Consider the following 72,089-nt stretch of genomic DNA (forward strand, 5'->3'; position numbering starts at 1 on the left):
CGCCGCGTTAGGAGCTGTTGCAACCGCTGCTGGAATGGCATTAAAAAAGGCGACTGGAAAAGGATACAAAAAAAAAGGGACGCGGCCTAAAACTTACATGAACTCCGCCTTCATGGTACCCAAGACGGTTCTAGACATCATACAAGGTGTTTTGAAAACCAACGGTTTTACACCAATGTCAAATTTTGATTTACTCGATGCTGTTAAACAATTGCGAATAAAGAATTTCAGAGGCATTTTTATGACAGATCAGTTACCACAACAACCAAATCAATCCAGAAACTGGAATTATTAATCTCGATAACAGCAACGGTCCAGGAACTCACTAGGTTGATTACGCGATACATCCACGTGGAATTATCTATTTCGATTCGTATGGGTTAGCACCGCCAGTTGAATTTCTAAAATATATAAAAGACATCCCATCGAGAGTTTGGTACTCAACGCTACCAACACAAGCACTGACCGATCCTCCGATATGTGGTCGTGAAGTATTAAATGTTCTCACCGCGATATCAAAATCAATCAAACCACCTCACAAAGTCGTGCATGAGTATACCACCGGTCAATTTAAACAGTTTCCTATCAAATAATGGTTGATATTTACGGACGATCTATTCTCAACAGAAAACTGAAGCACACCGATATAGATTTATCAAAATATGCGACGAAGGATGAAATCGACAATCTTTTATCGTTATCCGGGATAGACCCAGATGAGGTTGTTATTTTTCAGGACCGACACGGAAAACTAAAAACCAGCTATATCAAATGGCATGAAATAATTCGTAGGGTTATTGGAGCTACTCCGGGTAACATCCCTGTGTTCACTGACAGCGGAAAAATCAGAGATTCACTGATATCAGTTGCGGCGTTAAGAGATGATACGCAAAAAGCTGCAGGGGAACGCGTAAAAAAGACCGGTGATACAATGACAGGTGAACTTAGCATGAACGGAAACAAGATAGTGGTTTTAAGAGATCCAACATCCCCAGAAGATGCCGCGACAAAAAATTATGTTGACACCGTTGACGGTAAATTATCCACGTTGCGGGGTGAGTATGACGTTCACGTAAACGCGTTTTCAAGACTTCGTAGAAACTTTCAAAAAACTAATGAAACCGCGAGCGAATTCTTTGGTGATCCACTCACCGTTGACATAAAACTTGCTGATATCAAAACTAACATTGACACGATTAAACAAATACATCAAGATAACGTAAGTGTGATTCCTGAGATCGTTAACAAAACCAGTTTGATTAAAATCCCATCTGGAGTTACTCCCGGGCATATTACCAATATAGTATACACAGTATCATCCGGGTACGCAACATGGTCTAAACAAACAACACCATCAAATATACAGCAACAGTCACTGGAGTGTACAGGCTGTCTGTGTTCAGTGCCGCTAAATTTGAGATATTTACAACGTATCCCTGACGACATTCCACTGACAAGTTTTCCGGGGTTGTGACTATCATATTAAACAAGGGAACCGAAGAAACATTTATACTGGAATCCGCCGACAAGAAATTAACCGCAACATCTTACTGGTGATGTTTGGAATTTGTAGCTGAAACACCTCAATTGGTTACTGCGTAAAATAATAAAATGGCGTCAGAGTCAACGACTACACTGGATGCGCAGCAATATAGATACGATCAAGTACGCGAATGGCAATCAGAGTTAAAAAAAAATACCATTGACAAAATGCACAACAAAAGTAAAAAATACAAGCGGCGTGTAATCATCCTAGACACAATAGTGTATTCGGTATCCGCGATAGTTGCATCTACGGGAGTATTATTATCAGCGCTAACACCAGTGACAACTGCAATCGCAATCACAGTTACAGTTTCAACATCAACGACAATTGCAAGCGTTGCTAATATTATCGCGAAAAAATATCCTCATGCGCGCTAACAAAATTGCACAAATATGAAAATTTAAACAATGCGGCCACGAGCGCCTACTCAATATTATCGTCATTGATATCATCAAGCCTAAACGACGAAACAATATTAGATTCCGAATTTACGCTAATGGCAAAGATATACGAAGATCACACCTGTCATTTGAAAAGACAGAAGATAAATAACAATGTCGGAATTACTTCATCAAGCTCTGCTCGATATAGTCGCAAATACAAATCCGGTGAAGACTTCAATGATAACAGTAATCTCGACTGAACAAGAATTCAGTATTAATTTTCCAACTGCGATTCCAGTAAACGATATCGCGTTAGCACAATTACGAGTATATCACAGTTGGCCCAATATCAGATCAAAATGTTTTGGTGGATTGCCAGCGAATAATTCGTTTGTGTTTGCAAATAAAAATAAGGAAGATGGTACACCAGACTGGAATGTCACTGGGTTACCAACCGGGTCTTATCAAATTGAAGAAATCGATGAGGAATTACAGCGTCGAATAAAAAATATCACAGGAAAAGAATCTAAGATAACAATAACTGTTCATGAGCCAACGCTGTCTTCTGCCATCGAAATAAACTCTCCTGACTACGCCGTGGATGTATGTAATAATTCTTTTAGAACAGTGTTAGGATGGCCTCAAAATCCACCACCGGCACCACCGATACCACCAAAACCTAAAAGGTCTGATTATATCACTGACAATAAGTCATACCAAGGAATTTTACCAATATACGAGGATAATTTAATTAGACTAAAAAATGCAACGTTGGGCAGTATATTTGTATTTCACAGCGCGGATGATGTTAGATGGATTTTTAATGAGGTGGAAGGTATCCTAAGAGGAACGGTTAAATACTTTAGTGTACGCCTAGATGAGATTGATGATTACTTCAAATTTGTTGATCAAGAGCATAAAAGACAACTACGGCGACTACGGCAACTTTTTCAAGAACATCTTTTTGATACATCGCTACGCAGCAAAATTATTAAACAAATTGAGATATTAAATCAGCTCGCATATGACATGGAATATTTTAACCAGCGATTAATTCAGGCGGTAATCGATCATGTTGATGGCGTAAACAAATATAAGCAGCAATTTTTAGACTTCTTTAGAATACCAGAGGCAAATCTACCGAATTTTAAACTTCCTTGGTATAACGTAACTGAACTAAAAAAAATCAGTCAACGATGTCATAGTCGAGTTCTTTCCTGATAATCTTGCACAATGGAGAAAAATGCTACCACCGCCAACTATCCTCAGACACAATAATAGTCAAATCGGAGACGGACGACATGTATCTCCGGGCATCGTAAACATAACTGAAGTGGTCGCGGTCAATCTTGTGTGTGATGTAATCGATGGCAGTTACAGCACAAACACGACAGTATCAAATCAAGTCCAGCAAGGATTTGTTCTTTATTCATTCACCCCGAAAAATATACCACCTGGATATCTAATCGTGCAAGAACCGATCTTTCCAGTCTATCTACGATGTCAAAATCCGTTGCTGACCAGAATAAATTTCAAACTGACAGACCAGTCTGGTCACCTTCTTGATTTTCGAGGTGAAACAATACATATTAATTTACCTGTGAAATCCTAGAAGTCTGTCACTTCCAAGGATTTTCAGTCTTAAAGACTTTCAATCCTAGAAGTCATAGAAATCGTAGATTTCCACTTCCAAATCGAAGATTTTCACACTGACTTTCTGAGCGGGTATTTTACTAGTAAAAAAATTATATTTTTTCACAAACAACGATTTAAATCCAAGAAGTTGCAGACTTCCCAATTAATATATAACGTACCACCGCGTAAAATGTTTCATACATAACAAGGAACTTCTTGATGAAGCTGTCAAAACGGGAAAAGTTACCCCGGAAAAAATAATTGTTGACGAATACGGCACTGACGATTTTATATTGACAGATACGCAACTGAAAAGACTAAAAGAAGATCATATTGGGATCGCGCATTGCAGTATACCTCAAATTTTAGACTATGTACGTATATTTAGATCTTAGATCTTAAATATGTACCACCACATAAATGTTTTCGTGTATGACAAACAAGAGCTCGAGCAAGCAGTAAAGGCCGCATTTACTCAGAAAGAAATTAACGTTAAATTCATTATTGACGAATACGGAGACGAAGATTTCTCACTAACACAGCAACAGTTAGATAGTCTCAGACGCGAGCATATTATTTCAATTGTATGTGACCGAGATCAAATTCTCAATTATGCGCACTCTTGCATTAAATCCGATCGACTAAGGGAACATTATCTAAATCGGACTGATACAAGTCACCTTGATTTCATCAAGGAAGTAAAAATAATATATCACTTTTTTTACTTTCAATTTCATCTCCAAGTACTTGATTTCATTTCCAAGTATTTACTTCCTGTACTTCGTCAAGGGACATACAATTTTTTAGTTGTCTTACACGAATATTTATCACCTTCCTTGTTTCATATTCTTGGGCTAATTCCAACCAAATTTTTTCAATTGCACCAGACAACGAAACAAATTCATTTATTTGTGCTTCTTCTACTGTAACCAGCGATTTATATAAATTCGTCTGGATACTCTTTATAAATCTGTACTGAGCAGGCAAATTATAATGCCCTGCACATTTAGCTTCATGTAGTGATTCAAAATCAGACATGATTTTTTCAGGATTTAGTTCATCAGATATATTAAATCCGTGCTCTTCTAATTTTTTAATAGCAACAATCACATCATTGATATTTTCGTAATTCATATATATATAAATATTATATATTTAAAAGAAAGAAAAAAATTTGTACACCAGCGACGACACATCTCCTTTGAGTCTCTAGCTTATCAAATGATAGGCTACCAAACTCAGGAGCGGAAACACAACCCCCATGTGAGCCCCTAACCTGTCAAACAACAGTCTAGAAGGCCCAGAGGGTGTGTTTGCGAAAGACGAAACATTCCCCATGTTGAACCTCTAGCTTACCAAATGATATGCTAGCGGGTTCATATAAGGACAGATATATACATAACACTATTTACATCTGTAAACTCCTAAGGTGCCACCGCATCTTAGCAAGTTTACAGAGACAGACAACAACACATAATATTTACACTATTACACATAGTATTTACATGTATTTACATCTGTACACTCCTAAGGTGCCACCGCATCTTAGCAAGTTTACAGAGACAGACAACAACACATAGTATTTACATGTATTTACATCTATAAACTCCTAAGGTGCCACCGCATCTTAGCAAGTTTACAAGCGAGTAAGGGACAACACAACACATAGTATTTACATTAGGACATCACAACACCTAGTATTTACAGTAGGATATCACAGACAGATACGGGGTTATATTCTACGCTCAACAAAGTTGCACACCCTCCCCAAAATCAATCCCGCGAGGTGTAAAATGTCACCGCGTCGAGACGATAACGCGGAAGTTGTGCAACTTTGTTGGGTTTCGAAACCCCGTACATATTACGGACGCTATATTATATAAACTGACTGATACTTGGAAATTCAAAAATAGCTCACTCGGTTTTTCATACTTCTTTTCGTAAATATAATCGCAGAAAAAATACAGATGAACCAGAAAACCAAATGAATTTAATAAAACAAGGATTTTATCTGTGAACAAAAATATTATTTATTGTACGCCCGCCTGTGTGATAGTCTTTGATAAAATCCTTGACTTTGTCACCTTGGCAAAGTCAAGGGGAAGTAATTGAAGATGTTTTACTTCCCTGTTGTGATCGTATAGGTAACACGGAGAACCGTTTACCCGTTTGTAGTGTATATCGTTACAGTTAACTGTATAACGTACCATTTGACTTCAGTTGTTACCAAATAATACTTGAATATAGTCCTACTTTTTTCAGGATAATATATTACCCGCAAAAGGTGATGACATCTTCTGAAAGTCAAGGGGAGGGAACTAATTGCAAGAGATATGCTTAACGGAGTTATCTCCCTTAAATAATGCTATTTACATTTAAAAAAGACTTCAGGATTTTAGTGAAGTACCTAACAACAATGAAAAACAATCTTTTGCCCATATTTTTGAGAGGATAGATTTGTATATATTTTCTGCGACTTTTCGTACTGAAGGCGCACAAATATCAAAATACTTGCCAGCTGAGTTCATCGATTGAAATATTATTTCTTCATTCGTATCTAAATTTATACATAAAATTGCTTTAGCTCTTTTATCACTACAGCCAGTATTACCAGACTTACAATTTTGACTTTGTGTGACAGCTCTCAGATTGGATAAAGAATTATCGGTTTTAATATTGTTGGTGTGATCGATCACAAGACCGTCATTGATCTCTCCGTTAAATACCTCAAACACGAAACGATGACAGCAATATATTTTCTTCCCAACAGTAAAACTAAGATAACCAAAATTATTAACAGCACCAACTGGTTTTTTCAACCTGCAATTTCTGACTATTCCATCACGATTCGCTTCGTAATTCTTAATGATGGAATGTGGGACAAATTCTTGTTCATTTAATATAATAATGTACTTGTCTAATTTATAATTTGTATGAAAACTTAGTTATATAATCGCGCTCACATTTTAGCGCATCATTGTTATTTTTTTTGTTATAATATCTTTTAAGTTCACGGTATCTCTTTCCCCTGCAACTTGCACATAACTGTGTTTTACCCCTGACCCCAACACCACATCGCAGACACGGTATTGGTCCTAAACTCCCCCTTCTAATGCTTTGGGAATGTTCCCCGCAGAATTCTTTCCTGCAGGATTTGTTACAAACAGTTACAGATCCAACTTTAAGCCACTTGCACTGATTCATTATATATATATATATATATATATATATATATATATATATATATATATATATATATATATATATATATATATATATATATATATATATATATATATATAGCTTGAAAGATTATCTGCAATCAAGCCCTGGAAAGCTTCTAGATTCGATCTTGACAGACTAACCCCTGACTCGCGGAGACAAGCCCTGACTGATCTGTTTAATATTATCAGGAATGCCAAAAATGAATTTCATAATGATGGAGCATCTCACGTATGGTCTACATTTAAAATTATGCGCAAAATTGACAACGTGAATGTCAACGAAGTCATTGATGTTGTAATGAATGATGCACGAGCGAAAACGATTATCGATTACTTTGATAATCAGAAATATTTTTTCAGAATAAAATTTATTGTGTAAGCAGATTCCGATACGTGGATTATCCGTGATAAAAATGACCCTGTCCTTGCTAATGGAAAAACCGTTCTGTTAAGTAAAGATTTAAACCAGGATTGTTGACTGGGATTGATAAACCATATTACACTCGAGCGTATCCTGTGACCGCGGTCATTTATGGAATCTATCCGATAAAACAAAAATCAACAAACTTGCCCCAATGAGATTCTTAAAGCTGAATTGTGTAGCCGAGCGAGTAATAGGAACATTTTAAAAATGCGATGCGTTGAAATGGTCTAACTGATCTAAAACGTTCCAAGATATCAGCGTGGGCTGAAAAAGTCAAGGATACAGGAGCATCAATAAACGATGTTGCCGAGCTAGAAAAAGCACTAAGATTTCCCATAACCGTAACAACGATAACAGAGGAAGTATTATACAAATCGAAATATAATCGGAACGGAGCTCCAATAAATATCATTGATCATAACGCTCACGCTTGGACTAACGCAGTTACGATATTTCCGCGGGATCGTGTTGTGAAATATTATTCGTCTAAGGGAAATATGTTTGATTTTATTAAACAGATAAGCAAAAACGACCCAGTGTCGGTGTGGTTGTTTAAAAGTTCCGAAGATGGCGAGTATGATCAATTTGTAAGATCTAACGGTGAATTATACCGGACGGAATCTCTGCAACAGGAAATGAAAAAACTCGCACAGAGATATTCAGAAAACACTGAGCAGTTATTAACTAATTGTTTTACAGTTCTGAGTGTTGCCGCTCACGCCGCCAGAGAAAGAAATTCATGGAAGCCAACCCGAAGTGAGTTTCTCGAAGATATACAATTGAGTTGTGTCGAGTATGGACATGGCGGTTTGTGGAATACCAAGTATGACCGCAGCGAGATGATATCAGTTGATATGGTTGCATGTTATCCGGGAAGCTTTCTTGGGATGGGCGAGTGTAGTGGATATTTTAAAAGACGTGGACATCCCACGAACTCGATGACGCGAGTTGCTATAAATGGTCCTTTACCCGATTTTGACTTGACAGGATTTGCTCGTATAACGTCGATTGCGCTAGCTGAAAAATTTCATCCCATTTGTTATGTTTGGTTTGGCAGACATTTCTCAGAGAAACGTTGGGCATCAATTGTGTTGTTGCGATACATGCTTGACAGTAAAATATTGACGTCGTTGACGGTCAGTGAAGCAATTATATCATATCGACCGCAGACTTCGGTTTGGTTACCAGCACCGGAGCGTATCAGTGTAGATGAGGTCATTGAAGAATATGCACGAGAGTGTCCGAACCTACCCATGGATGTCATTAACAATGACGCTCCTAATATTCTTAAGATTAAACTCAGCAACAGTGAAAAAACAACAAAAGATCTCGGTAGAAGAATAATCGGTAAGTTTACTGAAGTTGGTGCATATGATCATAAACGACATCACTCACGATTGATTATGGATGATGTTGAATTAGATTTTATAATTGCTGATGCCGCTGCGAGAAATATATTTTGTAATCGGGAGGACGCTTACTTGTCTAACGGAACACGGTTGGGTACTATTGTAAGTTACATTAATGGAGAATCACCTCAATACACACATTTAAGATCTTCGATGCTGGCTTATATTTCTATAAATTTGCTATCAATGATAAATAGATTTCCCGAGACTGCAGTTAGAGTTTCAACGGATTTATTTTATATCGATAAAAGATATTTAGAATCACTGGCTCGTTTTACAAGCAATGATGAATCATGGAGTTCGTTTAGAATAAAAAAGGAAATGTTACATTGTTATTGTGAATCCGCTGATGTTGCGGTTAAGGGTAATTATTGCAAATCAGAATTATCAGAAATGTCTTCTGCACCGTCTGTGAATGATCCAATCACCAGACACAAAACCGTTTATTTGAACGGACCGGGAAGTTCTGGTAAGACAACTCGAGCGATTGAATTATTTCGAAATTCAGATTTAATTGTACTAACACCTACATACAGACTCGCCAGGGAGATGGAACAACGAGGAGTCAATTCTTGTACTTATCACAGCTTTTTCAAATACAGTGGTGGTGTGTGGACTCCAGATCGAATGGGAGAGAAATATATTCCGAGGATTATTATTTGGGATGAAATAGGCACAGTGTCGTTAGATATATTAAAATATTTCTTGATTGGCTGCTAACAAAAAATACTGCAGTGATAATGTGTGGTGATCACGGTCAGCCACCTCCGTTTGTTGGACCATCTCCACATTTGTGGTTAAAAGATTTTGTTGATTATTATGAAGAAGTGTCTGATGATTATAGGTCTCTTGATGCAACGTTGAAGGAATTTAAAACATTAATCAGACTACAACCGAATAAAATTCAATGTGAAATTATGCGTAAAATAATTTCAGAGACTTCAATGAGCGACTTTTGGAAAACGTGGAGACCAAACGATTTGATAGTGGCAAGTAGAAAGATAGTCAGAGACACACTTCAGATGAAATTGTTTTCACTGCAATGGGAGAAATTTCCAATGTTGCCAATGCCGTTGTGTTATAGACCAGCTGATACACGACTACAAAATACTGACGTTGATATACCAGGACAGACCGAAAGACAGAATTTAGTATTAAATGATATTGTCACAGTTGATGTCAATGTTGTTGAAGATGCACTGCACGCTGATAAATCCCCGTGGACTCTAGGATACGCAATGACGATTCATTCATCTCAAGGACTGAATATTACTGATACAGTTGTTTGGCTCGTTGATGATCGAATCGAGTGGTCAAACATAGTTTACTTAGCTGTGTCCAGAATCAGAATATTTTCTCAATTGCGGAGAATTGTCTTGGATTTTGATCTTAATGTTGAATTTATCATGACACTGAAACAACAACAGAATAATCACTATGCGAGCTGTAATTGTATAATGTTGTGGTGTTACACTAATAAAAATCCAAAACAATTTACCGTAGACAGAAAAGATAATAGTCGCGGTCATACACGAGAAAATGTAATGCTGACATGACTTGAGTGTAATCGAAGTCGTGGTGCTGGCACCCTTGGTGCTAGTTAAGTGATCTGGGCGGTAATTGTGTGTCTTCGGGAATTACTTGTAGTTGTTCACGTGTGAGTCTGCGCTGAGGAGCAGTTGAATCCAGCCTGTAGATTGCTGGTCTACCAGTGGATCTAGTTATGTTAGATATCTTGTGTGTGGTGATGCTCCAGATAGGATCAGTCGCTCTTTTTTTACCACCTTCAAGTTCACCTGGTTCATATAAATATCTTACGGTGACATCACCCAGTATTGGTTGTACTGAAAAATCACGTCTATGTGGTATATTTTTTTGTGGTAATTGCATTAATAGGTTTCATGTTGGTTGTTCGAGTTATTTCATTATTTAATGCGGTTATCACGCTTGGTAATCTTGCAACCCATTCACGGGATCTCTTGTCCTGAATGAATTCCTTCGCGTACTGATATCCAAATAACCGCTCAGCAAGTGTTCGATTAAATCGCTCAACAATTGCCTCATCACGATGAATCTCAGTATGTCCTCGTCTGATGGTGACATTATGTTGCTTCATCAGCGATGGTACTGCACCCTGAAATTCTTTGCCAGGATCAACTTGTAATAGATTTGGCCATAGCAGACCACCTCGTTGATAAATTCGTTCAAAAGCAGAAGCAACTTCAGATGCTGTTTTAGTCGTTAACGGTTCTGCATCTTTGTATTTACTTGCAACATCAACTACAGTTAACCGCGTATTTATATGTTCGACGACGAACCGTATCATGTGGCAGAAATAACATATCAGCCTGATGAACTTCATTAGGAACACTAACATTAAAATGTGCAAAATTAATTTTTCTAGGACGCGGTAAATAAATTTGCCATATTGCCTGTTTGGATAACCAATCTGCTGCAGTATCACGTGTGACTTTTGCTGCACTGGCAAGTTTACTAATTGCTGCGCTACCCTTCCAGTATCCTCTTGGGGAATAATAAATCGACTCCATTATAATTAATTACCAGCACCTAATACAAGCTTAGATTTCATCGCAGATTTTATTAACCAACTAGCTAACCTCTCCTTGAAAGATTTATGAGTGATGGAATTTAGCGCGTGAATTAATTTCACATCCGCGAGATGCCTATCTTGTAGATTTTTACTTTTATAATCTACAACATGCGCATGACACGCTTTATCGATAGCATTTATCGGATACTCAGCTGGTTTTGGTTGATCTTGGTCATCAAGTCTGATATCAAGTTTGGTTCCAGGACCACAATAATTATATCCTGGTAGATGTTTTTCTCCTGGGTATTTAGCCCACGGAGCTCCTGGAAATTTTTCTAACCTGGCGACAATATCACCTCCTCGTTTTTTTTGGTTTTTTTTACTTGACTTTGGTTTTGGCGCTGACTTACCACCTGACGGAGTCAGGGAGATAAATTTGAACTCTTTTGTACCGCATCGCTCACACTTGCCCGTAACCGCAGATCTATTATTTTTTTGTTGTAATGGTTGTTAGATCACTTGTTGGCGTGCGCACCCTGCATTTCACACAATATAAATCCATATTTATTTTATATTATTCTAATGGAAATCACTGACTTTTCTGCAACAAGGAAACAAGAACCAGTTAAGCATCACGCAGCGCTACCAAATTCTGTTCGTATGATTATAATTTGACCATCTGGGAGTGGTAAGACACAGTTGTTACTTAATTTAATAATGAAGTGGATAAGTGAGACAAGTTGTATTTGGTAGCACCAAGTGTAGACGATCAACGATGCTACGAAGTGTTAAAAGATTTTAATGAAAGTGCAAAATCATTAAATGAAAACGGTGATGATGTTGTTGAATTTATAACTGACATTAATGAAGCGCCAAGTATTGATGATATTGATGGATTTATTAATAGTTTAGTTGTTTACGATAATGTCATGTTGGATAAACAATCAAATCCTGCCAGGATATTTTCCAGAGGCAAACACAAAAACACTGATGTAATTTATCTAACCCAGCGATATACACAAATTCCTAAAGTGATCAGGGATAACTGTAATATTCTTGCTGTGTTTAACGGAGTTGATACACACACGTTACGAAATATTCATCAGACTTGGTGCAGTGGTGATATGGACATAAATAAGTTTAGAAATTTATTTAGTCATGCCCAATCAACCCCGCACGGATTTATAACAATAAATTTACATGATCCTCGAACACGGTATCGAGTCGGGTTAGATACGATTTTTGGATAATTTTTCGTACCTCGATAAAGGCCTTGATTTTCGAAAAGGGACGCAGGAAGCAGCAGGGAGGGCAACGACAACAAAGGGCAGCAACGACGGCGACAATGCGTTTACATAAAACGTCATCGCGGTTTTATAAAGGGAGCAGCAGGGAGGGCGAATCCGACATTTTGTTCAATCGTCATTTGGCTTAATTAATACTTTCTGCACTCAGCGGATCCAGCGTCGTCAGCGCCTGGTAAAAAAAAAAACGACGCGGTCGTCGGGGGATCGTCCAATCGTCATTTGGTTTAATTAATACCTTCTGCGCGCCGATCCCAGCGTCGTCAGCGTCCGGTAAAAAAGCGCGACGACCGCGTCGATGTCATCGCCCTCCCTGCTGCTAAGTGGCTATTTACAATTTAACCGAATATTTGGTCAAGTCCGATACGATATCGTGTCCGAGGATCATGTAAATTTATCGTTACAAATCCATGTGGGGTCGACTGAGCATGACTAAAAAAGTTTCGAAAAACATTAAAGTCCATGTCACCGCCGCACCATGTCTGCCAAATATTTCGTAGCGTGTGTGTATCGACGCCGTTGAATACAACAAGAATATTACAGTTGTCTCTGATTACTTTTGGAATCTGAGTGTATCGTTGAGTGACATATATCACGTCAGTGTTTTTATGCCTGCCTCTGGAAAATATCCTAGCTGGGTTTTTTTGATTGTCTAACATAACATCATCGTACACGACTAGATTGTTAACGTCGCCATCAATATCATCAATACCTGGTGCTTCATTGATATCTGTAATAAACTCAATAACATTTTTTTCAGCGATCGCTGATGCATTCTCGTTGAAATCTTTCAACACCTCGTAGCATCGTTGATCATCTACGCTAGGGGCGATTAAATACAACTTATCCCACTTCATCCATCTCATTATTAAATTAAGTAACAATTGCGTCTTGCCGGATCCAGATGGTCCGATGATAATCATCCGGATCGAGTTTGGTAACGCTGCAACATGCTTAACTGGTTCTCTTGTTTTAGTCGCCGAAAAATCAATTATATTCATATCTCTATACATAAATTATGGATCTATATTGTGTGAAGTGTAGAGTGCGTACTGGCACAAATGATATGACAACCGTTACAACAAAAAATAATAGATTGGCACTTACTGGTAAGTGTGTACAATGCGGTATAAAGAAATTTAGATTTATTTCTATTAGACACGGAGATGTTTTAAAAAAAAGCGAGGAGGTGATATTGCAGCCAAGTTATCAAAACTCCCCGGAACCCCGTGGGCAAAGTATCCAGGAGAAAAACACCTTCCAGGATATAACTACTGTGGCCCCGGAACACGATTAGATATCAGACTCGATGATCAAAATCAGCCCAAACCCGGTGAGTATCCAATAAACGCTATCGATAAGGCGTGTCATGCTCATGATGTTGCTTACTAAAAAAGTAGCGATCTGCAACAGCGTCATATCGCGGACGTAAAATTAATTCACGCGTTAAATGCTATTCCTGATAAATCCTTCATAGAAAAATTGGCTTTATGGTTGGTAAAATCGGCTATGAAAGGTAAATTAATGATTGGAAGCGGAGCTTCTCGCGCTGGTAATTGAAAATGCTAGCGTTTATAATAACAACATGGAATCCATCTATTATTCTCCGAGAGGATACTGGAAGGGGAAGGCCGCAATTGGTAAGCTTGCAAGCGCTGCAAAAGTGAAAAAGGCCACTGCGGCTAATTGGTTATCCAAACAGGCTATATGGCAAATCTATCTACCACCGCCTAAACAAATCAACTTTTCGCGCTTTGATGTCAGCGTACCCAATGAAGTTCATCAGGCTGATATACTATTTTTGCCGCATGACAACGGTTACAAATACGCGTTAACCGTAGTTGATGTGGCGAGTCGATACAAACAAGCGGAGCCGTTAAAAACAAAGTCAGCAACTGAAGTAGCCGATGCGTTTGAGCGGATTTATCGAAGAGGCCCTCTGCGCTGGCCAAATCTATTACAAGTTGATCCTGGTAGTGAATTTCGCGGCGCTGTTTTATCAACGCTGAAACATCATAGCGTCGCGGTACGACGAGGTCATACTGCGCTACATCGTGATCAGGCAATTGTTGAACGATTCAATAGGACTCTTGCTGAACGGTTATTTGGGTATCAATACGCGAAGGAATTCATCCAAGAAAAACGATCTCGTGAATGGGTCAAAAGGTTGCCAGGCGTAATTGCAGCGTTAAATAACGAGATTACCCGAGCAATCAACATGAAGCCCAGCGACGCGATTAAAAAAAAGTATATACCCGGAAGATCAAAAATAGATAGCGTTTCCAAGCCGATTCTCGGCGATGTTACCGTGAGATATCTATATGAACCAGGAGAGCTTGAAGGCGGTAAAAAAAGAGCTACTGATCCTATCTGGAGTGTTACCACACATAACATATCAACGATAACACGATCAACTGATAGACCACCGATCTATAGACTGGATTCAACTGCCCCACAGCGGGGGTTTACACGCGAGCAACTTCAAGTGATACCTGACGATACTCAATTGCCCCCGCGTGGTCTTAACTAGCGCCGTTGCGTCTATTGCACTCAAGACAGGTCAACCTCACATTGTTTTTGACATGACCGAGACTGTTATCGATCCTGTCCACGGTAAATTGGCGAGCGTCTTTATCCGAATAACGCCAGCGCATTACACAATTACAACTCGCGCAGTGATTATTCTGTTGTTGTCGTAACGCAATTATTAATTCGGCATCAATATCAAAACGCCGCTGTTTTTTTTTTATCCTGTTGGCGGTAACCCGAGAGTTTTCTATCAATGACGCTTGCATCGATGATGTCGTTGTCGTTGGTGACTCCGTCACTGACTCCGTCAATAACAATTCTTCGAAGCTGATTTATCCTCCGTACTCGGGACACTGCAAGATAGACTAGATTTGACCATTCGATGCGATTATCAACCATCCAAACAATTGTGTCCGTGATAGTCAGTCCCTGCGAGGAATGTATTGTCGTTGCGTATCCTAGCGTCCACGGGGATTTATCAGCACGTAGCGCGTCCTCGACGACGCTGATATCAACGAGCACGATATCATTCAGCACGAGAATTTGTTTTTTTGTCCCTGACGCTGTCGGGGCCGGGATTTCAACTTCAATGTTCTGCCGCCGTGTGTCCGCGGGTCTATAACATAACGGCACTGGGCGCATTGGAAACTTTTCCTTATGCAACGTAAACAACTTCCGCTGAAGTGTGTCTCTGACTATCTTTCTACTCGCTACAATCAAATCATTTGGTCTCCATGTTTCCCAGAATTCATTTAACGGCGTTTCCGGAATCACCTCGCGGATTATTTCACACTGAATTCTATCCGGCTGTAATCTGATTAATTTTTTAACCTCGCGCAGTTGTTCATCAAGTGCTCGGTAATCAGTATCGGTTTCTTCATAATAGTCCACAAAACCCTTTAACCAATCATGTGGGCCCTCGCCGACAAATGGTGGTGGTTGACCATGATCTCCGCACATTATCACCGCTGTATTCGCGAGCAGCAACCAATCAAGAAATGTTTGTAAAACATCTAACGAAACAGTACATATCTCATCCCAGATGATAACCTCAGGAATAAATTTTTCCCCCATTCGATCAGGAGTCCACTCACCGCCGCTGTATCGAAAAAAGCTGTGATAAGTAACGGCGTCAACATTTCGTTGTTTTATCTCTCGCGCTAGTCTATGGGTCGGTGTAAGCACGATTATACTTGCCCGCGTTCGAAATAATTCAATTGCCCGAGTCGTCTTTCCTGACCCGCCACAGCCGCTTAAATAAACTGTTTTATGTCTACAAATTGGATCAGAACACGGTGTTGCATTAGACCATTCTGATAGATTATCACCGCGTAAGTAATTATTTTCAACGGTGACATCTGCTGACGGGGAATAATCGCGTCGTATTTCATTTTTAATTCTCCATGTACCCCAACTCTCGTCCGGACTAGTAAACTCGGCTATGTTTCCCTTATACTTTACGTCTATATAAAATGAATCAATCGCAACTCTAACTGCGGTGTCTGGAAATCTATTTATCATCGAGAATAAATTGATAGCGGCGTAACCCAGCATAGACGCCCTCAAATGTGGATATGCCGGGCTGTCCCCATCACTGTAAGTAACAACTGTACCCAACCTTGTTCCATTGGACAAGAAAGCTGTTTTGCAGTTTACGTATCTATTTTTCGCCACTGCGTCCTTGATTACGAAATCATATTCTGCGTCATCTATAATCAGCCGTGAGCAATATCGTTTGTAATCGCAGTTTTTTCCACCTTGTGTGAACTTACCAATTATTCTTCTACCGAGATCTTTTGCCTCGCGGTTTCGTTGGTTGAATATCTTTTTGGACCATTCGATGATATATTCCTCGTTGGCATCAATGTGTTTTCTGGACTCGTCAATTATGCTATCTAGACGCTCCGGTTCTGGTAACCAGACTTCAGTCTGCGCTCGATATGATATAATCGCGTCACTGACAATCAACGAAATTAGCATTTTACAATCAATCATATACCGTAGCAGCGCTATTGGCAGCCACTTCTTTTTAGTCATGTGTCTACCGATCCAAATCGTTTAAAGTACTCAGCGGCGGATACATACCCGAGAAAACTCGCTGGATAACAGGCAACCATATCAACGGAAATCATAGCGTCGCGGTTGTATTCAGTGTTCCATAGTCCACCGTGATAGTATTCCAAACAACTGGATTGTACATCCGGTAGAAATTCCTTGCGCGTTGGTCTCCACGCATTTTTCCTTGCTGCAACATGAGCCGCAACCGATGGAATCGTAAAACAATTTGTTAGCAGTTGTTCATCATGCTCTTCAAATTCCATGGCGGTTTTTTTCATCTTGTTGTGAAACGCTTCAGTGCGATATAATTCACCGTTTGGTCTTACAAACTGATCAAAATTATCCGCATCGTTTTCAGCGCTGTGAAGTAACCACACTGACACAGGGTCGTCTTTACACAAACAAGCAATAGCATCAAATAGTTTCCTCTCCGCGAGAAAACCATCCCCTCCCAGGAATTCTTCAGGTATATACTTTACTGTTCTATCCCGTGGAAACACTGTGATCGCGGGCGTCCACGCGTGTTCGTTATGATCAATAATTTTGATTGGGGCTCCATTTGATTTATACTTCGATTCGTATAATTCTTCACCGGTTATCGTTGTAACGGTTATTGGAAATCTCAACGACGTTTCTAATCTCGCTATGTCGCTGATGGTTGCTCCACGCTCGCGCACTGTCTCCTCCCACTGGTTGATTTTGCTACGTCGTAAATCAGTCAATTTGTTTCCTCGACGCGCATTTGTAAAATGCTCTATTACTCGTTCTGCTACACAATTTATCCCCGTTGACTGTTTCATCGGCGCTAGTTTTCCGATATCAGGTTTCTTATTGAAAGGGTATATTCCATAAACAACTGCTGTTTCAGGATACGCTCGTTCATAGTATGGTCTGTCAATTCCGGTTAACAGCCCCGGCTTGGAGTCGCGGCTAACAATGACTGTTTTCTTGTCGCTGAGAACTGGTTCAAATTTATCACGTATGATCCAATTACCTGATTCCACCCGGACAATGAATTTTACTCTGAAGAAATACTTTTTACCGTCAAGTTGTGATATTATCGTTGCTGCGCGGTTGTCGTTCATGGTAGCATCAACAACGCCATCAATTCGAAATGTTGACCAACTATGAGATGCACCATCACGCTTGAATTCATTGATACAATCACGGATTTTATTCAACAGGGTTCTATCGTTTTTTAACGCTTTTGGTGCGTCCTTGAGGACTCTGTCGAGATTAAACCTAATATTTTTCCAGGGCTTAATTGCTGCTAATCTCTCGAACTCCTCCATATAATTAAAACAAGTATTTAAATGAAAGAATATAGTATAATGAATCACTGCAAATGGTTGATGATTGGGTCGACAACCCCGTGCAATAAATCATGTAGAGGTGAATTCTGCGGGTATCATTTACAAAGCGTTCGTAATGGTTCTCTTGGCCCCCTCCCGTGCTTGGTTTGCCACGTTGGTGTAAGAGGAAAATCGCAGTTGTGTATCAATTGTGGCGGAAAGCGATACAGAGAGTTAAAGCGTTATTACGATAAACGAATAAAAAACGCCGTCATTGACCCCACCGCTGACTCCGTCAAGGACAAAATCATCAAAACTCCTCAAGACTACATTGAAAGGTTTATAATTAAACCAAATAATGAATTAGACAAGTAGTATTATTATACAAATGAACCAAGAATTTCAGCCGCATCCTGTGCTCGTTAATTACAAGGCATCTCGCGACGGTGTTGTTAGAAATTGTAGACTAAAAAAACCAGTTGGATGGAAAAATAATCAGGGGTATTTGATATTTAATGCTGGAGGGAAAAACCATCTCTGTCACAGAATTATCTATGAATGCTTCCACGGATTGATCAAGGATGGTCTCGTTATTGATCACATTAATTCTAATTATCGAGATAACAGACTGTGTAATTTGCAAGCTATCTCTCAAAGCGAAAATATTAAAAAAGGCCAAACTGGTAAGTGCTCAAAGCAAGCAAAGGGTGTCAAATCGTTTAATACATCAACGCACGAGGAAAAAATATTTCAGTCGATGAATGAGGCAGGAAAATATTTCGACATTTGTAGAGCCTCGGTACGATTTGTTGCAGAACGAGTATATCAAACAGCGATCTCAAAAAGGACCGGACACAGAATTCGATTTTCGTACACAAATATCAGCGAGTGACAAGGTCACCATGACGAATTGTCTGTAATACTTCATACTAAATAACACACCTCGGGATTGATGCGCGGGGGTCATTTTGTAAAATAATTTTTTTTTTATTTAAAAATAAGATGTTTTATAAGAATATGAATATCGAAGACATCAATAATATATTAGCCGAGATTTCAAAATTAAAAAATCAAGGAATTGAATTATCTGATGGTCTCAACAGCGAAAGAATATTATCCGATTATGAGATTATTAACGAACAATCGAAACGGGGGCGTTTTACCCTGGCCCGCGAGTACTTTTTTATAAAACGATTACAACATACGATTAATGAGAACCTGTACCACAATGACGTAAATGCATTCATTGGACTATTTACTGCCGTTGAAATAATACGAAAAAAACTTGGACGTGTTTATGAACGACGCCGGGAGATTTCTAGTAAGATCAAAAACATTAGAAGGATTATAGACGAAAACTCCGTGGAGCCCCCGATGGCACATTAAATGTATACATATCCCCCCCCCCCATTCCTGCCACACTCGGCGGGAAATTAGAAATTGCGGAGCAATTGCAATAATGGTAGGCGAATCACTTACTACTCGGCTAGCCAGAGAGCGGCTAGCAGCGCTTAAAAAGTTCATACCGTTACGAGACAGGGTCCGAGAACAACTTCAAACGCGGCAGCAACTACAAACTGATTTTACTGTTGGAAGCGAACAACTGTTTGCCCCGGTAACTAAAGCGACTAGGGATGTTACAGCGGCAACAGAACGAGCAATATATGGAGATATTCCTAAGGAAGGCGAACGGAAAGAGGCGCCTCTTCTTCCTGTACTTGAAAAGATAGCAGCAGAGACAGAACAAACACAGCAACGGATAAAACAACTTTCCAGTGATATAAAAACCCAACGAGAGTATGAACTGATATTGATGATTCTGAACCCGTTGTTGAACAGGGTGATGTTGGTGAACTTCAAAAAATTTCCACTCAAAGAGGGGTTTCCTTTATAGATAAACTCACTGAAAAGGCTATAGCACAAATAAAACAATTTCAATTACTGAAATCCAACGATTATAAGATTTTTGGTAATTTTGCCGCTCAAAGCTATCATTCAAGAAAAGACCTTTTAAAAGACGAGTATAAAAATAGTAATATAAAACGAGATGACTGGGTTAATTGGTTGTATAAAACGAATAAAGGGATTGATCGCTTGGATACAAAAGAATTGGGATATAAAGAATTTAAAAAAGGAATTGATGATTATGATATACAACAACAACAAGAAATACTACAACAGCAAGAACAGCGAAAAGGAGAAGTCCAAGAAAAACGTCAAAAAAAAGCTGGTTCTAAAAAACAAGCGGAGAGGGGTATCCAAGTGGTAGTGGTCTAGTTGAAAACGCTTGTCCTGGTAGTGTTCTCAGAGATATATCACGGCTGGAAGTACTAATCGGAGGAAAACGAGCCGGAAATAACTCTCCGGAAATAATCAATGAGGCCGCTGATATTTGCAGGCGTTTATTTGCAAGCGGTATCATGGACATTAATGCATATCGAACGCTCATAGACGAGCTCGTGGATGATTAATTGGAAAACTGGTGTTTTTATAATAAAGATGATCATACACTACAACCATGATAAACCAGTACTCGTCTACGTGATAAACTCGCGATTGCCTGTTTACCGCGCGTACTATGGAGATGGTCTCGGTAGCACCATTGCGGGGTTATTTACAAGAATGGCTCCAAAAGTGGCGCCGTTAGCCAAACAATTAGGAATGAAGGCTATTGATGTTATTCGTGATAAGGGAATCAGCGCTATTGGAGATGTTGCCGGAAAGGCGTTTTCTGCAGCAAAGGACAAACTAATGTCGTTGGTGAGAAGAAAAAAAACAGAAACCACCGGTGATGCCATCAACGACAGTGATGCCTGCAAATGTCAGTAAAGTAATAAATAACGCCGTGGAAGAAAAATTAGAGTCGTTGGCGGCTCAGTCATTGATGATGACTCCGTCGTTGGCGGCTCAGTCATCCGCCGATGCGGCAACCAACGCGCTCATGAACGCGATAGCGGGAAGTGGCCTTAAACAGAATTCAAAGAATTTACGACGAAAACGACGTTGATGGATTTCAATTGAAAACACCAACATGAATAATAATAAAAATGTTTGCGCGAACCGCTGATCCCGCGTTTGATATGGATGCCCCAGTGCGCAGGGATGATTCTGTCCGTGATTATCAATTTTATTCCTATCAACCACCACAAGCCGACCTACGATCGCGAATTGAACTTCAAGTCCAAGATACCAGTAAATACTTTTTGCCGTGTGAAGCGTTTATCGAAATCGAGGGAGAACTCGTAACAAATGTTGCCGCTAATACACCGTACGCAGATGACAATCGTGTTCGAGTTGGTTTCGTCAACAACGGTATCATGGCGTTATTTGAGAGTGCCAGATATCTTATTGACGGGCGAGAAATTGAATCAATAGAACGCGAGGTTGATGTTGCAACGACGATAATTGGGTTAGCAAGATATTCGGATGATTATACAAGATCGGCGGGCCCATCTATGATGTTCGCAAAGGACGCCACTAATAACGCTGATCATCTTCAGTACATTAACGTGCTGACGGCAAGAGATAACGCAGTTGACCCACAGGCTGAAGCAGCTAACCCAGACCGCAGGGCAAGACCAGGCGCTGATTTCACTGTTATAAAAAGTATTAACGATAATTACAATATGGGATTCGCAACACGAGTAGGGATGTTGCAAGGACAACGCCGACAGTTTTCATGCGCGATTCCACTCCATCACATATTCGGATTTTGCAGAAATGTCAGAAAAGTTATCTATGGGGCTAAGCATACAATCGCGCTAACGCGAAGGGGCGATGATAACAATGCAATATGGCGTGCTGCTGGCGTCGATAACGGTAAAGTCGTTTTAACTAAAATAGCATTGTGGATGCCGGTGTTGACTCCATCAGTTACCACGGAAGCACGATTGTTATCATTTATGGAACGGGGGGGGAAATCGTTGTTAAGTTGGCTAGCGGTAACAACTGATGCTAAAGAGGATAATGTCGCTGATACATTTACATGGCACTTGGCATCAAAACAGGGTGTTTCAGCCCCGCGTCATATATTCATAGCGCTACAGAATAGGGAACGATTGGGTAATCAAGAACGCAGCCATATGATATTTGATCAATTAGGAGTCAGGGATGTTTCGCTGAGAATAAACGGACAACAGGAACCATCCGAGGATATACAGCTTAATTACGGCGACAATCATATCGCACGTGTGTATCATCGATTGCTGTCATATATGGGTCGTGATCAAAACGTCGACACTGGTTTGCAAATATCACAACTTGATTTTAAAAAACTGTATCCGATTTATTATTTTTCTTTGGAACATCTTGATTTAACGAGACAATCCGTCGTTGATATACACTTCCGAGCTCGTATAGCCCCGGGTGGTGCCGATTATAGAGCGGTTGCTGTCATTCTCAGCGATAAATCAATGCTGATAGAAGGTGTTGGTGGACGAATGAGAATCGTTGATGCGCCAGTGGAAAACATGTAATTGAAAACACAAACGCGTTTACAATAAAATGTCGTATAGTGTTGTCAGTGTAGAGTTGACTGATGGTCAAGTCAAGAAATTACGATCAAAGTCCGCTAAACAATGCGGGGCCACAATAACGCTGAAGCCGTCGCAGATGGCGGGTGGTAATCATAAGATATCGTTGACGGCGCGTCAAATAAAACATTTCAATGATGCGATGAAGAATAAAAAGGGTATTCAAATAGATTTTTCGGCCGCAGCGATTAAAAACATGGAAAAGACCGGTGGGATATTTCCGCTGTTAGCTGCGATTCCAGCGTTGATTGCCGCGGCCGCACCAGCAGTGGCTAAGGCGGCGGCGTTGGGGGCCGTTGGTACCGCGGCGGGGATGGCATTGAAGAAGGCAACCAGGAAAGGCTATAAAAAAAAACGATCCGTGGCCGGAAAGGGTCTAAGACTACCAGGAACCCCGTATTCATGGTATTCGGGAAAGGGTCTAAGACTACCGGGAACCGTTTAATGACTCCTATGTCTAATTTTGATTTAATAGATGCCGCCGACGCGTTAGCGATAAAAAACTTCAGAGGTGTTTTTATGAGGGATCAATTACCGGCGGCACCAAGGAATATTGAAACCGGCATAATTAACCTCGATGGGTCCTCCGGAGCGGGAACTCATTGGGTTGCATACGCGATTGATCCGCGTGCGATCGTCTATTTTGATTCATACGGGTTAGCCCCGCCGAACGAGTTCATGCGGTATATCCGGGCGTGTTCAGCCCCGGTTTTTTATTCCACGCTGCCAACACAGCGATTAAGTGACCCACCGATATGTGGCCGTGAGGTATTGAACGTACTCGCGGCGATTTCATCATCGCGAAAACCACCTCATGTGGTTGTAAACGAATACACTAGTGGGGTCGTAGAGGCCCGGCGGGTTAATTAAAAACACCGTTTTTTTTTACAATAACGATGATTGATATTTGGGGACGACCTATTTCGGCGCTGAAAAAATCCACGGAAACGCCCGCCACCGATGACATAAAAAAACTAATCGAGGATGAAATCGCCGATACGTTAAACCTAACCAGTGTTGACCCAGGTGAAATAGTTGTATTTCAAGACCGCCAGGGTAAATTGAAATCCAGTAATGTGTCGCTGGATGACGTTTTAACACGACAGCGTGACGCCGCCGAGAACGCTATCGTGCTGTATACCGGCGACGGACGACTCAAACCGGGTGAACATCTATCGACGATAACGAATAGGGTAACATTAATCCAAGACGGTTTTATAAGGTTGGATAGATCGGTGACCGAACTTGACGCGCAGGTGAATAAATCTGTCACCGAGGTGAAAAAATCTGTCACCGATATACAACTCACTACCGCTAGTTTTTTTGGGACCCCGACGGTAACCGAACCAAATATTACAACAATAAAAAATACTATTTCGGAGTTTACAACGCTGTCGGGCCAATTTTACACGTTACGAAAAAATGTTAACAGGATCGATGACAACTTTGATAAATTCTTTGGTAAAAAAAATACCAAGCTGGATGAGATTACAACAACTATAAATGATATCACTGCGTATGGACAGGAAATAAGAATAATCAAAACTGATGTTGCAGCGAACAAAGGGAATATAGACGCGCATACAGGGGAAATAAGAACAATCAAAACTGATGTTGAAGCGAACAAAGGGAATATAGACGCGCATACAGGGGAAATAGTAACGCTCAAAACTGATGTTGAAGCGAACAAAGAGAATATAGACGCGCATACAGGGGAAATAGTAACGCTCAAAACTGATGTTGAAGCGAACAAAGGGAATATAGACGCGCATACAGGGGAAATAGTAACGCTCAAAACTGATGTTGAAGCGAACAAAGGGAATATAGACGCGCATACAGGGGAAATAGTAACGCTCAAAACTGATGTTGAAGCGAACAAAGAGAATATAAACGTGTGGGTGAGGAAAATAAATACACTCGCTGTTAATACTGCAGTGAGCAAAAAAAATATCGACGGGCATACACAGGAAATAGAAACGATCAAAACTGATGTTGCAGCGAACAAAAAAGGTATAGACGGGCATGCACAGGAAATAGAAACGATTAAAACTGATGTTGAAGCGAGCAAGAAAAATGTAGACGCGTATTGGCGGGGAATAGAAATAATCAAAACTGATGTTGCAGCGAACAAAAAAAGTATAAACGGGCATACATATGAAATAGGAACAATCAAACTTGATGTTGCAGCGAACAAAAAAAGTATGACCGAGAATACACGGGAAATAGGAAAGATCAAAACTGATGTTGCAGCGATTAAAGACAGACTACCGAGAATGACAGAGCAACTCGAAAAAATGAGAACACCTCATGGGAGCATCGGCAATAGCGTATACACGGTTCAACACGGATCATTCGATTGGACTCCTACGCATAATACAGTAAATATCACCGCAATTGTTAAGGGCATTTATCGATTGACATTGATTTCAGCGATGCAGTTCAGTATATCATCGTCGAGTTCATCCGGGGTTAACAATACAATATCAACAATCGTTGACAAAAATGCAACCGAACGGTTTATAATTAAAGCCGCTGATAGCGGTCTATTTAGGGCAAACATCACATGGTATGTGGAATTTGTAGTGGATCTAAGTGAGTAATTGAAAACACTAGCTCTTTTAAAATAAAATGACCACCAGGGTAATTGAATCAGAGGTATCACCAACGTCACATCAATATCGATTCGATACCGCAAAAGAATTCTCCGCGAACTTGAAAACGCTTTCCGAACAATACCGCGCAAAAATAAAAAAATACCGCCGAAAAATAACCGCCATCGACGTAGCCGTGTACTCGGTGTCCGGTATAGTAGCTGGTACCGGTGTCATTTTATCCACGGTGACCATGATAGCCCCGATCGCTGTTTCAATCGCTATCTCCGCGGCGACAACAATTGCTGGAGTCGCCAACGCAATCACTAGAAAGATATCATCGTGTTCTCAGAAAAAACTCAACGAGTATACAGTAAAACATCAAATAATATCCGACGCGTACTCGAAATTATCCGGGTTGATCTCGTTGTCGATTGATAATTCGTTCATATCCGATGCTGAATTCTCCACGATGGTCCAGTTGTATGGCTCCGCGATGTCAAAAATCGAAAATTTTCAACTGGAAGCCCGAAACCACTTCAATGGGCTTAAAACACCCCCCTGAAAACAAGCAGGTTGTTAATATTCGGTGTCGAAATTAAACACTAAAAACAACGAATAATAATAATGTCGCTGAACCCCGAAGGGTTTCAATTACTTCAACGGATCGCGGAAAACACCACTCCGGTACAAACAAGTATGATATCGATAACATCAACGAAACCCGAATTCAGTGTGAACTTCCCATCACCGGTTCCAGTGAAGGAAATAGCGCTGGCAAAATTGCGAGTATATCACAGTTGGCCTAATATCCGAGCGGATACATTTAACGGACAACAACATAATAACTCGCTGGTTTTTGCATGGACAAATAAGCCCGATGGGACCCCAGACTGGAAGGAGGTTACAATACCAACTGGGTCATACCAAATAGAACAAATCAATAAAGAATTTCAACGCAGGATAAAATCGATCACAGGAAAAGAATCAAAAATCGCTATTACGGTTCATGAACCGACGTTATCGTCAACGATTGAAATAAGCACACCGGGATATATGGTTGATATTTATAACAGTTCAATAAGAACCATACTAGGATGGCCTGAGAATCCACCTCATGAAATCTCCGCGGACTTGCACACGAATGCGCAATCGTATCATGGAATTAATCCCAGTTATCGAGATGATTTGTCTATTATAAAAAGCGCGTTATTACCCAGTAGGTTTATATTTCAAAACAGGAATACCATGCAATGGTATTTTCCGCATAAGCAAACTTCTGAATCGTCCGCCGTGGTCACAGTTGATTTAAATGATATCACTGGTGCGTTTGCCGAGATTAATCGTAATTACCAATCACAACTAGAACAGCTGCGGAAAACAAAAACACGAAAACACGTTGAGGTGTTAAATCAACTTATATCAGACATGGAATATATTAATGAACGAATCGTTAAGACAATATCCGCTAACAGCGATGATAATAAACAAAAATTCCTAACCGAGTATAATATCACAGAAGCCAATTTACCCGATTTCAAGTTTCCAGGATACAACGCACCAGAACTAAAAAAATCTCTTAATGATTTTCTCGCCCCATCAACTATCCTCAGACACGATAACGGAGAGGATGGTAGGCATATTGCTCCATACAACGTAAATATTACGTCTGTGATAGCAATCAATCTAGTGTGTGATGTTATCGAAGGGAGTTACCAGGTGAATACCAAGCAATCAAATCAGGCTCAACAGGGGTATATCCTTTATTCATTTTCACCAACAGCCCCTCCGGGATTTTTAATCGTTGAGAGTCCAATTAATCCGGTCTATATGCGATGCCATAATCGGTTTTTAACGAGAATTAATTTTAAACTTACCGATCAGTCAAATAACCTAATTGATCTACAAGAGGAGGAGTTAGTGATCACTCTGTTTGTAAAATCATTGTAAATAGCCACTTAGCAGCAGGGAGGGCGATGACATCGACGCGGTCGTCGCGCTTTTTTACCGGACGCTGACGACGCTGGGATCGGCGCGCAGAAGGTATTAATTAAACCAAATGACGATTGGACGATCCCCCGACGACCGCGTCGTTTTTTTTTTTACCAGGCGCTGACGACGCTGGATCCGCTGAGTGCAGAAAGTATTAATTAAGCCAAATGACGATTGAACAAAATGTCGGATTCGCCCTCCCTGCTGCTAAGGGCTTATTTCGGCATTTGGAACCTTCTAAAAGTTGGAGGATTCGCCCTCCCTGCTGCTTCTTATACATTTAAAAATTCTGGGAATACTGGCAAATGAGTAATTTACTTTCTCGTTGTTAAACGTCATTTCATTGTTAACTTGGATCTGTTCACAATCCACGTTTAATTTGATCGATCCACTAAATAGTTTCAAATGATTTTACCACGTATTACCATATAATAGTCTCATATGGTGAGTTGGAGTGATCATAGATTGAGGTAATAGAGCCAGCTCGATATACTTAAGAGCTAACTCGAGGGAACGTACGATCAGCTTGGCAGATCGCCGGGTTAGCTGGTGTGTGTGTGTGTGTGTGTGTGTGTGTGTGTGTGATTTGGATTTTATACGTAGCTTTAACACTTGTCCAGTCATAACGCTACGATGTCTGCGGCGTGCAGTTAGTAGTGATGTCTAGGACTGGGACATAATGCAGCAGACACATTTTATCCTGACACCAGGTCGACCAGACCCAACACTAACCTTTTAATGCTGAGCGCCAAGCGACGCAGATGTTAGTACCATTTTTATACGTCTTTGGTATGACTCGGCCGGGGATTGAACCCGCGACCAAACGTTTCCGAGGCGGACGCTATAACCACTAGGCCACCGGAGCGGTCGGTTAGCTTCTAAGAAGGAGCTATAATAATGGACAACGATATATATATATATATATATATATATATATATATATAGAGAGAGAGAGAGAGAGAGAGAGAGAGAGAGAGAGAGAGAGAGTTACAGGGAATTCAAAGCGGAATGTGCTATTCATGGATCCTACGGGACATACATCATGCTGTGAAGTGAATGTTTTAAATACAGAGAAAGAATGTTATTATGTAGGTTAAATAATTTTTAATTCCTACTCAACTGAGATTCGAATCCGGGTCTGCGGATTAAGTTACCCATCACCTTGCCTGCAAGTACCAACCATATTATCCTCTTAACCAGGCACTCCTAACACAATTGCTATAGCACGGTATATATTCTGTTTGCACTTAACGTCCACACATAATATCTTGCGAACTATGCTAGGTTCCTTCGTAATCCTTCTAATCCCATCAACGTTGTACTAGTGTGTATGAATGCGTTAATTTCAAGCTGAGTATGCAGAATAGAAAAATTGCTAATTATCGTGCAAAAAAAAATTATTTGAAGAATTTGTAGCATATTAAGCACATCAGACTTTCACATACCTACCACTTTCTTGTGATCACATTACATGATTCTAAATAAACATACTGGCATAAATACAGCATGCATACGAATGGAGAGAGAGAGAGAGAGAGAGAGAGAGAGAGAGAGAGAGAAGATGTAAGAGATAAATCATGCAAAATTGCTGCTATGATTTGAAAAAATGTATTCGGAAATATTTTGTTTTCATTGCCATTTTATCATGAAATAACACATAGCTTATACCTGATACGCACTGTCCCTCAAGTGTACATAGATGCACATGTAGACGCTAAATTTCATGTAGCTTATCATCAAGTGAAATACCAAAATACTGAATAGATAATACCAATGTTCTAATGAAGTTTACAGCAGGTTTCTTAATAGGAACTGACCCTTACAGGTGCCTCGATACTGTGATACGTACATGTATTTAGGGTATCTTAACAGGAAGTAAAAATCACACAGAAAACGACTTGCTTGGCCGAATATCAGTGCTTTTGAATCGAAGTGACAGTTAATGGTTATAGTTATACATAGTCTGAAATGTTTCGTGTTCACATGAAGGAAACAATACGGATGTAATCAGTTTAATGGATCTGTGGAGACCCCATCATACCTGTACAGGTAACAAGTTTAATGGATTTGTGGAGACCCCATCATACCTGTAATAATTTTGAATATTATGACCATGCACTTCACATGAAGTCTATTCAAACTCATTCAACAGTACTAGATACAGAGTGGGCCAAATGTAGGAACTATTCCGATTTGGATGCGTATGTATTCATCGTAATGATATATGCTACCATTTAAACGTTATTTACAATAATGAATGAAATTTAGACACTATTGTGTACGCAGCTATTGACAACACGTTAGTATATAGACACACACCAGTACTGATGTCTTATGGGAGGTGTCAACCGTTTAAAAGCTACTGTAAAATTCTTGTCCAGGGCCTATGCTGCACACACCCAAGTATTCGAGTACATGTATTTTAATGCCCCTACTTAAACATCCATTTACACATGGGAATATTACGTCAGAATATTACGTCAGATGCATGCATGTATGTGTATGGAATTCAAACTGAATTAAGATCGAGCATTTTCTACTAACGGTCATTAACACATTGATGAATAATTTTAGGTTGTATAGAGTGTATATGTACTCATTTGGGGGCTGGGGTAATGGCTTATTAGCATTATACTGTCAATATGGTCCCGAGCTGGATCATAAAACGCAAACATAAAGATATAAACTTAAAGAAAAATATGCAATGGAATCTCCAGGAAGATAAAAATATACAAATAATTACAAGCATCAAGTATTAAAAGATAAATGTTAATGGTAAACATGTTGAAATTCTGTACAATTTATTAAAATTAACGGAAAAAGTACAAAATCCCTAAAATGGTGAGTCAGAAACAGTTTACATTAACCCTCCCTCAAAATGTTAATTAATTTGTCTGGAACTATATTATCATACAGTCTCCTGATTGAATGCACATAATAAAACTTCGGTCCCCAAGGATGAATATCGATACACCGGACAAGAATGTGTTACACTTTTACTAGATACTGGTTAGGTATGCTTTCTGGTCGATGCTCCAGTAGATATACATATGTCATTTCTGTGATGTGTTCTGTGTGAGAAATACCACTAGCCAATGATGGATTTCATTTTCCGTAGCTTGGTTGGGGAGTTTATATTCAATAGTTTTGACCCGTTGGTTGAGCGTACTAATGTATTTAAAATTTGAGGTCGTCACCTGTAATTTTCCAATGGGAAATTAGTGTTTTTAGGACAGCTTTGGCTGCTTTTTCTTCCGTTTCATTACCCTTACTCCCAATGTAACAAGTCTGAAAACAGTACAAGAACCTTTTGTTTTATCCAGATTAAGACATGGCATATTAACGGGTTGTCAAAGTTTGTATTATGCATGGTTTATAGTCTGATAAAAGAATCACAGATAGTCAAAGCTGATAATGTTGCATTTCAGTTTGCAGAGCACGCAGTGCACGTATTGGAACATGGTTGTAACTAGTGTCAATATTTGAGCATGGCTGTAATTTAGAGGCGAAAATGGAGGCTTTGTCCAATTGCAGGCTCAAGATGGTGCTAAGAGGTGTTGTGAAAGCACCTTCAATCTTGCCTATCTCTTTCGAACCGTTTGTATACAGGATTGAAGGGTCTCAAGAGAAGGACCTGATTGTATTGATTGGTATTGTTGTTGTTTTCAGCACAAGATAGGCTATACGTGGCGGCCAGTATTAATGGTGGAGGAAGAACCCGGGAAAACCCCGGGAAGAACCACCCACCCACGAGAAGCTACTGGCAAGCTTTCTCACCTATCCACATTGGTCGAATCCTGGACTCGAACCCACGCAGACAGAGGTGAGATGGCAGTGATCCGAAACGGAGAGCGCTTTAGACCACTCGGCCACTCGGGGCCCCCTTGATTTTATTGAATATACTCTGAACCACAATATGATTTGCTAAGGGTCTTCTGCATTGACAAAGAAGATATATTATTTTGTAGCAATTAGATAACCGTATTGGTAATTTAGGGATATTAAATTGTGCAATATTTGCAGTATTTCTCGTCATAATTTTATTTCTCTATTACATCAGTTATTCCATAGCTTGATAGTGATTACAGTCATTTTCTCATCATGCAGGTCTTGTGAAACATGATTAGGGAACAATGACGCAACTGATTTTTTGCTTTGCATGCTATGTACTTCTATGCACCCAACCACAGCAGGTTAAAATGGACGATAAGATGTTTGTGTATAATTACACTCTAATTCTGCTCCAATTAAAACTTCATGCCAAAATTGTGAGCTGACGTAAATGTACATATAATATTCATAACAGCTAGGGCATAATCGTTTCTTTGTATGAGATCCACATGAAATACATATCGAATGAAGAGAAATGTGGTCATCTTTGCACAAATAATTGTTTGATGTGTGATTTGGTCATACAGAACATCGTCAAGCCTTCCCGCCAATGAACAATTAAGAACATACGAAATGCCAAAGCGGCTGCCATGGCAGATACATGCACTTTGTGTACCAAATGATGGCATGTGTACATAACACACAATCATAGCATTCATTGCGAAGACTTGACTGAGATGCCGTATTTCGTTGTCGAGACATTTCCAGAGTTTCTTTATCCAAGCATGACTATTTCTCTTTTACTGAAGTTTTGCAAGCAGTTTTGCTAAGGCAATCAAATGTTTTACCAGCGTACTTTAGTGTATTAGTTCTCAGCTATTTTCATGATAATTTATATTTTAAAACGAAGAATTACATCATCGAAGTATTTCAGAGAAGGAACATCGTAGAACATCCACGAGAATAAAACGATTGGTATGCAATGTGATTGTAAGTTAGATATTCATGCTGAATTTGAGATGCACAAAGTTTTACAGACTGGTCATGCTAATGTATTTGTACCTTGTATCCACTTTTATCTGCTTGCGAATTAGGTTCACCAGTTTGAGTGACGTTTTAGGAATTTAAATGCATGGGTAAACTCCTGTTTCAACCTTCACTTTGGATGTCCTGGAAACCCATACGCATCACAACTCCTAGAATCTACTCACGTTTTCAACCTAAAACAGTCATTTAGCTAACCCACCGACAGACACGGTCACAGCTTAGACTGGACTCTTCATAGACCTGATGTTAATATTTTACAGTGCTCATTGGCTTCCCACGGATTTGCATCACATCACCTCTGCATCATATGCCATCTTGATGTACTAGTCCCTAATCCTCCATCTTTATTTCTACTAAGGGATAACTGTCTACGATAAATAGAACCCCACTAATGCACGTCATTCAAGCATACCTTGTAAATATGTTACCTCCTAAAGCAGAACAAACTAATAAGTGCTATTGCTCTTAGCTTGACAAACATGCCCCAGTTACCAAGTATAAATCATCCATTCAGACGTGTTCCACGTGGTAAGTAAGTGCTCGGGACCAGCTTCGTACTTCTAAAAGAGAGCGACATAAGGTTGGAAGGCTTTGGCTTTCGTCCAGTCTTACTATTCGTAAGCCAGTGTATGAAGCAGCTAAGAAGAATGTCACATAGTTCATGCAGCGAAATCATCCTACTTCAGTATTAATATCAATAAAAGGTCCAAAGGAAAAGAGATCTTTGATATTACTGAGAAACGAATGGCTAGTAACAAATATACACCACTTCCACCGACTTTCTGTCCGATCGACCTCATTTACATGTTTCGGGATTTCTACTGTGACAAAGTAAAAACCATTAGAGATATACATGACAACACCATTTTAATCGACTCATCGTCACCAAACAGTTACGACAGAGAATTTTAAAACCAACATTTAACAACATTTGAGATTCCCTCCGTGGATTTCTTACCTACACTCAGATAAAGAGCGCTCCCAATTCACGTGAACTTAATCCAATTTCGACATTATTGCTTCTTGAAACTTAGATTCGATCTCGTTTTCACAAACTGATATTACTAATATTTCTCTCTCATCTTAGGAATTCCTATCATTACATCAAACTGAAATTGTAAAGACTTTGTTTAAGAAACCAACGTTTGACCCTAACGACTTAACAAAATATGGTCATGTTTCTAACCTAGCGTACGATGTACAAAACAATCTTAGAAAGGTTCTTTTATCGCAGCTAGTGTCTCATATAAATGTAAAAAGACTTTTTAGCAATTTACATTCAGTTTATGGCCCTAGTGACGGTGCGGAAACTGTCCTTCTAAATGTAACTTCCCTTTGCTTTTTGAATATTGCAGAAATTACGGTGCTCACTCTCCTTGACTTGCGTGCAGCATTTGTGAATGGCACTGAGATGAACATACACCAGAGTAGTTTTTGTATGATGAGTGGGAGAGATGAATAGGATCATGGATTACCCTGGAATAAAAAGTCTAGTTTAAGACAACCATCGGGTATTGCTTTGAATCCCCGTAGTGTCTGGCAGTATAGCTGAATATTTCAGATATGATAAGTAAACTAAAATGGAACTATTGAATACAAAATGTACATATTTAGGATTTACATTATATATATATATATATATATATATATATATATATATATATATATATATATATATATATATATATATATATATATATATATATATATATATATATAATACATGTAAATCCTAAATATGTACATATAAATATGTATATATATATATATATATATATATATATATATATATATATATATATATATATATATATATATATATATATATAAAGAATAGAAATCATATGGCTAAAAACATTCCTTTCAAGTGCACTGGATCCAGCAAGGGATCACGTGTGATAGGGATTGAATAAATATTGCAATAAACTGACAATGAACAATGCAAAACTAGTAACTAACTAGCCTGAGCGCTTTCAACTCTTAATGGGCCTTTTTCAAAGGCAAATACAAAGTACATAGACAAGACAAACAAATAAAACAGAAAAACCATTATGATTACAAAACTTTACATGACTGTTTCTACAGGAATGAAACGTTTAAATTTATTATGTTTCAACTAGTTTATTTGAACTAATTGTGGACCGTATGTTTTGAAGTCGTTAGGGTCAAACCTCAAGGACAAACTAGTCAGGACGAACCTAACACCAATCACTAACTTAGACCACCCTAGTAAATCTGGCCCCTGTGGCAATAAAAGGTGCAAAACCTGTCAACATATGTTTGAGACCAGGACATTTTCTAGCACAGTGACTAGAGAAAAACTATGCATACATGGTCCAAACAAAATGTGCAAAACAGAGAATGTAATTTATCTCATCGCATGTAAGATCTGTAGCCTTCAGTACGTCGGAGAAACTGAAAAGCTACACAAAAGGATCAACCTTCATAGATCTAATTGGATGGCAAAGAAGCTATACAGAAGCCCAGTCGCAGGACACTTCTTCTCTTGTGGCCACACTTTCAGTGATATAACACTTATTGCAATTGCTCACAACCCCAACTGGAGTTCCGAAAGCAGAAAAGAAAAGGAATCTTACTGAATACGCCGCCCTAGAACACTGAAACCAAACGGTGTAAACCAAGAAGACAAGAAAAAAACAGCCATGCAGATATACAATTTTCTTTTTGCAGCCGACAAAAGTTTTAAATAATTATCTATATTTGAGGATTAGTCACCCAATAGCTTATAATTGCTACTATAACAATGAAATATCCGGGATATAATACACACAATAACAGATGTCGTTATGGTCCATCGTTTTAGAGGTCAATATAACATATTTTCAACAAGTTGAAATAAACTGGGTGAAACATAATAAATTGAAAAGTTTCATTCCTGTAGAAATAGTCATGTCAAAGTTTGCAAACAAAAAGGTTTTTCTGTTTTGTTTGTTTGTCTTGTCTCTGTTTTGTATTTGCCTTTGAAAGAGACTCATTAAGAGACGAAAGCGCACAGGCTAGTTAGATACTAGTTTTGCACTGTTCGTTGTCAGTTTATTGCATATATATATATATATATATATATATATATATATATATATATATATATATATATATATATATATATATCAGTATGCCAATACTATTTTAAATGTAGAATCAAAACAATAATTTTAAGCATGGACATGAAGCTAGTCCTAATTTAAATGATACATTCCTTTTCCCGAATTAACCTTGACAAATTTGCTTATTTTTCAGTTTCTTTCCTTCAGTGAAATAATGATGAAAATACCTACTCGAGTCTTAATAGTTTACCTCTGGATTAACGCAAGCATCCTTTACGTTACAGGTAAATTATTAGTAGCTTACCCCCCGCAAAAACCAACATAGACGAAAAAGTATTCCTTAAACAATACAACTGTAGCGCAATGCAAATATCACATCGTTTGGTATAGAGTCGTTCCGTGTATTTAACTAGATTATACATGCTGTCGTTAAATTGATTATTGCAGTTACGTTGCACGACGTGGTTCAGTCATAACCAGCAGATCTGCGGGTGTACATACTTAAAATTTTAGCCTCAGTAATTAAATCTGACCTGGAAGAACTCGGACTTCTCCATTTCATGTGTTATTGACAAACTCTGTTAAAAATAACATGTAGTCAAACTTTAACTTTCCACCCACCAAACTTTACAGCGACGATGACATCATTCAGCGGAGCTTATTCACCATTTATTTTCCGCTGATAAGCCAATAAAATATATTTTCCTCATCAAAAGTACTTTATACAAAATTAATAGTCCACTAAAACTTAAGCATGATCTTAGTACATAACCACGTCTTACTTGGCTTCAACTAACCGTCTGCCGAAAGCCGACAAAACTGACTCTAAACAATTAGCGAGCTTTTTCACATAGTCAGTGGCCCTGTCGAGACAAAAGTGTTTGGTGGGGTAACTCGATGGCTCTAGTAGCATTTTAACCAAATTTTGAACGTTACGGTTATGGACAGAATATGCATAGATAGTGAACATTTCATGACCAGTGGTAGGAATTTTGATGAGATTGAGACTGAAATTTGAAAGTTTATTGGTATCTAGCCGAAAATGTCTAGATAACAAATGAATGGACAAACGTTTGTCGGACCATTAAATTATTACAATCACGTTGACTGGCATTTACACCTACCTGAATGATCAGACTGGGTACAATTTAATTGGCATATCGTATTGTTTTATCTTACGAAAAAACAAGATGTCGATTTCGTTGAACCATATTCTGTCAGCTGTTTTCTGCCGGCGCAAGTTATTTTTATCAAATTTAAGAGGAATCTACAGGCAGTTCTAATGGAGCAAATTCACTTGGATCATTTGGAATCCAGCAGGTTATCAGCTGGAGATTACATATATATATATATATATATATATATATATATATATATATATATATATATATATATATATATATATATATATATAATCTTGATCCCAATCTAATACAGTGTATTGAAGTTTATTTCCTTATAACATACGAAGATTATGCCCGAATAGTGAAAATGTTTTCAGCGTTTCAAGTATACAATGAGTTCATTTGAAACTGAGCTATGGCTCTTTAGCGAACTTCAACTGAAATTAAGCTGAGAAACGTAATGAAGCGTAAACAAATCCTAACCTTTATGAAGGTGCGTAATTTATCTGCTAAGAATATAAATATATGCTGATAACACCTAATTAGAACTGTATGCCCCAGTAACTTTCTTTCGAGTGATATACATTAATATTTTTGTGTGTTTCAATTTAGATTAAAGACTGAAGAGAAAAACTCAGGACGACTTAATGTTATTGTTATGTTGCCGAGGATGGATTAAAGAAAGTAAATTTAATATCAAGAAGGTACATATGTAGCTTAAACCTAATTCTCATTATTAGATCAAAACCCAAAGTCTATATCGGCAATCAAGTTCAATGCTGAGTAAAAGATTATTGCAATCATCATTGTATTTATAAATAGAGGTAATAAAACAAAAACTTTCTCTGTTGTAAAATAAAGAAAAATTGGTTCGACTTTGACTAAAGCTCCATTACGGACATCAAGGCCGAATAAAACTAAAATACAGTATTTAAAAAGCTACATGTAGTATAAAACGTTTAATTAAATAGTTTGCATCAAATTTTCAAAATAAAGCGCTGACACATCGTCTATATTTAGAAGATCAATTATGTTATTAAATGCAAGTGGACACAAATCTCGTCACATTCAGAAAAAGGAACACACATTTTGTTTGCATCAATGTATGAGTCGTAATTTTTAATTAATAGGAACCTTGACCGCGAATGCAACGTTTCCCACGAAAGGAGATCCAATAAGACTGTCTTGCGTGCAGAATTCGAATTCCTCTGAGGCACATTGGTACAATCCTCGATTTCAAACCATGTCTCTAGCTGGATGTAGACTGGACCTCGGGATGTGCTTGCCGCACTGGATTGGCACAGCTGGAGAACCGTTATATATAATCGGCGTGTCAGATAAAGCATCATTTGTGGATATTCTTTCTCTAAATAGAACAAGGGACCAGGCTGTATGGAGATGCACCGACTTAAATGAATGGTTTGACGACAGACTCAATCTTACAGTGTACAGTGAGTTTCTCTCTGATATTGATCATCCAAATAATGCCTTCTACTGTTTCTATCCTCCTTTTTATCCTTTGGAATCATACATTATTTTTTAGACATGAATGAAAGCTCTCATTCAGGATTATTTCTATTCTAAAAGTTCTTATATGAACTTTTACAACCGTTAATGAAATCACTTCCTTCATACATTAAAGATACCAATGATTTCAATAAAAAGTTGAAGTCTATTCCACAGCTATCGGATAACTCAATCCTTGTATCATTAGACGTAACATCACTATATACCAACATTCCGCATGCAGATGGTATTGAAGCATGTAAATATTTTGATGATAACAATCTTAATAATAGCACACTATCTAGTGAAGATATATGTAAAATAATAAAACTTATCTTGGAAAACAATTATTTTCAATTCAATAATATGAATTACATACAAATAATGGGTACAGCAATGGGTAGTCCCATGGATGCTTCATACGCTTCCATTTTCATGGGTAAATTAGAAAAAGATTTTCTTCAAAACGAAAAGTTTAATCCATCTGTTTGGTTTAGATTTTTAGATGACTTATTTATGATCTGGAACCATTCAAATGAAGAACTGAAAAAATGTATTGATCGCCTGAATCATTTTCATCCGACAATTAAATTTACTTATACTGCAGCAAGTACGCATGTTTCATTTTTAGATGTAAATGTAATAAAAAGTATTGATAATACTATCTCTACAAATATTCATATCAAAGAAACTAATATCCACCAATATGTAGAATATTCTTCATGTCATCCCATGTCATGTAAAAACGGTATACCATATAGCCAGGCCAAAAGATACCGACGCATTATTTCAGATGAATGTCAATTACAAAATTCTTTGAATAAATTACGAACTTATTTCCAAAATAGAAATTATCCTACATACATAATTGATTCTGCACTAAACAAAGCCTTTAATCTTACTCAACATGAGGCTTTAAACACAGCAGAATGTAAAATAGAGAGAGATGTAATTCCTTTCACAATACAATATAATCCTTCATTACCTAATATAGGTCGTATAATTAATAAATATTATAGTCTCCTAAATTTATCCAATAAAACTAGCGTCAAATCACTTTTCAAAATTAAACCAGTTCTCGCTTATAGAAGACCCAAGAATTTGCAAGATTTTTTAATCAGAACTAAACAGACAGAAAATAAAAAAATACACTTTTCGTCATCTAAATGTAACAGACACCGGTGTTCTTAATGTGCAAACATAAGAGAAAGTACTTCTTTCAGTAGTGCTAATACAAAAGAGGTATTTTCTCTACGTGATAACACTAACTGCATATCGACTGATATGATTTATTTAATAACCTGTAAAAAAAAGTAGCATGCAATATGTTGGACAAACACTACAACAAGTTTCTAAGAGAATGAATAATCATCGCTTTCATATAAAAAATTATAGAGATCCTCAGTTTTCCTCTAATGTTTCAACACACTTTAACACCAGTAATCACTCTCTACTTGATTTTTATTTCATGCCAATAGATACTGTGCATGGTGACATGAACAGACTCATAAAAGAAACTTATTGGATTCATAAGTTAGATACTCTGTATCCTAATGGACTTAATGCTAATGCACTATATAAAATTGTATAATTTAAATTGATATATTGTATATCCTTTATAACAATATAATTATATGTATGACTGTTTGTCTCTAGTTTATTTTAATATTTTATATGACTCTGGAAAATATTAAGGCCAGTATTTGCAATCATATGAGGATGGTTTTCAAAATTGTATTGATATTAGATGTCAAATGTAATTGAAATTGTAACTTACATTGTCCGGAGAATCAAATAGCGTTTTAGAGGTATATCTTTGTAACAACATCATCACGGCTAAATGTGTTGTTTCTGCAAGCTGTATGTTGGTCTAGTATGGGAGACAATTTACTGACTTGTAAATCAAACGTATTCATATGAAATATTTTGAAAAATGTTGGTTTGCTATGACATTATTATAACTAATCCCTTGATAACGCAAGTGTATTGTCCGAATTTAACATAAAATGTAAATGGTTTATTGTTAATATTAGGGTTGTTATCTTAGGACATTACATATCACATAACGGTTTATTTGACATAGGAGCTTCTATAGCCTTTGAGGCAATTTGGAAAAGGCGACCTTGTACTTAATATTGAGTTTGTACTCTTTATTTCGGCATTGTTATTAGCAGCTTTATATAAGTCATTCATTAGTTTTATATCATCTGAGATTATCTTCGTACTTTGTAATTATCAATCTATTTGATATTGTTAATGCAGGACACAAACACATCTATTTCAAAGGGCAAAGAGAGAAATGAAAGTAATTATCTTTAATAATATTTAATATTAATGATTTGCACTCTACTGGTCTTCACTGTAACGAACATTTTACAATTTCTTCGCATCAGGTGATTTTGGACACAAGTTAGTTAATATCTGCTGAATAATTAAGGTGCAGTCTATTGAAAATAATACGTAAAAAGGAACTGTATTAATAATCTTACTGGATGATCAAAAGCAAAAGAAGAAAGCAATGAAAAGATCATGTAGTTAACTTATAAACATTATAAAGCGATAATTTAGCAGCAAGTTTGAAATTTTGAAAACAGTAAGACTATTGCATTTTCGAACATTAGCATTTACTAATTTGTGATATATAATAAAAAATGTCAACTATTTCATACTCAGCACCTCCAGAGGGTGTCAACCTGGTCTCAGCTCACTTATTGGAAACACCCAATCTTGGTCTGACCAACTATACTTTCCTTTGCCACGTGGTGGGCTGCTCATATCCCAAAACTGAAATTACCTGGTATTACTCTGTACGTTCAGAGGTATATTCATGTGTGTCTCTATGTATGTATGCATGTGTTAATTGCAATATATAAATTGTTTATATGATGTATTGCTTGAAAATATATTCAAATCTCAAGTACGAGATTGCAGTTAGAGTCATGATATGTTACTTAAATTTAATTTTCATACGAAAAGTCAGTATTATGTAGCTTAAACACAGTCAGTATTATGTAGCTTAAATACAGTCAGTACTATGTAACTTAAATACAGTCGGTAGTATGTGTATTATATAGCTTAAATACAGTCAGTATTATGTAGCTTAACTACAGTCAATATTATGTAGCTTAAATACAGTCAGTATTATGTAGCTTAAATACAGTCAGTATTATGTGTATTATGTAGCTTAAATACAGTCAGTATTGTGTAGCTTAAATACAGTCAGTATTGTGTAGCTTAAATACAGTCAGTATTATGTAGCTTAAATACAGTCAGTATTATGTAGCTAAACTACAGCCAATATTATGTAGCTTAAATACAGTCAGTATTATGTAGCTTAAATACAATCAGTATTATGTGTATTTGTAGCTTAAATACAGTCAGTATTATGTAGCTTAAATACAGTCAGTATTGTGTAGCTTAAATACAGTCAGTATTATGTAGCTTAAATACAGTCAGTATTATGTACAATACAGTCAGTATTATGTAGCTTAAATAGTCAGTATTATGTAGCTTAAATACAGTCAGTATTATGTAGCTAAACTACAGCCAATATTATGTAGCTTAAATACAGTCAGTATTATGTAGCTTAAATACAATCAGTATTATGTGTATTTGTAGCTTAAATACAGTCAGTATTATGTAGCTTAAATACAGTCAGTATTGTGTAGCTTAAATACAGTCAGTATTGTGTAGCTTAAATACAGTCAGTATTATGTAGCTTAAATACAGTCAGTATTATGTACAATACAGTCAGTATTATGTAGCTTAAATAGTCAGTATTATGTAGCGTAAATAAGTCAGTATTATGTAGCTTGAATACAGAAGTACTCATATACTTAAGAACATTGAAAAGCCATTTCTAAGTTTCGACAGAGAGAGAGAGATAACAATGTCGGGTGTGTGGAATAGCTTTGGTACACAAAGTAACATCAAAATACTGACATTTCCAGTAAAGACACAAATTCATCAATTTCGAAGAACTTCCACTTTCTTTCTTTCTTTCTTCGATTGATCTATTTTGATTTGAACCGATGATTTTCTCCAGGAGTATCGATCGTTTAAAATTGAAAGAAAAGATGGGATTGTAGAAAGTTTAAGCAAATAGGTCATTCTACGAACGCATTATATTGTCTAAATTAGTACCTAATTGATTAGTTCTACATTAACTATTGGACTATAAAACAATCAAAATGTATATATTAAAGTTTATCATTTTCCTTTGAAGAAAAAAATTGCGAAACGTGCGATAAGTGTGTTTAACGTGAAATTTTGCATGACATTCAAGAATGGATTAATCAGCTGTAATTTTAAAAATGACAACGTGCATACTTGATCCTTTACTTGAACCAGGAGGGGATTGGTATCAAAGACAAGTGCGCTCTAACTCTTTAATAATTTCTGTTTCTAATCTGCAACTTTGTAAGACAGATGAAGTTTGTCTCAACCTTTTGAAACAAGCCCAGTCTTAGTGAGCTTCTCATATGATTTCGTCTAAACTGCAAGCTCAGAAAACAAAGTCAAGACATGGCAATATGTGATTGTCGATACATTGAAATGGCCAGTTCACAACGTCAACACCAGAACATATTTTTGATGTGTATCAGGCACCTATGCCTCCTCTCCAGAAAAATAGTTCCTTTGTCATATCGAGATCTCAAACTCTTAGACCAAGCTAAAGGTAATGGAATTATTGTGGTTGCACATCATATAAATGTTAACGTGTTATCTTCAAAGATCTCTCGACAACGAATTTCCGATTCAATAAAGCATTTATATACAGTAAGTTATCAAAATCAGAACTTAATATTCCTGGGGAAAGTTTCATTCCAGAAGGTGTTCTGGAATTTAAACCCTCTATCTATTGAGCCTTTCTAATTTCAACCTTACGAATTCAGCTATTTCAGCAACTAATGAACTTGATAAGACTATCGCCAGATCGAACGTATCATAATGTACCTCCGGTATTTAGGTTAACAATGTTCGGAAGGAGATATTATGTTAAATTTTACATATTGTACCTTGTCAACGAAAAATGTCTTTATACTGGTAACATTTAATTATTCAAGCATGATATATATATATATATATATATATATATATATATATATATATATATATATATATATATATATATATATATTCAAAACACGAACAACGAACAGTGCAAACCTAGGTTTTAATTAGCCGAAGGGATTTATAACCTCAGTGATATATCTTTTCGACAAAGTAATACCTGGCTGGTACATTGTTGATACTTGCAGCTACAGTCTGGCACAAATGAAACCAAAATGTACAGGGGCACGGTAGCTTCAGGTAATATCACTGCTGAGTGCACAGAGCAGGAGGTTCTCTACTCCAGTACTCTCTACCTACATTACGGACAAACTTTACCTGACAACAGTCCATTAACTGTGAGATTCATATGTGGGATCACTCACCCTGCTTTCGATGGAAGTATGAAATATTCAGAGTCCTCTGACGACATCTTGTTTGCAGGTGAGTTTGCCAAAAGGCGAATCTACCGCATATTGTCTATATTCATACACAACATGCTATTTCGCAGATTTATTAATCATTTTATGTAGATGGATTTAGTAACTCCGAATTTATCATGTACGTGGACTAAGTTTCAGACCGTCATGATCTGTAAAATAATATTTTCTATAATATTTAAAATATTTATTATTCACAACTGTCTTGTAAGTAAGAATTTTGTCACATAACTATGATATGAAAGTTAGATCTATTTTAATTACTTGAAATGTTTTAAAAGAAAAGCAGTTGGAATAAATTATAATATTATCTTTGATGATGTTTTTTTAAAGTCTACAATAAATATGCCTTTTGCATTCTTTACATTAAATAGTTAACCTGACCTACGTGCATCTCCGTGACATTAAAGGTAATATCCTAACCGGGATAATAAATGTTGTCAAAGAAAAATCAGAATCCTTCCTTTGCATTACTTCTGGCAGCCGGCCAAAAGCTACTGTTCACTGGTTTCTTGGAAACTTCCAACTCACAGATGGAATTCAAGATGTTATACGCTCTGACAATAGCGGGGTGGAATACGTGGAGAGTAATTTAACCCTAACGCCAAGTGACGACAAACATCATAATATGACGTTGCACTGTGAAGCCTTTACGACTGATAACAGTCATTATCTTGTTTCAACAGAACTAAGATTTTTCGTCCAAGGTAAGATCACATTTGTTTAGCTATTACACTGGACAACAAATTTTTACAAAAGTCATGTTACTGAAATAAAATTAGTCAATTCTTATCAATTTTTATGTGCTGAACACGAATATGACAGTCAAATTGCAAAATTGGCTCTAGTTTTTTTGTAATCTGCAAGAAATTAATGTTTACATACCGAAATGCATTCCAATAGTAAAAGGTCAACTGTAATAGCCTACCTATAAAAAATCAAGTCATTGACTACATCTTAGATTTCTTCGCCTGTCTCTTGTACAGCTGTTCGGGAGCATCTCTGAGGAGTGTCCAGCAGTAGTCAGCCAGCATTGTAGTGGACCATTTTCCCTGGTATCTTTGTTCCATTGTTGCGATATCTTGATGAAAACGTTCGCCGTGTTCATCACTAACAATACCACAGTTGCTAGGAAAGAAATCCAAATGGGAATGAAGGAAGTGAATCTTTAGAGACATATTGCAGCCAAGTTTCTTATACTTCATCAACATGTCTTCTACTAGTTCCTTATAGTTTTCTGCCCTAACATTTCCGAGGAAGTTTGTAGAAACTAGGCGAAAAGCATTCCATGCTTGTTTCGCGTCACCTTCCAGCAAGTTGTTGAACCGGTCATCTTTGAAAAGCTCTCGAATCTGAGGACCCACAAAAACTCCCTCTTTAATCTTTGCTTCGCTGAGTCGAGGGAATTTTTCATGCAGGTATCGGAATGCTGGCAAAGTCCGGTCAATGGCTTTCACGAAGTTCTTCATCAAACCTAGTTTGATGTGAAGGGGTGGTAGCAAGATTTTCTGAGCCTCAACCAGAGCTGGGTGTTGGATATTCTTCTCTCCAATGGCTACATTCTGCCTGTGAGTCCATTCCTTCCTCATGTAGTGCATTTCCCTTGCTCGGCTATCCCACTCGCATAAGAAACACATGTATTTTGTATATCCTTGCTGCAGTCCCATTAAAAGGGCAACTACCTTCAAATCACCACAGAGGTGCCAGCTGTACTTGTTATACTCAATGGAATTCAGTAGCTGCCTTAAGTTATCGTATGTCTCTTTCATGTGGACAGCATACGCTACTGGAATAGATGGAAGAATGTTTCCATTGTGCAAAAGCACAGCCTTGAGACTCAGTTTCGAAGAGTCCACAAATAGTCTCCATTCTTGTGGGTCATGAGTGATTTTTAAAGCATTCATGAGGCCCTCAATATCGGAACAGAATATCAGATTACTTTCCTTTCTGAAGAAAGGCTCCAATTGCTGGTGGCGCTTTCGATATGCAGTAATTGTGACATCTTCTTCTAGAAGATTCCATTGTTGGAGTCTTGATCCTAGCAATTCTGCCTTGTTCTTTGATAAGTCCAAATCACGAATCAGGTCATTTAGTTCTTCCTGTGTTATTCTGTGTGGGGTTGATGATGCACCACAGTGAAAATCTGGATCACTGCATGCTGATGGACCAGGAGAAGAACAGGTCGACTCACCTTTGTCTTCGTCAGATGAATCAAGAGAATATTCTGCTGGAGGTTCTGGAATAGGAAGTCCCTCACCATGTGGAACTGGTTTCAATGCAGACGGAATGTTTGGGTAGACTATTCTCGACTTCTTTCGCTTCGTTATTCCGCCGGAAAGAGGAGGAACCAAGCAGAAGTAACAGTCATTTAGGTGGTTGCTTGGCTCTCTCCACACCATTGGGACTGCAAACGGCATTGATGACCTTTTGCAATTCAACCACTGTGAAAGCTGTGTTGTACATGTAGCACAGCATATATGCGGAGCCCAAGGCTTGTCTTGGTCACCAACCTTGCATCCGAAGTAAAGATGATATGCCTTCTTCACTTGAGAATTGATACTTTTCTTCTGGTTGGCAAATGTCACTTCCCCACAAATATAGCAAAAATTGTCCGCGGTATTAACACACTTTCGAGGCATTACTGTTCTTTATTGTACGTAAATGGATAAAATAATAAGTTTTATGTAACAGTAGCTTGAACTGTCTCGCACAACGTCTAAAATATTTTAAATGCTGAACCTATCTGATTGGGCTTTATATAGTACACTGCTTACGTCAGCTTCAGCAGCCGCCTGGCATTAGTATAATAGGCCTACACATGTATAGTACACTGCTGACGTCAACTTACTTCAGCAGCCGCATGGCATTAGTATTGCATTGCATCAGAAAATGATGCAATCAACTGTGGATGATGTGAGCATGATGGTATTATGCAATGTTACATCATTATTCCGGATGTTGCTGCAGTCCTACTGGAGAAATTTACACAGTGAAACATAGAAAATGAGGTATATGAATATCTTCAAAACTAGAGCCAATACAAATTTTTCACGGTTATATTCGTGTTCGGCACACCAAAATACTACAGATTAGGGCCTTTTCAAGTCAGTGATGATTTCACTGTTGACCAGTGTTATCATTCTTTACTTATACTAAATATTAAATTCAGACGGACATGGCACTAAACTATATTAACTTATCAGAATGAATAACCTGCTGTCTTTCTCTTATCAAACAGTCACTGGATGCACAGATATGAGTAAGAACGGCATGGTACATTAAATTGATCTGCTTTAGTCGAAAAAACGTGTAATATTCGGTAATTCAGTCACGGAAGAAACATAAGCAAACGATCAATCGAATTAACGTTGCACAAGGCATTTATTCTTATCGCTGAGAACATGGTGTACATAGTTTGATACGACTCTAACCAACATTAAAGGATGCTCTTTCGCTCTATTTTTACCAAAATAGTCCATGGCAGTTTTATTCAAGAAACAGACTGTACACATGAGCTTAAAATTAACTAATTAAAATACCGTTGATACCTTATAATCGTCTTGCCGATTGTATTTTGTATAAGGTTCCTCATAAGTTTGTATATATGCTAGTCGTCACATAATAGAATGGTTCTTGCTTAGTTTAAACAGATACGTATTGTTAATAAGTGCTTTTAGAATCGCAGTAATATGTCCCTGCCTTCTCTTTTGATATGTTTAAAGTTCCGACATTTAAAGTACTAAAGTTGCACACTCCGCATATTTTATTAAAATGTTTTAATATTGGACCTTTAAATGGTGCAATTAAAGGTAATTGCATAAAAAATGTTTACTTTCACTTTCAGTGCCTGTGTCACAAATTGACCTGCAAATGAATGGAATGCCTGTCATGAATGAAACAATCACAGTTGTGTCCGGATTATCCATTACTTTCATTTGTATATCAGGATTAAATCGTCCAGCTGCAACATTTCTTTGGTACCAGGGAAATGACCTCAGGGGAACAGGGCCTAATCTGACTATGGCACCAACAAATAAAGACCACGGGAAAGCATTTTACTGTAAAGCATACAACACTGACATAGATTCAGCCGTTTATTCAAAGAGACCAATTTTAAAAATTAAAGGTACAACAGTTTAAATAGTATAACGTTTGTAATATGCCTAATGTAAAACGAACAATTAAACCACAGAGGAGCGATTGGGAATGAAGCTATTACATTAAATATAATGATTTCTTTTACTTCTGTCATCTATTGTTTAATAGTGAAGTTATGAATGAAGATATGCCACATGAAGTCAAGATTTTATCAATAAATAAGTCTGTACATTTGTATGATATGCAAAATAAAATGTTAGTTCTTTCACAAATAAAGAGAAATTCAGTTGCCAGATGTTAGGTGACAATATAAATTATTATCAAGGAAGGATCTGTTGTAATTAGGCGCAGCGACCTTGAATTTTACCAGGAGATATGTGGATAAGCCGATTCGAACAGGCGAGGACTAATAAAACCCGTAATTGAAAATTATCGAGGGGACCTATATAAAGAAGAAATGGATTACTGAAAGAATTTTGAACATTTTGTTTACTTCTTCAACTTCCAAAAATCTTCAAAGGTAACACATATTACATTCAGCGACAAGTTTTCTGGAACCCATTTATCTACTGAGTTTTATAGCAAACACCTGATATACATGACAATCTTAACGTAAACTCTTGTAATTTACAACATAGATGCTGACATTCCTTTAAATCTTGTACCAAGACTGATACCGATTGTAAAGGACAAACAGACGTAAGAACATATACTCTCATAATACATCAATATATTTGCAGGTACGCGAAGGATATTGATTGCTAAAGAATAATGTGACCAAAAAACATGGCCCGATCAAGGGAGATACCCGCGAAGACGTTAATTGTCGCCAAATAAGATTCTTTAATTAAAGATTATAGCACACGAAACACTAATGTCATGATGATGAACTATAGGTGGGAAGCAGTTGTACACTGAGAGATGTGCAACTTGCTAATCGTAAGAGACAACTTAAAACTTGGAAACAAGTTCTTAAAAAGTCTAAATTCAATTTCATTGAAAGACAGGACAGAATAATTAAATGTGGTACGAGTGGAAGCAAAGCATGTTCTAATATAATAGAAGGAAACTCGATTAAATTTAAAAATGGTAAAATATCTAAAGTTAAACAGGACTGTTATTACAATTCTGAAAACGTGATATGTGTGAAACGTGTAGCCGTTTTCATGGTCAATTGAAAATAAACTAAAACGAGAATGACAATTCATAGACAGCAAGCAATTGAAAATCGCAGATTATTGAAAGTACATAAACATCTACATAACTGCCCCGGAAGAATATTATTTATAAATATTTCAGAGAAGAATATAAACTTTTCGTATACAGACTACCAACAGACCCTTGCGAACAATAGCTGTAGAATCGGTCTACATGACGGAATGCAAGGTTAATCACCTTCCTAGGTATCTATAATAATTCTTTCAATTTCTTTCCAGGTTATAAAATAAGTCAATTTAGAGATAAGACACGACCCATAATGACTGATTGTTTGAAAATGCTTTAATATATAGTATCGCGATTTCTCAATAGTTTATTATATTTCTCAAGATGTCTACCATTATATATTTTACTACAAGATTAGTAAAACAAATAAAGCCACTAATATTGCAAGTTACCTTTGCAAATCGTACTATAAATTATTTATTTTATATTAATCTATTATATATTTTAACTTGACGTGAAACGTAATATTTTCCTTACAGGAATACCAGAGCAGCCCAACCAATTTACCGTCAAACGCATTCTGCAAAATGCTGTAATATTTACGTGGGTACCCGGTGCAAGTGACGGTTATCCACAAACCTTTGTATTAGAAGGGTCTTGTGCTGAACAACACAGGTGGGAGGAAATGACAACGGTCTCAGAAGACTATTGCAGGGCAATGGGGATCGTGGATAATATATCATCTGGCACCACGTATATGTTTAGGATATATGCTTATACGTCAATTGGAAATGGATCGTATGCTGATAATGTTCTGTCAGTAACAACTTTACAAGGTTTGGTTTTCTCATTTCTTCCAATCGTCTATCATTTTCTCTGTTTGGGAGAATTATATGAAGCAAATCAACATCATGAGAATATACAATTTATATTTAAAAAAAAACAAGGAGGTAAACAAAATGGAGCATTCAGAGTTAGGTGGTTATCATGATGTTTTACAATAGACTCCATAATAATGGCATGTGTAACATTAAAACTCGTGGACAATGTAAATAATGCAGTACTACTAGCTCCTAAGTGAGGATATATACCCGATATTGACAAAGTCGTACTTTACCTCTTAGCAAACTAGTTCTGCAGCTCCTAAAACCCGTTCAAAAATAATCACGTGTTTTGTATTTAGTTTAAATATAAAAAAACAATAAGCATATATTAAATTGTTCAGACTGATAAATGCTTGAGTATAGAAACCATTACACGAAAGTCAAACTGGAAAGCGATCCAAAGAAAGTTTTAAAAGGTTACCAAACAGCATGGAAAGAAACCACCCGCGTTGTTCAAACGGAGTAAAACTTGTTTCAGCTCTCACTTAAAACAAAGGGTTTAAACAAAAACGGAGACCGGGCAAAATAATGCAGCTGAAGAATAAGGGGTGAGAAAGATCTTACTTGATATGATAACCTGCTCTTTAATTTGCGCTGTATTCGTTTTTCCGAGATCATTTAACGCTAATTGTCAACATAATTTTTCTCATATCATTTACATTGAACTCTTTTCCAGCACAACATGAATATTCATCATCGACTGTATCAGAAATAGGTCCAACCATCGGGGGTACAATTGGAGGTTTCTTCCTTGGAGCGGCTCTGATAGCATTGGTTTGCATTTATAGAAAAAGAGGTCAGTAGGCTCCATTTTATTTTGATAATAATACTTAACATATTAGCTAATGATAGCAAGTAAACTAAAACTGTCATCAGTAATAATAAATCAAATATAAAAAGTAATATGACAATGTCTACACAAAATTACATAAGCAGTATATATGATCATCTCGTTTGAAGTCTTGCCTTCTGTAGATAAATATGACCGACTGATTAGCAACGTATTGAATTCGCTTGTTAATTACAGCCATAATTAGACGTTTCGAGTCATTTTACCATTATAAAATGTTAATTTAATGGCTAAATAAAAAATGCATCTAACAGAACCAGCCATATTTACTTACTATAGTAAAAATCTATACTATTGTGCTTACTACGACCATAACTCATGATTGTAAAATGCTATAATTGTAGCACTGAAAAATCACGAAAGAGAAACGGAACTAAGGAACGTGAGGTGCCAAACATCAGATAGCACAAATAGACATAACGTGTTTAATATGGGACAAACAAGATTTGTATTCGACTAAATTTGCATAGCAGCTTGAAAATATTGTACACTTTCAACAATCAATTTACACCGATTAAAAAAAAAATATTCTCGAATGATATATATCAGTGTTTCATTGAGAAATATCACCAACATGCAAATATTGTGTTCTGTTATAAAGGAAAGTCGTCTAGGGAACTAGTAAAAGTATGATTGTTACACTACAGATGTGTCTCCATTTGAAATGTACACGATATAAATATTGCTGTTGATGTTAGTATGGTTTTGTTGAGTGATCAAAAAAATATTTGCTGACGACATGATGAGACAAAGCCGATACTGGGGTTGTGATTTGTAGTGCCAGTTCTAAAGTGTACTAATCGATATGCAACGATCCATATTTATCACATGCCTTTTAAATAATAAATAAAAAGTATAGCATCATTCAACTCTTTGAAATGAGTAAATCACACTTTCTTTCGAGAATTTACGTTTCCTGAATATTGAAATTTTTTCTCTATGACTGTATAGATTATTTATATTTTCCACAAGAAGAGAACATATTTATGATTTTTTTCAGATGATACGTGTCTGAGATGCCTGTCTGATTCGTAAGTTGTGTGATCGCTTCTAACGTCTACAGTCTTCTAAACGTTTTCTTAACATTTCTAAATATAGAACAATGACGTACAATATTGGATTTTAAAATATTTTTATCATCATGTTTATTAATTTATAAAGCGGAACTATTCACATTGGAAGAGCATACCAGTGTTAGGATAAGGAATAGTACAAGACAAATACAAGAACATATCCGATTAAATACTATTTTTAGGAAATATAGTTTACTTGTATTTAAATTTACTTTCTATAGAAAATGCAGAAGATGGATCACACTAAACAGAAAATTATTTTGAACTGCAGAGATTGCCTTTTCTCTCTGCAGAAAGGGCAAATGTCAACAAATGTATAAAAGTGCCAATACGAGTCCTACAAATGAGGAAACTCCATACCAAGATATTCAGATGGACGTTTTCACAACACGAGTAGAAGGTATTACTCTTTCAAGAATAATCAGCATCCATTTCAAGACATTCGATCAGCTACATTATTCTCCAGATATGTAGTCGTTTGAATTTCTCCTCGACAAAGAATCACGACGTTTGGCACAATCTTAGATGGAGAATTTCCCCATATCTTGTGAACTGCATTGAATGTTTCCTCAAATGACGTTTACAAAAATAATACAAGTGTAGAATTCATTTATAAATAAAATTAAATGCACTTGTAGATATGCAAATATGATAACTTATAACCAGTAGCTTAAGTTTTAATTTTATTAACAGAAAATCAGAAGGCCGGTTGAACTTTCAACAGTATTTTTCCTCTAGAATTAATAGTCAATGATTAAATTAGTCATGCACAATGATATGAGAAGTTTACAAATATTATCAACACTGAAGACAATGCATTACAAGTGTATGCTGATCTCTTTCTCCTTAAGGAATAAATGTAACAAATTATGAACTAATGTAACGATGGCATCATGCAGCTACTGGTTTGGTTTAGATAATTATCATCAAAAATATGCGATGTTCATAAACATCTTAATGAATTTTATTATCCTTTGGCTTGTAAGCGATTCTCTCGGTATAGTTTTGAATATATTTATTTGTTCAAAAGAGGCACTGATATTACTTTTTTCTCAAATTTCAAACAAACGAAAATAGTGACATAAATGTAAAGACAGATCAATGTATATGCTTCAAATTATTATAACTCCATAAATACTGAAAATGTTAATCATAATAAGAATAACATTCTTTATGACATTTTTATAATTGAAACTATTGCGTTCGGCTCCCCCGTGTGGCATAGATAAAGTGTATGATTGACATTAACTATATCGAGGATCAAAAATGTGAATGATTTAATGCTGACTTTAGTTTATGAAACCCACTGTACAACTTCCAGCGTTTGCGAGCATTCATTTTATCACATAGTTTTTATTTTAATTGAAACTGTTTAGAGAGAAAGAAGAATAAATAATTTCGTTCATTCTTACCAAGACGATACACCTTGCATTTATTGTGCGTAAAAAATTTAGTTCCTGGAACTTTTTCACGCAGCTCTATAACCAGTACTATTTATTATAACTTGAGAGGCATGACTTCTCAGCTAAGACTTTCTCTAAATTTTCGTAATACCTTTTAATACATGAATATTGTTCAGCTCGTGACAATAAACACGTACCGTGAGTAGTTGCGCATTGTGAGAAGGCAAGAATGAAAAGTACCTGAACTTTCTTCTTTTCCAGAACCACCGCTAAGGCCACCAACCAGTGCATCAAGGTTATGTTACATCTTATTTGGTTACTAATTTAGGATATATTTTTAAGTTTATAAACGTCAGCAATATTTTGTTTGGGATTCTCCTGTAAGCATTCTCGACATATTACTTTTAAATATTTGTAATTTCCGTACGTTAATCCAAATCTGTCCTGTCATTTGTTTGCTTCATAATTTATATAGCATTTTATGATTCCCGTTTCAGTTTTTCATTTAAGGCAATACCTTTCGAAATAGACTGAATAAAATAGTGTTTGGATAGTATTACAAGCTTGTGAAAAAAGAGAATATATTTAGTTTCTTCCATATATATGGCCGCTATTGCTTAACGGGCTTGAAGAAGCTGTTCCGTTTTTTAGTGCCGTTTTCATGATATTTGTGCTTGTTGCCTGTTTTCATCTACGTTATTGTGTTCATTATGTATTGGCTGTTCAATTCACATGTGTTTCTTCATCTCCTTGATTTGGAAATGAGACCAATCAGACTTTTTCTCAGCTGTCTTGCTCCAATGTTTCTGAACAAATGCCATCATGTGATACTCGCCAGTCAACCCGTTTATGCTATGATGGACCCTCGTTAATTGCTTTAAATGATCACTCCTTGGCTCTCCACACTACAATTTGCTCTAGGCTAAACGAACTGGGACTACATTCATCATTACCTAAATGTAAACAGAAGCGAAAAAAGAAACGTTGTTTCAAAGCTGGCCGGCGTAGAACAGGAAGAAGAATTCCAGTTATCTCCCTTATTTCGGTTCAACAATTTAAAACAAATTCCACTGTTAATTTAGATAACCTAATTCAGATCCTTATTAATTTGTCAACCTTTGTGTCAACTATTCAAGAGATACCTCTGCGTATTGCACATTCAATGCCCAATCAGTAGGACCACCGGAAAAACGCACAGAAATAATTAATTTTCTCAACGACCAGAATATTGACGTCTTTTTCCTGCAGGAAACATGGCTAGAAACATCAGGCGATGAGCCCAAGTGTGCGGATCTAACACCCACTGGTTACTCCATCCAGTCGTTCCCCCGTAACTCTCGCAGAGGTGGAATTGCTGTCATCACAAAGAACTCCATGATCAAAGATTCAACCACACATCGTTTGAACTAGTCCAAACCACACTCACACTGGAGCAAAGGTCAGTCCGTTTTTTCTGCCTATACAGCCCTCCTCCTAGTAGAAACAACAAGCTGACTGAATCTCTCTTTTTGGAGCGGTTTCCGAATCTCCTGGAGTATGGAAATTCGATAGGTGGCAACCTGATTATTCTTGGAGATTTCAACTTTCACTTTGACTGTCCCAGAAACCCAAACACATCAAAACTCCTAGATTCCATTAATGTTTTCAACTTCAAATAGTCAGTTAACCAATCCACCCATAAATATGATCACATTTTAGACTGGATTCTTCATAGACCTGATGATAACATTATACGGTCCTCCCTGGTATCCCATGACAACCAGATACCCTCTGCACTATATGCCATCTTAACGTATCAGTCCCTAACCCTCCACCTTTATCTGCTACTAAGAGAAACCTCCGTATGATAAATAGAACCAAACTAATGCATGACATCCAAGCAAACCTAATAACATTCTTACCTCCTACAGCAGAACAACTCGATAACTGCCTACGTTCATTGCTCGACAAACATGCCCCAGCTACCAAGTGCGGAGTATCAATTCAAACGTTTCTCCATGATATAGCAGTCTCAGGGACCAGCTTCGCACTTCTAAAAGAGACCGCCGTAAAGCTGAGAGGCTTTGGCTTTCCACCAGACTCACTATTCATAAGCAAATATATGAAGCCGCTGAGAAGAATGTCACATATATAGTCCATGCAGCGAAATCAGACCACTACACTAATAAGATCATGGAAAGTTTCAGCTGCAAAAGATCTCTTCGAGAATACTAACAAGCTAATGTCAAGGAACAAATCTACAACACTTCCAACTACCTTCTCTCAAGTCGACCTTCCAGGCATGTTTGAAATTTCGTCCGTGACAAAGTACAAACTATTAGAGATAAGCTTGACACTACAATTTCAATTGACTCGTCGTCACCATACAGTTGGGATACAGAATTTGAGCGGCAACCATTTGCAGCATGTGAACCTGTCTTTATGGATTTCGTACGTACAATCGTGATGAAGAGTGCAACAAAGTCATGTGAACATGATCCAATTCCAACATCACTGCTGCTTAAGTGCTTAGATCCAGTATTGCCTTCACTAACTAATGTTATTAATACCTCTCTCATCTGGGGAATTTCCATCATTTTTTCCAAAACTGCCATTGTAATGCCTCTGCTGAAGAAACCAACACTATACCATAACGATTTAAAGAACTACCGCCCAGTTTCTTACCTTTAGAGATAAGCTTTCCACCACAATTTCAATTGATTCGTCGTCACCAAACAGTTGGGATACAGCATTTGAGCGGCAACCATTAGCAGCATTTGAACCTATCTCTATGGATTTCGTAGATGAAGACTGCACCAAAGTCATGTGAACTTGATCCAATTCCAACATCACTGCTGCTCGAGTGCATAGATCCAGTATTGCCTTCACTAACTGATGTTATTAATACCTCTCTCTCTCTCTCATCCGACCATACGGGCCCCGAGTGGCCGAGTGGTCTAAAGCGCTCTCCGTTACGGATCACTGCCATCTCACCTCTGTCTGCGTGGGTTAGAGTCAGGGATTCGGCTAATGTCGGTATGTGAGAAAGCTTGCCAGTAGCTTCTCGTGGGTTGGTGATTCTTCTCGGGGTTTTCCCTGGTTCTTCCTCCACCATTAATACTGGCCACATGCATAGCCTATCGTGTGCTGAAAATGGCGTTAAATCCCACAACAACAACATCATCCGACTATAACGATTTAAAGAACTACCGCACAGTTTCTAATCTCTCATTCATATAAAAAATCTTAGAAAAGGTTGTTCTATCCCAGCTTGTATATCATCTGAATTCAAACAGTCTTTTTAGCAATGTACAATCTGCATATCGCACTTGCCACAGTACCAAAACTACTCTTCTTAAAGTAGTTAATGACATTCTCTCTGCGTTGGATAGCGGAAAAATTACAGTCCTCACCCTCCTTAATTTGTCTGCAGCATTTGACACAATAGACCACGACATATTACTTCACCGTCCCGAGCATGTATTTGGCATTCATGATACAGCCTTACTGTGGTTCAAGTCATACTTGGTAAACAGGACACAAATTGTATCTGCAAATGGAATAAACTCCAGCCCAGTTGATCTATGTTGTGGTTTTCCACAGGGGTCTGTTCTTGGGCCTGTTCGCTTCACTGTATACACTCAGTCGCTCTCACGTGTCATAGATCATCACCCAGTGTCTCACCAAATGTACGCTGATGACACGCAAATATACAAATCTAGCTACCCGACTGAAGTTGATGCTACCATCCAAGGTGTAGAGAAGTGCATTTCTGAAGTGAATTCATGGATGATATATAACAAGCTGCAGATGAATGATGATAAAACTCAAACCATTCTGATCACAACACAAAGACATTCTCATTCACATTCTTTACCTCTAACAATAAATATCATCAACACCGACATTAAATTCACACAATCAGTACGAAACCTAGGTGTTACTCTGGAAAGTACTCTCACATTGTTCCAACGTGTCATGAACATATGCAAGGCTGCATATCTTGAGCTGAGACGGATCAGCTCAATTCGCAAATATCTTTTAGTTTATGCCACTAAGACACTTGTGTGTTCATTAGTTCTTTCAAGACTGGACTATTGTAATTCAATTTTGCTTGGTTCATTCTCAATATTTGCTCCAGAAACTTCAAAAAGTTCAAAACACAGCTGCTCGGATCATACTTAGAGTGCCACGATTAGAGCACACCTCCCCGCTGCTCTGTACCCTACATTGGCTATCCATTCGATCCAGAATCAAACACAACATTCGTTCTCTATGCTACATTTCACTGTCGGACTCTAGTCCAACATACCTATCTGACCTCACCCATGTGTACACACTAGCAAGATACTTACACTCCTCTTCTGACAATCGTATACTCATTATTCCCACTACGAAAATAAAGTCACATGGACAGCGTTCTTTTGCATACCAGGGCCCAGCAACGTGGAATTAATTGCCCACTGAACTTAGACACAAAGACACAGTGATCCCATTCAAGAGTGCTCTCAAAACTCACTTATTTCGACTGCAAGAACTAACTTAAAGACCTAATAATGTTTCCTACCTTAAATATTCTCAGCATGTTTTTTATGTTTTCCAATTTTATGATGTTTGTTTTTGTAATCATATCGTTATATATGTTTTTATCATATATCATATATGTGTTATCTAATGCTGTAAAGCGCTTAGAGTTTCTAATGATTAGGCGCTATACGAAGTCCTCATTATTATTATCATTATTAATATATATATATATATATATATATATATATATATATATATATATATATATATATATATATATATATATATATATATATATATATATATATATATATAAACGAGGATAAAATCGGTAAGATGAGATTGACATATATGTATCAGTTATTAATCTTGTATATTATTTCTGATCTTTTTCTACTATGTAAAAGTTTCTTTAAATGTAAGGAATGAAACCAGTTGGATGTTTTGCAGTACACATACGTAATACCTTTCGTTCGAATTATTTATAGAAAATATGGTTTGATCAAAGATATGAGATCCTTTTCTATTTTCAAAGACTAAATGAGACATACACAGCGTTGTCTGATGACAGATCTCATATGGCGTCAAGCGAGTATGACCAAATCCAAAGGACCCAATAAGAGGCACAAACTTCGATTACTGACTGGTTCTAGATAGACGTTTGCTAACTTGAACGCATAGAAGCAACAAAACAAGAGATTTTTTGCATGGAAAACCAGGAGAAAAAGAATATTAATTGTAAAACTCATTTTCATGTGAAATACGATACTAATACAGTGCATGTTTCTTTTTTTTAATATTTATATTTTAATACCAGAGAAAAAAACCAGAACGTTAAAGAAGTGACTGTTAGCAGCTAGCTTAATACAGTTTATATATATTTGCTACCCAGTGAGTATATGTTTTGGAGAGGTACAAAAGATTCAATGATTCTCTGCATATTTGAATGCAATATGAGACGTTTCGCATGGACGAGATATTGACCATGTGGCTTCTTTTTGAGGGTCACGAATCTGAAATAATATAATGTGGAAATTACCTTATTTCAATACGATGCAGAATATTGTTAGAATAATATAAAACACGTGACACGAAAACACTAATTCAATAAATCACAGGATTGTGTTCAAGAAAACTTAAGAATAGTCGGATGGGTCACGTGAGAGAAGAGATACGGAGACGTACATTCCCTATGAAAGACAACTTCTACACAAGAAAAGTAATTGTTTTACGAAATTTTGTATTGTGACTTCATTGAACTTGAGAGCGCAAAGGACATCTTATACGTATTACGAATAATAAAATGTTCTCAGTTTGCATCTCCCGCATAGCTATATGTTAATTGTATTTTCTGATATGACATTATTGTAAACGTTATATCGTAGATTTAGGATTTATCGTCAGCAATTCTATCATTTGTATGTAGTGTATTCCTTGTTTGAAGGCTGTATCAATAAAACGGATAGATCTAGACTTTAAAATATTTAAAAGAATGATACTCGTTTCAAAAAGGGTCTTGAAACATATTTGTGCAATCTTTCTTCACATGATCTAATTGTATGCACTAAAGAAGCTTTCATGGAGGTTGTCAACAACTCACGATGGCGAATAATACAGCATAAAGAGCAAGAGATAAGACGGCATTTGACAATAACGGGCGCCATTATCCTGTTCGACAGTGTCTGCTACATCTTCGGTAACAAGGAAGTTGTTGCCTGCTTTGACAATGTTGACGTAATGACTACGTCCGGAATAACTGGCCCATCGATTAGGTTTGTGACCATGCAGACGATGCCCAGTTTACAATGATAGAGGACAGAAACACTGCTGGAGATTCGCATAAATGAAGTTAGAGGAAATATCCCAACTTTAACCAAGACTTCGGCACTATCTCACTAACCTACATCTTCAGCTTCAGCCAAAATGTGCACAAGGTCATCTTTACTGCCAAACACATCATGGTACTCAAAAACACAATGATGTATTCCATCCTTCGCTACTGTGCTCAGCTGAAGATAAGGTCACACTATTAAAGCTTGAGCTTTTGAAGCCCATTGCAATACTGCTGATGTTACACCAATATATTCAAATTCATGCAGAATGGCATGGGAACCCTAACCTTCAAGGCCATGAAAACATTGTCTCAGCGTACTGATGCCACTCCGAGCATATTGTCATCCCACGAACGGTTGCACTTAATTGGCATATTGATGTTTACTGCCCTGGGGACGTAGTGGGCATTATTGCTACGACTATATCAACGGGAGGCAAAAGGTAATGCTAACATAAATGTATTTTAGTTGGCTTACTGGTTTCTCTCGAGATTCTAAATGAAGGGACCTTAAAGAACCAAAGTTGCAAAACAAAATAAGTAAGCTTTACACGCTAAATATATATTTCTCAATATTATATACCATACGCCAAAATACTCAGATGATTGCCACGCATTTTCTAAAATCTTTATCGTAACATGTTACACAAATGGACAGTTAATGCGACATCAGAAATGGTCTTTGTTATATAAACTTAAGCTGCTCCCTCTCTTTTAGGGGTTTTAATTGGAGAAAAGAAGGCCCCATCGCCAGGTCTGTGTTTGTGCTAAGGAACACATGCACGAGAAGTTTCCCATGGTGCTTTAAGAGGTTGGGTGTGTTTGGATTTTGTGGGAATGATCTATAATTAATAAAGCTTCTTTTAAAACTTAAATATTCTGCTTGACCATATTGACTAAATAAAATTTATTTTTCTGTTGCATGAGAAATTTCAACATTTGGCTTCCTAATTATATATGTAAGTTATCAGGAATATAAAACGAATGTTTCTGTGGAAAAAGTAAGGATGTTATTACTCTTTTTGCTAATAGTCACTGTACAAGAAATGTAGAACCATCTTGAAGAATGTATATATGTAATTTGGATTTTTAACGTAGCTTTAACAATTGTTCAGTCATATCGCTACTATGCCTGCAGCGTGGCAGTTAATAGTGCTGTCCAGCACTGGGCCATCATGCCGCTGGCATGTAGCATCATGTCCTACCCAGTCACATTATACTGAAACCAGGCCGACCAGTCCTAAAACTAACCTCTTAATGCTGAGCCAAGCGAGTCAGCTGCTGGTAACATTTTTTAAGTATTTGGTAAGACTCGGACTGGTTTCGAATCCGCCACCTACCGCATCCGAGGCGTACGTTCTAACCTCGCAAGCCACTGTATTGGTATTATATTAAAGAAATTAATAAAGTCATGACGTAAAGCTTTGTTCTTATTTCAGTTGCATTAGGGCATTTGCAATCCTTTCTAGGAAAAATGTATGTATTAAGTGATCAAAGAAATTGTAGATCACAAATGGAAATTTTCTTAATTTAGATACAACAATGACTGATATCAATATAACCTAGGCTATAATCTATAGCTTTAATAAAGATAATCCATCTGTTTAAGACTTTGATTTCACTTTAGATGGCGGCCAGTATTAATAGTGGAGGAAGAACCCGGGAAAACCCTGGAAAGAACCACCGACCGACGAGAAGCTACTGGCAAGCTTTCTCACATATTCACATTGGCCGAACCCGAGACTCGAACCCACGCAGACAGAGGTGAGATGGCAGTGATCTGTAACGGTGAGCACTTTAAACCACTCGGGGCCCCAGGTGGTGATTGGAATGTTCCAGTTATGACATTGGCCTGATCAGTTATAACAGGAAAATAATATATGCTCGTATAGTCTTTTGTTACTTTAATATAGAGATGTAACACATCTAATACAAATGAGATAAAGGTGGAGTAGGCCTTTCCTCAAACAAGATAGATTTTATTATTTCTGAGGGTCTTCTGATTTTCAAATATGTCTACAAAACTCTAGCATTGAATATCGATACACGTCAGACAGCAGCCCAGAGTCCTTATCTTTTACATTTATTAAACAGTGGAACTATCTTGAGTAAGTAAAATCTGTAAAACTTTGTATATTTGAAGCTACAGACTTTGCTAAAATGGACAGGATCACTGGGGTGAAATTCATTTTACCATCAATGATCAGTTGATTTTGGGAAAATCTTAAAATAATGACAAAGGGAAAAGTAATATGATAGTCATTATTCAAGAAAAAGCAGCAGAAGAAACAAGAAAGAAATAAATGGACAGCTTAAAAGCCTCCATAACAGTGTTTAGCCTGTTAATAAATATAATGTTTTAGAAATATGACGGAAAAGCATCAGAGACGGACACAAATCAACAAAACTGCACTTCAGGCAAATGCAAAATGGAAAAATACTATATTTTTTGTACATGGGATAGGGATATTTTACGGAGAAATTGATACCAAAATTATAGTCAGAAAATATATCAAGAATTACTGATTTAAGAACAATCATCCAAGAACAGAAATATTTATATGTGAACTTTTACTCTTCTAGAAATCCAATAACCAAAAAACTTCATCTAAGCTCACATATTTACTCACCCTACCCATGTATAAATACGTTGCTTAATGAAGATGCCCGGTCATTATTATATAAATGCCACTGCATACGAATAATAAAACTTAAAAAATCTCCTGCCTTGGATTGTTTTACTACAGAATTCTATAAATTTTTGGGATACATATTGGATATTTTATACTTATAGCTCTTTCGTATGCATCTTTATTACTTTATTTATCTGTCACACAAAAACAAAGAGTTTGTAGTTGTATCTCATAAAAAGGACAATTTTATTTAAAATATTGGAGAAATATATTTCTTCTTAATGTTGATCTCAAGATCGCTTCTACAGCTATATCAAATAGAATTAAACACTTTTTACCGGATATAATTAGTGAAACTAGAACAAGATTTATAAAAGCTATATAACTAGTTGCGAATTTAAATTCCTTTGACTTGCTTTTAGTTTAAGGAAAGATGATTTAACTTCGAAAACTACAGAAAGAACCTTAAAGCAGTTATAAAACTTTTAGCAAATTGGCCATTTATAAATCTACAACTTGTAGACAAATTTACTATCATTAGGTCCTTAGCGCTGCCTTTACTAGTTCACTGCTTCATAGTGTCACCTGATCCCCCAAAGAAACCTTCCCCCAAAGTAATTTTTCCAAGAGCTTCAACTAGACGCATTCTCCACTACAAACCCTGGATATATTTTACCTATGACACTATGACATATAAAGTTCATAAAACTAAATGGTAAATTATTTTTTTATAAAATAAATTGTACGCCAAATCTATTTCCTACAGAAAGGATTTAGTCAATGCCAATGGCAGTGTTCTTACTTATATCAGACTTCAGAAAAGACTGACATATATGTATCTTTTACTGAACGGTTTAGGATTCTTGATTCTTTACCAAGTAAATAGAGAAAAGTTACAGGATATCAGCAAAAGATCGACATCCAAGTAAATAAATAATCTGATTTGTTGAGAATCAATGTTAAAGTGTTGAAACCATTTTGCAAAATATTCTTCGAAAAATACTGAGAATTACTAGTGAATCTCCAAATAAATGGAATGATACATTGAATCATAACTACCAACACTGCGACTGGGAACATGTGAATTTGGTACCTGTCAGGACTACCGATGACAAAGGACTTCAGTGCTTTCAATAAAAAGAAAATACGTAGTGGATAATTTTCACCAATACAAATTGTTTGAGATGAATATGTCAGCAACACATTTTTGTTCTTTCTGTAATTAATGTCCAGAAACATTGTTAACCGTGAATTTGACTGTCGTATCTTAAAATCTTCTCTCCTGAGCTTTTGTTATTAATAAGTGATAAATGTGATATTTGGTTTAAATGCAATTCCGTACGTATTGGTGTTGACGTTCCAGACGAGAGCGACAATTTATATCTCCTACTCATAATGCAACACATATACTCATGCCGTATAAACAAATATTTTCATCATACTCATGTCTTGAAAATATCCAGCTTTATAAAAGTACTGAACGTTATTATGTACATATCTATACCTCTGCTTAAGGCAGATAACATTAAGTATGTAATGAAAAGTATAAAAGCAGCACCAACATGTCCAAAGTAGTGAATGGGGCACCCTAGGGACAATGGGAATTAGCATTACAGACCCCCCTGGGCCACTCTAAGGACAATGGAAATTTAACATGGGGAAAATTGCTGGGCCACTCTAGGGACAAGGGGAATTAACATGGGGAATAGAGTCTGGGCTTGTCTAGGGACAAGGGGAATTGAACATGGGGAATAGAGTTTGGGCTTGTCTAGGGACAAGGGGAATCGAACATGGGAATAGAGTTTGGGCTTGTTTAGGGACAAGGGGAATTTAACATGGGAGAAAAAAACTACTACTTTAGGGACAAGGGGAATTGAAAATGGGATTTTGTTTTTTTTAAATTTTTTTTAAAAAAGGGGTAGGCAATCGAAAGTCAATCTCTTTTCGAGACCTATGAGTGGCCCTGAAAAGGGCCTTTGGGTTTCTTCTGCTTCTAATTTCTTCTATTTCTCCACCAACTTCTTATTTTCTCTCCTACACTCTTTCTCTTCTTTTCTTTCTTTTTTTCTCCTCCTCTTCTTTCTTCTTCTCCTCCTCTTCTTTCTTCCTCTTCTCATTTTCTTCTTCTTTTTCAATTTTTTCATTCCATTCTCTTATCCTTATCCTTTCCTCTTCATCCTCCTTCTCCTCCTTTATTTCTTTCATCACAGCACTTATCATTTCCTTTACTTTTCTTAAGTTGTTAATCTCCATCTTCACTCGATGGGGGCTATAAGAATAGTGATCTTCATTTAGCCTCACTAGCATTTGTTCCATCATGCCCAAATTGTCCAGGACGTCTTGCAATTTTTGCATTTTATCGAGGTGGTTTGAAGCCATCTTCTCTGTAGAATGGTTTGAACGACGAATACTGTGGGTTCTTATAGTGAAAGCGCGGACGTGATGGAAAACATCCCCCAAGACATAAAATTGATCTTACCTAGATCATGACCAAACAACGCGCGGACGTGAAGGAAAACATCCCCTACTTTTCTCATTTCATATGATCTACTATCCACATACGTTAACCAGCAATAAACAAACCCCAAATCTACTATTTACACACGCAAATCATTAAAACTAAATCCATAATTTACTATCCACACAATCGTACGTGAGCCGTTACAAAACCCAAACTATACTCTCCACATACGCTAAGAAACAATAAACAAACCCATAATCTACTATTCACAAAAACGTACGTGAGCTCTTACAAACACAAACACACAAACACACAAACATATACCCTCACACTAGAAAAAAGAGTCAGTGTTTATATTCACACTACTCTACATACACACATTGGCAAATCTATTGTTATTTCTTTTCTAGAGTATTGGGTAGTCCTGAAAAGGGCTGTTTGTTTTTGAACTCCAGATGCACCTATCTAATGCTGGCACCTTCCTGGTCTGGCGCCACACACACATCTTCTTCCCCAGTCTCATTTTACCTTTTTTCTTGGGAATGCAGCGGCGGGATAAGTGGCTTCAGAATCCCAATTTTCTGTCTCTGGGATTCTGAAATTTCTTCTCTCCTTTTCCTCCTCTTCTTTTTTTCTTCTTTCCTCCTCCTCTCTCATCCTTCCCTCTTCGACAATGGCCTCCGCGGCCAGTTCATTTAGCAGGCGCCTGGCATATTCCAGGTGCATCTGGAGTTCTAGCAGTTTCACAATTCTGGTGTTCATTCTGGTGGTGTTGATCAATCAACAAGGGTAGCTAGACTGCCGAACGAGTTTCAATTTATAGTAAAAGCGCGGACGTGATGGAAAACATCCCCCTAAAAACATAAAATTGATCTTACCTATATCATGACCAAACAACGCGCGGACCTAAAAGAAACACTCACTTACTTTTTTATACTACCCATTACTATTCTAAAAAATTTTCATTAATCACTTCAATATACTATCCACATACGCAAAGCAATCAGACCCCAAATCTACTCTATCCCTAACCAATAACAGCAAAAAGAAAAAGACATGATCTTAATCTACTATCCACACCAACGTACGTGAGCACTTACAAACACACAATCCTATACACAAACACATACACTCACACTATAAAAAAGAGTCAGTGTTTATATTCACACCACTCTACCTACACATTGGCAAATCGATTGTTATTTTTTTTCTAGAGTATTGGGGTAGCCCTGAAAAGAGCTGTTTTTTGGTGTTTTTTTTTTTTTTTGTTTGCTATGGCAATCTTTTAGTTTCTAAGAATGCGACGTCCTCTGAGGATAGACTTTCTGACGATAGGTCTGCTTCTTCGGAAAGAGAAGAAGAACGTTTGGTGTCGATACGCCAATCGACAAAGCCTCTGTCAGGTTCAGGTTCCTGCTGCTGCTGTTGTTGTTGTTGCTGTTGCTGCTGTCTCTGAAGTATGTACTTCTCTGTCCATTCTTCTTTTTCCCTGTTCATTTCTTCTCTGAAGAGCTCTTCTATCAGGTCTTCAGTGACTTTTAGCATTCTCACATTTTCTATCTCTTCTGGCTTCGGTATCAGACTGTGTCTGACCCTATGCAAATTCACGTAGGCTTCGTTTAGCTTAGCTAGTTTGGAGCACATCTTCGTAGGAGATGAGTCGGCAATGGATGGTTAGACTGGAAACTACCCCGGTTCTTAAAGTCAAAGCGCGGACGTGAAGGAAAACATGCCTCCACGGTTTTTCAAGCCGCAACGTTCAATGAGTGTCATGAGAGGGGTAGTAAGAAATCAAAGAGCATGAATCAACATTCTTATAGCCAAACAAAAGACAAAGACATTTTTTTCAAAACACAACATTTTTTATTCAAAATCACTTAACACTAACAAACAACTCTAACATTTTTAACAATAATCCAACCATATAACATCAAACATTTTTTTTTCAATTCACACTCTACTTTAAACAGGGCTGACAACGTTGTGAATGAAATTGTGATTTCCACTGTTGGAAGTCATTAGGCCATTGATGGACACTACGTTTCCTAGCTTGAGACAAAAGATAAGCATACTGGTCACAAAACCATCGATCTACTTTCACATCGTTTCTAGAAGAAGAACGAGGATCAAAATGAGTCACTAAATGTTCTAAGGAATAGCCCAGGCTGCGATGATGCAGAAAATACACACAATATTGTCCACACACCAAGGAATCTGTGCCTTGTAATTTCACATTATTGAATCAGGTGGTCTGAGCATTTCTTCTCATAAAGTCAATGATATCGTCTTCCAAAGGAGGCAATCCATACGAATCGAAATATTCCACACATCCTTCTTGAGGAAAGTAAACGTCTACCCAGTGGGTTCCTGGGAGATGACTGTCGTCCGTGTTGATCACATAAACTAGATGGTCTTGAGGTTTGCGATGAGGGAGTTCATCTTTAGCACAGACGACAGGATTCCAAGAAGCCGTATATGAACTGTGGTTCAAAAGGTAATAAAGTTCCCAGGTATCCATTTGTGTGTGTGTGTTTTTTCTTTCTTCTTCACAGGTAATAATAAGTCATCAATTCGATCCTGACTTTTTGCTTGAAAATGTCTGACAAATAACCGTTTCTTCGTTTCATCTCCTCACTCTAATTCAGGAGAGCTTTGATACGATCGATCTCTTGAGTGGTTAATGGTGGACAAGAATGTTCACGCAAGTCTTTATACCACTGGTGCAACACGACTTCGTCCGAGATGAGACTCCAAGCTTCGTCCAGATACTCGTCCAATTTCTCTTCTTGACTCAGCATCAGGCATTTATCGTGTTGAATTTGACTGGGATGATCGTTTTGACATCCATAGCAATCTTTCTTGATCAACTCCGTCATTATTTCGACCAAGTGTTTGGCAAAACAGGAGACTAAATGGGCTTCTTGTTCTGGCCATCTCGACTTCATCATGACAACTTCTTCGTCTTTGTCTTGGGATTCTCCTTCCACGGTCTCCTCACATTCCATCTCCAAAGTTTCTCCACTAGGTAAAGAGGGATAACAGTCTTCCATAGCTTCTAATAGTCTAGAATGACTTCTCTCAAACTGTTGATTTCTACGGTATTATCGAATTCAGCATACAGGAGGACGTTCACCGTCTGTAATAGATTTGTAGTAAACTGAATTTCCACACGAATCTGGCCAGATTTTATAGGGTGGAAATGTCCCTCGTCGCTGCCTTGGTCTGGAGTGAAATCAAAAGCCCACAAAGCATAGCCTCCTGCATAATCGTCGTACGTAATCCCGTGACTGGTGTTGGTTCCTAACTGACTGGTAGCTTCGTACAAGGACAAGTACGATCTCAAATAATTCCCGTCACCAAATTTAGGTTCGAAAGGTCGGGTACACAAGGTCTTGCCATCGCGATTGACTTCAATCTTGGACACGTTGAAGTGTTGAAAGTTGAAAGGATTTTTATCGACAGCTCCGTTGAAGGCTGCATTCTCGACGATACCAAGGGTCAAACGTTTGGGTAGCTGGCCTTGGAACAGATTATCTTGGATCATGGATCGCAGCCCCGTAGGAATGGTGAAGGTTTTCACTTCCACGCGTCGTATCGGATACTTGGCGGTGGTTCTGCTCAACGTCTGACTGACGTCGTTACCTACTTTAGGTAACACTTCCACACGTCGCACGTAGAGTCTGGCTTCTTGGATGACAGTTTTGTACTCGTTAGCATTAGACAACAGATGTAAAGCGGCACTGCTACGATTCAGTCTCAGACGGACATCCACTCCGTTCAGCAAATACTTTTCTTGCAACCACATCTCCAAATCTAAACGATCCATCAGTTCTAAACTCCGACTTAGTGCAATTTTCTTTCTTCATTCTATAAATCCCGATAAATTTTGAGCATCCCCATCAATTGTAGTGCTGTCGAACTTTGCACCTAATGCGTCAGGCTTCCATACCACGCAAGCATCCAGATGAGTGTTCTTGGCTTCTTTTCCGTACGTCAAGAGATTTTCCAGGTACGCTCGGTAAGGGTAAGTATCCATGCTGCTGCTGACCAGTTTGTTATTCAAATGCAAGTCCACTCCACTGAACAAGGAATGCATGAAATTGCTGACGGGAGCTACTCTGGACGTATTAATGAGAGGGTCACCGTCCGCTTCGGTTACTTTCACTTTCAAGTACAAGTAACTGCTATTCAGATCGATGTAATCTTCGGGCTGTCCTTTGATTTCAAACTCGATGGGAGCGGAATCCGTCAATGAGGAGACGGGATGAAATTCCACCCATTGGGATTCTTGCATCGTCATCATGGTGGGGGGCATGGCAAACAGATCCAGTTCCGACTTGGAACAAGCACATGACTCTCGGTGCATCATTTCGTTCTGTGTCTCAATAATCGAAAACGTCTAAGTCTCGAACGGTTCTTCTTTTCTTTGCCTTTATCGCTAGTGTGAAGTCTGGTGAAAGGGTGTTTTCTTCGTCGTCTCTTTTTGCCTTGTCCTTGCTGAATGCCTGACTCGGTAGCGTGCAGGGCATTTACAGGTGTGTCTTGTCGGCCCAAAAGGTCTTTACCCGCTTGCAGCAAGACATTTTTGCCTGCCCTCATAAAGGCTTCTTTAGGGTTTTGTTTGTCGATGATGACCTTTTGGAGAAATTCTTTGCCTTGCGTCAGTGCCGCATCTTTCAAGGCGTGCAATCCGCGTGTCACCATCGGTTTCAACACCGGGGCCACCGAACGAAAGGCCGATTTTAACATATCTCCTAAACCGTGTCCTCGCTGTCGAGCAACCCCTCGGTACACTGGATACATGACTTACGAGTCGTGAGAAAACCTATTTCGAAAATGGAGTTTCACCGTGACTTTTCCTTTGGTGAATGGAATATTTTGTCCCAAATCTCCTTTCATAGTAATGTTGATCGTGTCCAAATACGACTTGCTGACAGTCAAATAGTGAAGATGTACAAATTCGCGGTGGACGTGGTAAGTGTTTCCACCTTCCTTGTCAGCGTTCGTGGCAGAATCCACTTTGAAAGGAATGACACGCAGTAACGGCACAGAGGTGTGTCCCACCACGTTATACTCCACCACATCGGAGTACACAATCATCAAATTCAGTCCTTGATTCAGTTCTACCGGGCTACGAAATAACTTGATAAAAGTCTCGTTGTCGTAAATGATTGGTAATTCCTTTTTCTTCATCATGGCCATTCTCATGTTCATGTCTCCGCCCAACATGTCAAACAATTCAGGACAAAATAAAATGGACAGGATTTTACTTCCGTCAAATTTCATCGAGAAGCGACGAGCTGCTTTGTGGTATTCCATGGTGACACTTTTTCTGACACTTTCCAAAGCTTTCAGAAACACGCCATTAAACCTGGTGGCTATAGTACTGACCAAATGTTGACCACTAAAATAATAGCATGGGGGAATGAACAAGTGATAGGTGGTGCACTTTTGATTTTTTGTGCCAAGGGATTTCTTGTCATATTTGACATGGGTATCCAAGTACTGTTGCACTTGCTCGTCATGAACTTCCACATCAAAAAAATTTTGATTGGGAAGGACATTGAGGACTTGGGTCGGGTGAATGATTTCCACTAAAGCCACTTCCCAATGAGCTTCGTGATCTAACTGGATGGCCTGAGGTAATTTGGCCGTGTAACAGCACAACGTGTTCTTGGGAAACACCTCCATGGAACTGTCACTGGGTAAGGTTAAGTAAAATTGGTTTTGGTGACTCATAATTCCAGAGTTCTGTGGCTGTCCGAGGGGTTACTGGACGTCAGAGGCGTGTCTCCGTCCAAAATGGGGTTCTGGTTGTGGTTGTTGTTGGAGTGGTGACTGGCACTGGCACTGGACACAAGGTTCCCGTGGTTCCCGTTCGAGGTGAATTTCAGGGAGGGATTGGGAAGCAGGTAACCGATGCAACTGCTCAATAAAATGGTCCACAATTGTTTGTCTCCTTGTTGCAAACTCAAATTGGCAATGGCTGCCCCGATGACACAATACACCACGAAGATTTGGCAGAAAAAGACGATTTGCGTTTTAGGCAAACGTTCTCCACACCACACCCACAAGGGTTGCTTTTGTAAATCTTGCACAGAAGAACTAAGTGAAAGAGTGGTCGACGTAGCTGCGTCTGTGTGAAAGGGCATGATGGTCACTTCTTTTTATAGTCGATGACTTGCGAAGCGTTGATCCAAGAATCAAAACTGGGTGGATATCCTTTCCAACGTACTTTGACTTCTTTGACACGTCGTTTGCCTACTTTACGGGTTCTGCGTTCGAGAATGATTTCGATGTCGTACACGTCGTCTTCTTTTTTGGTCACAAGTTGCAACTCGGGCAAATAAAACGTTCCTTTGAGCACTTCTCCGTTCATGTCTTCCAAGTTATAGACGGTAGGATGACGGCCATGCACTCGTCCAGTGAAGCGAAACACTTCGGTCATCCAGTTAGGTAAGTAACCTTTGTCGAAAGTGCGTTTGGTTTTGCCAATGCGCACCCAATCTCCTACGGCCAACACTCCACTTTTCTTGGGGACAGCCCTCGTCGGGGACGTACCAAACAGACGCTCAAACACTAGCACTTCGTTGTCGGGAGTCACTTCTTGCGGGGCACGTCCGATGCTTCGATGGTAAGATTGGTTGTACGCTTGCACCAGGTGCGGTAAGATGTCTATGTACTTCAGAGTGTGGTGATGCGTGATATATTTCCACATGCGTTCTTTCAAAGTGCGTTGAAAACGTTCCACGATGCTGGCTTTGGTTTCAGGATTCTCGGTGGTAAAAAAATGAATGTCACGTTTCTTTAATTCTTTTTGGAAAGCTTGGTTCAGAAATTCGGTGCCTTTGTCCGTTTGCCATCGAAGAGGGTGACGACCACTTTGTTTCAACACCCGTTGCAGGGCTCGCACTAACTCGCTGCTCGATTTGGAAGTCAAGGGTACGACCCAGGCAAATTTGGAAAAGACGTCGATGACACAAAACAAATATTTGTAGCCACGATTGTAGCTGGCCAAATGAGAGACGTCGGCTAAATCGGCTTGCCATTGATGATCGATGCCTTCCACTCGGGTGCGACTTCTGGCAAACTTGCGTCGAATGGGTTTGTGTAAAGTGTAGGTAGCTTGTTCTTGTAACCATCGTTGCACTTGAGGTAAACGGAGACTTTTCAGTCGAGTTTTGGCAGCACGATACAATTTTTGAACTCCTGCGTAACCTGCAGGATGCGAGGGATCGTAGTAAATGCTGGCTAAGACTTTTTCCAATTTATTTTTGTGTTGGTTGGTGTGTTAATAAGTCACCCACTCTTCGGTGATGCTACTTTGGGTGGGTCGAAAGGGTGGTTTGGAAACGGATTTACGTGTCCGATGGGCTACGGGAGTATAAGTCGAAGGTAGTGGTGGTGGAGGTGGCAATGGAATGGCTTTGGTCTTATTTTCTTTTTTCACTTCTGGTTTCCCTTCTTTCTTTTTCACTTCTGTCGAAGGAGGAGTGGACATCATCTTTTTAACCCAAGCTTTCATTTCTTCTCGTTGGGGTGTGGGGGACGGGGTCAACAAGGATGCTGCAATCTTACTCGAAATGGGAGCTGCTGACGGTGTTTGAAACACTTCTCGCATCTCTTCTTCCTCAGGTCTTCGTGAGGTAGC

General features: G+C 37.9%; 1 protein-coding gene across 6 annotated transcripts; it reads left to right on the forward strand.

Moving 5' to 3' along the window:
- Positions 1–29,332: 29,332 nt before the first annotated feature.
- On the forward strand, positions 29,333–58,843 carry LOC149776349 (uncharacterized). Of its 6 annotated transcripts, none has more exons than XM_089942871.1 (13): positions 29,334–29,671; positions 35,607–35,697; positions 37,668–37,988; positions 40,717–40,862; positions 43,305–43,539; positions 43,910–44,242; positions 47,380–47,661; positions 49,337–49,633; positions 50,358–50,477; positions 51,532–51,562; positions 51,898–52,004; positions 53,269–53,302; positions 58,049–58,843. In XM_089942871.1, the coding sequence occupies exons 2-13, from the start codon at positions 35,628–35,630 to the stop codon at positions 58,131–58,133; spliced, it is 2,061 nt and encodes a 686-aa protein (XP_089798997.1). In that variant the 5' UTR covers positions 29,334–29,671; positions 35,607–35,627; the 3' UTR covers positions 58,134–58,843. The 6 variants fall into 6 exon arrangements, with proteins under 6 accessions (XP_089799000.1, XP_089798997.1, XP_089798999.1 ...); XM_089942873.1 differs by having other exon boundaries at positions 29,334–29,519; positions 54,256–58,843; XM_089942870.1 differs by having other exon boundaries at positions 29,334–29,519.
- The last annotated feature ends 13,246 nt before the right edge of the window (positions 58,844–72,089 follow it).

This window comes from Sinohyriopsis cumingii, chromosome 18, assembly GCF_028554795.1.
Source record: "Sinohyriopsis cumingii isolate HCF-2022 chromosome 18, ASM2855479v2, whole genome shotgun sequence".
Taxonomy (NCBI): Eukaryota; Metazoa; Mollusca; class Bivalvia; order Unionida; family Unionidae; genus Sinohyriopsis; species Sinohyriopsis cumingii.

What these genes read in the sequence shown, in the direction of transcription:
- LOC149776349 (XM_089942871.1), top strand. Translation starts at nt 35,628, where the DNA reads ATGATGAAAATACCTACTCGAGTCTTAATAGTTTACCTCTGGATTAAC. An exon ending in ACCAATTTTAAAAATTAAAG is followed by an intron (nt 47,662 to 49,336) that starts GTACAACAGTTT and finishes TTTTCCTTACAG; the next exon opens with GAATACCAGAGCAGCCCAAC. An exon ending in TTGCATTTATAGAAAAAGAG is followed by an intron (nt 50,478 to 51,531) that starts GTCAGTAGGCTC and finishes GATTTTTTTCAG; the next exon opens with ATGATACGTGTCTGAGATGC.